Source organism: Girardinichthys multiradiatus, chromosome 6, assembly GCF_021462225.1.
Source record: "Girardinichthys multiradiatus isolate DD_20200921_A chromosome 6, DD_fGirMul_XY1, whole genome shotgun sequence".
Classification (NCBI taxonomy): Eukaryota; Metazoa; Chordata; class Actinopteri; order Cyprinodontiformes; family Goodeidae; genus Girardinichthys; species Girardinichthys multiradiatus.
The window spans coordinates 9,511,357-9,569,265 of record NC_061799.1 but is presented as its reverse complement, the minus strand read 5'-3'; the positions used below and the strand labels follow the sequence as shown (position 1 = coordinate 9,569,265).

Sequence of the window (57,909 nt, the reverse complement as noted above, 5' to 3'; positions counted from 1 at the left end):
AAACAGGTTACTTATATCTTTATGGAGCAATTGATCTGCAGCTCATCTTGAGCTTGTAGATAATAGAGAAACAATGAGAGAAGAAGATATTTGTAAGTCTTTTGAACCAGAAGTGTGTATGAAAGCAGTTCATAGGTTTCAAGTACTATCATCCTTATTATATCAAATTTATTAGAAGAGTTTATATTTGCAGTGCTGAAACTTTCTACCCATAACTCAATTTCCTCTGACAAGCTGGATATCAGCTTCTGGTCCTTGTCCTAATTGATGGTGACTCATTTCTGTCTTATTAGATCTTGGAGTCGATCACCTTTTGTTGGCTTCTGTTTCTACAACTGAGAACTGCCCACAGACTCTCAATGGAGCTATGATCTGGTCAGTTTCCTGGCCAAGGATTTAACATTTCAACGTTATCCTTCTCAGTTTGGCATTGAGACATGTTGCTTCATCATTCTGAGAAAGACACAGCACTACCAGAAAGCATTCACAGCTTTTCAATTTCTCCACATTTGTTCCATCACAGATTTTAATTAAAACTGCTTTGATTATAGTGTTTCTTAAAAATAAGTCACCATAAAATAGCCCCTGCTGAAAAAGTTAAAACATGCTTTTAAACATTTTTGTAAATTAATTAAAAATGTCAATATAATAAATTTAACATGTATGTATGTTATTCAAAACCATGTCTTAGTATTTTGCTGAAGCACGTTTGGCAACAACTAGTCATCTTGGTGTTTCTCTACAGGTTTGGCACACCCGTTTTGGGTCCTTTTCTATTTTTCTTTTCTGCAGATCCTCTCAAGCTCAGGTACAGTGGATGTGCAGTTTCAGTAGACAGCCATTTGTTGGTCTTTCCACAGATGTTCAACTGGATTTAAAGCCTCTGGCCTCTTCACTGTTTACTTGGTCTGGCAGTGTCCTGGTGCTTCCAAACTTCTACCATTTCCACATGATTGAGACCACAGGGCTTTTCGGGATGTTCTATACTGCCAAACATTTTGGTACACTTTCCCAGGTTTGTGCTTTGACACAATTCAGTCTCAAGCATTTATAGACAATGCATTTGACTTCATTGCTTGGTTTCTACACTGCCAACTGTGAGACCTTATATAGACTTGTGGATTTCATTCTAAATCATGTTCAATCAGCTAAATTTACCACAGGTAGACTCCAGTCAAGTTGCAGAAGCATTTTAAGATGCTCTTGGAGGGCAACTTGATCCCACTCTTTGTTCATACAGTACCAGAGTTCATGCCCAGAATTGCTAGTAGGCACACATGGACTGTATTGAGATGCTTCACTGTTGGCACCCCACAAGACTTATGGTTGGACTCATCTTTTCTTCTTTGGACAAATTATTTCCCAGATATTACACACAATTGAAATTAGGATTCATCAGAGGAAAAAACTATGCACAAGTCTGTTGTCCATTATTGTGCTTTCTGCAGAATGTCAGTCTGTCTTTGATGTGACTTCTTTTCTGCCCCCTTCTTTCACAAGGCTCTTATCTAACATATTTGACTCACATTTCATGCAGATTGATTCATACCCACCTGCAGTTAATGCTGATCAAGATCTGGGACCAAGGCAACACAATCCTGTACCTCACTATTCAGTAGGACATTATTCTGGATGGATATTTCACCTCTTTTCTCATTAACAAAATGCATGGTTTCCTGGGGTTTATTGGTTTTTAAATATAGTCCACAGATTTCAGTAGGGTTTAGGTAAGATCCAATCCAGGGGCTTATTGTTTGTCTCCTTTATCAATTCTAAAATCCGTTTTAAAGTTAGTTTTAATAAATGCATTTATTTTGAAGCAGGAGCTTCTTTCCTGGTCGACACTCATTTTGTCCAAAGTAATGTAATACTCTCACTGTGGACAATAAGAATGGTTACTGATTGAGCCTTGGATTTGAGCCTTGGTGCTGCTTGAACATCTTAATCTATTTCCTTGAACGTGACAGTTTGGTTCAGATGGTTGAAACTTAGATACAACTCAGTGTCCCAATATGGTCTATATCATATAGTTTAGGTATGCCTACATTAGGCTCCCTGAATGACCTTCCCAAAGCCCCAACAAATGAAATTTATTGGATGTGTCAAACTTTTTTAACAAATAAAAAACTGAAAAGTGGCGCGTGCAATATTATTCGGCCCCTTTTGCGTTAATACTTTGTAGCGCCACCCTTTGCTGCAATTACAGCTGCAAGTCGCTTGGGGTTTGTCTCTATCTGTTTTGCACATTGAGAGACTGAAATTGTTGCCCATTCTTCCTTGCAAAACAGCTGGAGCTCAGTGAGGTTGGATGGAGAGCGTTCGTAAACAGCAGTCTTCAGCTCTTTCCACAGATTCTCGTTTGGATTCAGGTCTGGACTTTGACTTGGCCATTCCAACACTTGGATACGTTTATTTGTGAACCATTCCATTGTAGATTTGGCTTTATGTTTTGGATCATTGTCTTGTTGGAAGATAAATCTCTGTCTCAGTCTCAGGTCTCTTGCAGACTCCAACAGGTTTTCTTCCAGAATGGTCCTGTATTTGGCCCCATCCATCTTCCTATCAATTTTGACCATCATCCCTGTCCCTGCTGACGAAACCACCACCATATTTGACAGTGGGGATGGTGTGTTCAGGGTGATGAGCTGTGTTGCTTTTACACCAAACATATCGTTTTGCATTGTGGTCAAACAGTTTGATTTTGGTTTCATCTGACCAGAGCACTTTCTTCCACATGTTTGGTCTGTCTCCCGGGTGGCTTGTTGCAAACTTTAAACGAGACGTTTTAAGGATATCTTGGAGAAATGGCTTTCTTCTTGCAACTCTTCCATAAAGGCCAGATTTGTGCAGTGTACGACTGATTGTTGTCCTATGGACAGACTCTCCCACCTCAGCTGTAGATCTCTGCAGGTCATCCAGAGTGATCATGGGCCTCTTGGCTGCATCTCTGATCAGTCTTCTCCTTGTTCGAGATGAAAGTTTAGAGTGACAGTCGGGTCTTGGTGAATTTGCAGTGGTCTGATACTCCTTCCATTTCAATATGATTGCTTGCACAGTGCTCCTTGGGATGTTTAAAGCTTGGGAAATCTTTTTGTATCCAAATCCGGCTTTAAACTTCTCCACAACAGTATCTTGGACCTGCCTGGTGTGTTCCTTGGTCTTTATGATGCTCTCTGCGCTTTGAACAGAACCCTGAGACTATCATAGAGCAGGTGCATTTATACGGAGACTTGATTACACACAGGTGGATTCTATTTATCATCATCAGTCATTTGGGACAACATTGGATCATTCAGAGGTCCTCACTGAACCTCTGGAGTGAGTTTGCTGCACTGAAAGTAAAGGGGTTGAATAATATTGCACGCCCCACTTTTCAGTTTTTTATTTGTTAAAAAAGTTTGACACATCCAATAAATTTCATTCCACTTCATGATTGTGTCCCACTTGTTGTTGATTCTTGACAAAAAATTAGAATTTTATATCTTCATGTTTGATGCCTGAAATGTGGCAAAAGTTTGAAAAGTTCAAGGGGGCCGAATACTTTCGCAAGGCACTGTATATATATTGGTCCGATGTAATATTCTAATCTTAAATGCAGTGTTTTTATTAGTGTAAGTGGAAAATAATCATAATTAGCAAAAATAAAGGCTTGAAAACATCAGTTTGTGTGTGATTATTTTCATATCATGTGTTTCACTTAGTAAATTGAATTAGTGACATCAATTTACATTGATATTTTGATTGAATATGACTGTATATGCATCATTAAAAGGCCCAAATTGATAAAACATTCATGCCTATGTTGAGCCCATAAACATCTAACAATACTCAAATTATGAGATATTTGGTATGCTAATTGACTACTATTTATTAACTGGCTGCGTTCTAAGGAAGAGAATCAGGGCCACTGTGAAAAAAAAAAATCTCCAAAGTGGCCCTAATCCTCTTCTGTAGTGCGGCGTTCAAACCTGGTCGAGCCTGTTTTTACATCAACTGTGCTGTGTTCTGTCAATTTTATATTGATGCCTCGTGAAAAAAACAACTTGGAGAAAAATCTTCTAAGTAAAACCTGAATGACTCTTTTTTTTTTTATGCCAATTCAAATTCTGTTACACAAAGATAACTGTGCTTAAAAGTTTTATCAATAAGAAGCAGGCAGCTACTTGATAAAGAAACCCACACCGCTTTGAGTTTTCAAAAATAAAGTCAGCAAAGTGGGACCACAGGAAGTGTTATGCCCCATCGATGTCAGCACTACATATGAAATCGGTGTTGTAAATCTCCCCATTCACTTCTTTTTAAAACAGTAATGATGGATGAACTCAGCGTACTGATCCTGTTTTTGGTTGTACGAATGCATCAAATTTAACTTGTATTGTATATCTTATATTTTTACTCCTTTCATTGAAAATGACTTCTGAGACTCTCTCAACCTGTGGAGCCTGGTTGCCTTGAAACTAGTCAGCTGATGTGGGGCTGTGACTACCTAGCTTAGCAACATAGGGGCGTAACAAAGGCGACCTGCCTTCTGCCAGCCTTGCCTAGTTGGTCCTTTCACAAAACACATGGAGATGGCAAAAAGGCACCATAATACCGTCTTGAAGTCTTTGTAAAAGGAGCTTATTTAGTTTTGATGAAGACTCAGCAAAAGTTTTGCACCTCACGTGCCAAGAGTAGAGGTTAGTCATGTGTGATGGTATTTCGTGTCTGTTTCTTGTATAAGTTTGTTTTTCAAGGCACAGTGAGTCACTGCTTTCAGCTTTTACTGTGCTTCAGTTTTAGGAAAATGATGCAGTTTGTATTAGAGGTTGTGTTTTTCCATGAGCATAAACAGGTTTGGGTGACCGACTGAATGTGACCAGAGTCCTATTATGTGTTTTGTTGTGTTGTTAGAGAGTTTTACATAGTTGGGTGTGAGATCCTTTGTGGTCGGTTTGGACGTCTGTTTTCAGATCTGCTTGTCTTATTGTGTTTAATGTGTTTTATGCAGTGCTGCTGTTCAACTTAGACTCAATAGTTTGTCTCTTCTGTCTGCTGATATGATTCCACTGAAAGACTTCTCAATGACTGTTGAGTAGGGACCCAATACTTTATCCATATGAGATCTGTTCACTGAAAAAACAGAGTTCCTCCATTAAGAGGAAAGAATGTAGATCTCCCTGTATGTAAAGGCATGATTGGGGGTATGGGCTTTTGTGAAGAAAAAAAAAAAGAAAAAAAAGAAAAACGAGATTTGGAATGATTCCACCCCCATCCATCTCCCTCAACCCCTTTGTCGTCTCCCCTTTCTCTCTTTCCTTCTCTGTCCTGTCTGGTTTTTCAGAAATGTGTTTCTCGTTGTCTGTCCCAGCACTTAAAACTCTCAATATGCCTGGTAGGCATATTTTTCCCTCTCCAAAACCACTCAAAGCAAGACTTAATTCCACCTTCTTTTCCTCTCAACAATGCTTGCATTTCCCAGAGTCATACTGAACTTTAATCAAAGTCCAAATGAAAAACACACAAGAACAATTTCCATATGAGTGTGCACAGTTTGACTATGATTGTCCTATTTACAGCAGGAGGAAACGACTCCCGTTTTTCTATAGGATCATTTCCTTCTCTCAAAGGACACCTGGCCCTTTTCACTGTTATGATAACTTAATTATACGCATAAATTATACTTTTTGGTCATCTGAACTCACACAGAGTATTTTAGCATGCAGTATAAAGGTTGTTTTAAGGGTAGAGATTTAAATTAAAATACACTGTGCAATTAAATGTGGTGCTTTGGATCTGGAAAAGAGTGTGTAGTTTATATGGATACAGTATACTGTATGTAGGTATTAACACTGTGGATTTTCCAGCTCCAAGCACCTAAAACAAAGTTATACCAAATATTAATGTTTGCACCAGATGTTTATCTTGGTGAGGTAGGTGATTCTGCATTCAGATCATGTGATGTTGGTACCGGAAATGTTATAGATTTTAATATTTTCTTAAATTCCTTTTACCTTTTAACATAATGGACCTTGGGAGAGTATTCATTCTTCTTGAACTTGTAATCATTTTTTTCATGTAAGAACCACAAACCAGGTATTGTACATAGTTTTCCATTTTTACCAATAAATATTTGTCAATTCATCTTTGGAAAATAGCTTCAAATCACTTAAGGTAGATGTAAAGTATATTTAAATGTGAATTTGTATGTCTTGCCACAGATTCCTAATTGCATTTAGGTTTGGACTTTGACTGGGCCATTCTAACACATACCCCTGTAGAGTTGTCTGTATAATTAATGTTGATTAAGTCTTATGCAGCCACTTACAGGCTTTCAGCATTCCCTTGTATTTAACTCCCTCCATCCAGCCATCAACTCTGACCAGCTTCTTTGGTCCTACTGAAGAACGGCATCCCACAGCATTATGCTGCCAACACTGTGTTTCCTTGTGGAGATGGTGTGTTCAAATTATGTGCAGTGTGTAGTTTTCTGTGTTTCGCATGAAGGCCAAAATGCACCTTCTTCCACATGTCTGGATTTAAATAGGGATGTCAGCGTGAATGGGGCTCAATACAAATGCTTGCCACACTTTTCAGCTTTTCATTTGTAAATAATTTGAAAACTGTGTATTTTTTATCTACATTACAATTTTGAGATGTCTTATGTTGGTCTATCAGATAAAATACATTGATGTTTGTTGTTGTAACGTCACATAATGTTTAAATGTTCAAGGACCATGAATACTTTTGCAAGGTCCAGTGTCGGTGCTTTACAGAGCTATTGTGATATAGATTCATGTCCCCAAAATGCCCTTATATGCAGAGTTTGTGTCTGTTCCTGCAAAATGACACTTGGCCTCTTTCCATTTGTTGAGTTTCTCCATCTAGGATCAACCTCTCATTGCAGATGTACTGTATAAAGGAGCAACTTAAGAAGGAGTCTTGAATTTGCCAGCCCTGCCTTTTGGACAGTACTTCTTGCAGCCTCAGTCTATGGGCCGGATCAGCATGCGAACAGACTTCATGGAGTAGAAACCTCCGCCGTAGTCAGCCCAGAAGATCCCGTCTTGGAATTTGCTGCGGTACACTCCTCCCGTGTACCAGACACCGTTAAGGTTGGCTTGGCCACAAGCATTGTACCACCATCCTCCTTTATGGAAATGTGCACAGTTACCTGTTAATGGGAAACAGGAGGATTAAAAGTTAGTGAGCAAGTGGATTTAAGAACATTTTACAAAAAGTCAGCCGAACAACATTGGTTTTTTTTAAGAATTACATTGACTTGATGAGAGGTCTAAAGCCCAAGGATGTGCTCCTTTACTAATGTGGCTTTTGTTTGTGGAGGTTGGGGGGATCAAGACAGTGTTGACTGAGGTCAAGCATGATTGATTCCCTGAGAGTCAGATACAATTTGGAAAAAGTCATAAGGTGCCTATTTACTCTATACCAACAACAAATAATCTCTTTGTCACCTTGTAAGTTTTGGCATGCTTTCAGCACTGAACGAAAAATTGCCAAAGGTCATGGATGTGAGTGAGAGATCATTATTTGTTTTGTAAAGGAAGTAAATGCTTTGCTTGAGGCTTCTTGGGATTCCATGCGAGCAGGGGCCAACCAACTACATTTCGGGTCTGTCTGTAAAACCTGAGCAGAACGTCAAAGCATCTCTGCTATTTTCCATAATAAACAACCCTTCCTCTATGTTCAGTTGCTGAAATACAAATTACAACTGAATACAGTGAGTTGCACAGTATTCAGTCAGCATGATAACAAATACATTTTAGTTTTAACATAAATAGTCATCTGGAAATTGTGCTTTGCTAAAAAGTTTTTTGGAGTGTCATTTTCACCATATATTCTGTCTGCTTTTATCAATGATCTGTCTCCCTACCAAAGATTCATGACTTATTTTTGACCCATGTTGAGGAACAGAATAGTTGCTGTAGTTGACATAATGAGTGGTAAACTCCTGCTTCCTTTACTTTTTAAATACGCATGCGCTTTGGGAATGCTGCTTGACCTTTAAAACAGTTCACCTAATTCATACAGAGATTTTTTAACTGTTTTGTTAACCCATGCTCAATTTTTTTTCTTGATACTTCCTTCTAAACTTAAGTACGCACACTGGTAGACAGATTCAAAAATGAAGCATCACCCGCCAACAGGTGGTGCCATGACTAAGGTAACTGTGTTTTGGCTTATAACCTCTAATTGGAAATTCACGTAGTCAAAAACCTTATAGGTATTGAACCTGTTGAGGACTCTGATTAAGTTCAACTACACCTATTTACAAAAATGGGCATAGTTTCATATGAACAAAGTTTTATTGTAGGGTAGCTAAAAAGTTAGCTAGGCAAATCTCAGCATCACAGACATTTGATCGAAATTCACATGCAAAGTCAGAAACATGATACCTAATTTGGCAAATATCCAACGATGAGGGGCGCTACAATTTTGAAAATAACATTTGCGTGAAACTTTGGACATAAACTTACATTGTCATACAGGCTTCATTGTCAAAATGGTAATAAATTGGCCAAGCGGGCATGTTTTATGAAGAAAAGTATAAATCTGACTTTCAAACTTTAAAACGAACGATCAGAAATCTCCTATTTGTTACTATGAGTTCTGACGTTCAAGATATTAACTGTGAATGACCCTGAACATCCAATATGCTGAAACCTATGGTCAGTCTAGTCATTCTGTTTTCCGCAACACTCTTTAGAAATTCACAATTTAAGATAACCCTTGTATCTCTGGATTTCTCTGGATGAGAGCTAAAAACGTGTGCACACTTCTTAATCAAAGTGGAGAATCTTTTGAACTTAAAAGTGAACATATTTTTAAAAAGTAAATTAAGAGTCACAAAGATCAGTGTAGGTTGATCACTAGGGGGCACCATAAGAAGGAGACTAATAATGGCATTTTACTGTGGCATTTAAAAGCAATGCAAAACTTGTGTTTAGGTAATAAGTAGTATTTCAAAATACTGTTATTTATTTTAAAGAAGACATCCCAGTGTGGCCGACCTGAGAAGGCGTCCTTGTCTCGATCCAGAGTGGTGAACTGTTTGCCATTGTGGCTGCTGAGGGAATCCCCGGCATTGCCCTGGTAGGTGCCCAGCCGCAGGCGGTACCCCTCGCTCTCAGGCTCCAGGTGAAAGCTGTTGTACTGCGCGTAGACTTTCTTGTCCATCCAGTCCTCCATCTCCACCAGGAGCTTGTAGTCTCCCTGTCTCCCCAACTTGTAGATAGCTTCCAGGCCGAGCCAGTACTCCCCGTCTATGTTTCCAAAGCCACTCTGGATCAAAGGAAAATTACAGGGAAGGTTTCAATAAGATCACAAGTAATAATCTATGTTGTATATCATGTGGGTCGTTGAGGAGTTTGGAAACAAGATAGTTATTTGGGAACTTAAAACCTTGTGGAAGACTTTGTGGGGTTGCTAGCAGAACAAATGAGAAATTTCTGCTTGATGGTGTTTTGGTCATGCTTCTGTAATTCAGGAGAACTTCAAAGAACACAAAATACACTGTGACAAAAGATTACCACCCTACCTATAAAACTTACAAGAAAGGCATGCTGTTGAGTTTATGCTGTAAAATAAGCACCTGGAAATCTTCAAAATGCTGATACTGGATCATAAAGACCAAAGAATCATCCAGACAAGCTAGAGATAAAAACATGGATGATCTTAAAACGTAGGTCCTAAAGAAATAACCTAAAGTATGGACATCTAATGTAACCCTATTCAACCCATTATCTGAACATGGTATGAAAATGACACAACTGCAAACCTACTAGCACAGAACCAGCCAGGAGTCCTATGGTAACTCTGGAAGAGCTGCAGAGATCCACAGCTCAGGTAGGAGAATCTGTTAGATGTTCTTGGTGGCTGCATCCTGCTGCGAGTTGCTTTTCTTCAGCAGGGATAAGGAAGCAGGTGAAAGTTGGTAGTTGAATACAGCTAAACACAGAGCAATACTGGGAGAAAACCTATTAGAAGCTGCAAACCACTGGAGGCTGGGGCAGCAAATCAATAACCCTAAACATACCACAGACCTACAATGAAATGGTTTAGATCAAAGCTTATTCATGTGTTAGAAAGGCCCAGTCAAAGACCTAAATCTGATTGAGAATCCAGGGCAAGATTGAAAATTGATATTCAAAGATGTGCTCCAATTAATCAAACTGATCTTGAAATATTTTTTAAAGAATGAGCAAAAGCATTCAGTATGTAGATATGCAAGCCTGGTAGAAACATACCTCAAAAAACTTGCAGCAGTGATTTTTATTCTTAAAAAATTTGGAAAAATATGAATCCTTTTCCTTCCACTTCGTAATCATGCATGACTTTGTGTTGTTAAGTTTATGTTAAATGTCTATCACATTAAATTTCCATTGAAAGTTGTAAAATATTCTGGTTGTAATGACAAAATGTGAGAAAGTTCAACATACTAATGCATTGCGTCTGTGTCTGGGCACCAGGCTCAAAAACGCTCTGCTTGGAAGAAGAGGTTAAGGTGTATGAATGTGGATGAATTGTGAGCCAGCAGATGATGAATGAAGCAGGATTTCAGTATGGTTCAGTGTGTGTGTGTGTGTGTGTGTGTGTGATGGTTATGCCCTTGTGGTAGGGTGCAGAGACAGCGGACAGCGTTGAGGAGAACCATTTAGCTGCCAGTTACCCATGTATGATGCTGGCCAGACTGAGTGGAACACTGGATTGTTGCAGCTGTCAGCAGTGGTATACTTCTCATTCTCACTGGGTTTCACGAGAGCTCTATATGGTGCGCTGTATTGGGCCAAGCAGCCATCCATCTAGGGAGGCTCCATAGTAGAAGTGGTTTTGGAAAGCAATACTTGTAAACTGAGCTGTGGAACATACCTTTCTCATGGGGCATCTACTGTTTCATAATGGGAATCTCAAAGCATTATATGTTACAGTAACAAAAAGAACATAACTGTCTTTAACATAATTATCCCAAAGACTCTAGATGGCTCCTTTATAAAGATCATTACTCTCATTTTTGTAAGAGCCGAATCTTTAAAGAAAGAAGAAAGGAGAAAAGGAAGAAAGCAAGATGGAGGGAGTACCACTGTCACCACCTTGTAGTTATCCCAGTTCCTGAAGAAGTTAACTGATCCATCTCTCCGGCGCTGGATAACCGTCCAACCCCCGTTGTCTATATCCTGTTCACACCAGGCTTGCACCGGCCTCTCCGCTTCATCTGGTTTGATCACATACATACCGCTGGTGCTGTGGCCGGCCTCTTGGGCCTCCTGGCAGTCTCTGAACGAGCCTGAAGAAAAGCATGATAACAGAGAGGGGAGCAGGCAGTGAAGGACAGGATCCAGCTGGAAAATGGACAACAGGACAAAGAATCTGACTTTATGAACTGTAGAATCATCAGTCTTTTTTAGCTTTGTAAATGTTTACATAAGGGCAAAGAGAAAGAACAAAGTTATGAGGAAAGAAAGCATTTAGGTTTAAAAGACACTAAAAATTTTACATCTCAGGGAATAGATGCTAGGCTAACTAGCCTTCAGCAGGATTGTTTTAGCTTAATTTTATCTGTATCAATTTTATCTGTTTCATACTATAATATTTGACAAAAAAAACTCATGTAGAAAGTGAGGCTTTAACATAAATGTTCATCTGCCTAAAAAAAAACAGGAACCTATAAAAGTTAAATATTTAACAATTTATTGTTAACTTCATAACAATTCTCTTGCTAGCTTAACTTGGCTAAAACATAGCTCTGGCTGCTGTTTAATTTGTATGTCTGTAGTAGTCCTTAGTATTTTATTTCAAAGTCTGCTTCTTCCAACAACTTAAAATTACAATGGAGGATTAGGGCCAGGCTAAGAGAAATGTTTGGGGGGGATTATGAGAATAAAGTCATAATATTACCAGAATAAAGTCATTATTATGAGAATAAAGTTGTGATTTTAGGAGAAAACAAGTGATAATGAGACAGCTTCTCTTCTACAAACAAAGCAATTTCTTCCAAGTCTGAGTGGTCATTCGCACAATTGTTTCAAAGTCCTGATACTGATAATAATTCAATGTGGATGTGCTAAAAGATTAAAAATGTCCATTATTTGTGAAACTGATACCACAGTATAACTTCACAAGATGCTCAGCATTCCTTATTTTAACCTGTTAAGGGTTTTAGAAGCAATTTCCACCTGAAATTACATACCTGAAATAAATAAAGTATAGCTCCACAGTTAAGGTCTAAATGCAAACCTTTAGTACCTGTGTGAAGGTAAGACAAAAACGAATATTTTTCACATGGAAGCACTATTGCAACTGTTACTATGTCTGATTTATTTGTGATGAAACAAAAAAATAACAATAAACACACCACACACAGCTCAGTTGGGCTTAATGGAAGACCTCAAGTTGTCAAAAAAATTATGACCCAGTTCTCATGTTATGAATTTATTCTCATAACATTCTGAACTTATTCTTGTAATATCCCAAAAGAAGAATTCTCTTGGCCTGGCCCTAATACTCTGTCATATACAATAACTGTGAATAAAGACAGTACTCTGGTTTTGCAACTCTCACTCTACTGGAGTGAGAATCAGGCTCTTTCTCTATTTCTCACTCTGCCCAGTGTGCAAAGCAAACAATGCTGTTTGGAACTGGCCATCCCAAACAAATTGGATATTTCCGTACAAAGACATCTAGCCATTTTTTCCTCACTGTCTGGCATTAATTGAGACTAAACATTTCTTTTAAGGTCAGTTAAGATGACCTAAATTGTTTCTATTTTCTAAATGCTAGAATAAAGAGACAATTTTTTATTTCAGAGGTACAAATTTATTTGTAATTGTAGAATTTCCTGTTAAACTGAATGACTGGGGTCAAGGGTTTTAAAGGGGACATGTCATGCAAAATCAAATTTTTTAGCCTTTAAATATACTTGTGTACTCAGAGTCTGTAGGAGTGCAGAAAAGTTGAATTTAGTCTTGTGAGATATCTTTATATTCTGTTTGGATAATATTTTTCGTAAAAGTCCGCTCAGTTTTTAGTCTGTTTAGTTTTCTCTATCATCTGTTATGTTTTTTCCAACTGATACGTCACAGTATACGCATCTTTTATGGGACTACGATTAGGGCTTTGTGATGGCCACTCTAAAACTTTGTTGTACTTATATCAATTTGTAATTAATTATGTGGTATAAGTAGAGTCATTGTTCATTTGTGAGACCTATTTGTGCCCAAGCTTTAACTTCCACACTGTAATTAATTAGTCTTAACACAATTGTGTTAACAGAATTATCTCCCTGGTCCGAACCACTCTGGAGATAGATTAAGTTTTTGGTAGTGTTGCCTCAGTACTCCACTAGTCAAGATACTTTGAATAAAATAAAGATGAGGTCCACATGTATGGCAGTAAAGTCTTTGGTTAACATTGGTCAAAGGACATTTTGTACTTCAAGACATCACAGGAAGACCTCCAGTGTAAATAAAGATATGCACATTGGCAATGTTTTCTACTTGTTTTTAATAAATTGGCATTAATAACATCTGACTTTTTTAAACCCACCCACTCAAATCTCAACCTCACCCGAAAATCCATGGAAAAGCTGGCACCTCTGAAGTACTACATTGTATGACTGTATGTGTAAATGACCTATTGTGGATTGTACTGTAAAGCTATTTCAGTATTCAACAACAACGCTCAAAGCAGTCCATTTACCATTTACATGTGCCTGCTGTAGATCTACAAAGTTGCACTTGTTTATAATTTCTTCTGAGGACAGGCCAATTGAGTCTCACTAATGAGATATGACTTTTCCCCCACTTAAAGTCAAAAAACTACAAATAGATAGTTTCATATAGATGTGTGTAGTGAGTTTATTTAAGGGGTTAGCAACTCCTATATGTAATTATTTGTTGTATTGCTGTAAAGCTCTAGTATGGCCTCTTGTGTATGCTGAACATACCTCTACTTCTTGGTGAGCAAGACTCCCATCATGTCTGTCTGGGTTTTGTCTAATTCTTGCAAAATAATTTGCCAATTTGCCTGTCCTGAAATTCTTCACAGTTTATTTTTCTTGAGCAACACCAATGCAAGAGCATCTTTTTTTCTGTTGATGAGCAAAATCGAGCTGGTCAAGTCTAACTTCACCTTGCTAAAGATTTTCTGCATCTGCTCAAATTGTACAGCATTTGTGTTTCCATTCTGGTCTGTGTGTTTTCTGCTGAGCATGAAGCAGAATTCCAGCTGATCCTGCACATTTTTAACCTTTGAAATGAGGCCACTGGCCCATCTACAGCTGCAGCCTGGGAGTGCGAGGCTGTTGTTGTTGGCCTTTCAAAGTTATGGCTATCCCACATTTTACCATGACACGTCTGTCTTGGATTTGACTGTGTGACTGAATCAAGGGATAAATAAATAGAAATGTATGACCACTCACTCACCCTCTGTGCTGACGTTTCTCTCAGATTTCGGGACCTCGGGAGTACTGCTCGTGGGAGATGACCCTGAATGAGAGCCCCTTTCCGGGCCAAACCCTCTGGTGTTACGACTCTGGATCTCATTTGTGAACCGTGGCACACTGACCGGAATGTTCTCAGGCACCACCTGTACCAACGGAGGTCCTATGTGTGGTTGTTCATGTCTACGACTATACATCTGCATACAGTGTTCTTCTAAAGTTCCAATCAGCACTGACTGATTGTTCACAATTGCAGACAATGCTGCATATTTGGCCTCCAGCTCCTTGTACCGGGATGTCAACCGCAGTGACTCAGTTGTGGCATTAAGGATGCGTGTCTCCAGCTGAGCCAGCTCCAGAGAGTTGTCCCTCTTCCTTATGATCTCGTGCAGCAGCTGCATGTAAAGCTGGGTCACTCTGGAGTTCATGTTTCTGCTCTCCTTCCTCAATAGCTTCATCTCATTCACCAGGTTACCGTCCACATCCACCACAAGCTTCAAAGTTTCCATCTCCCGACGTTGTTTGGACAGAAGGTCTCGCACTGCAGCAACATCCAGGCGTGTCACTCGGTCTTTATCAGTGGAATAGCCACGGGCAGCGCAAATGGGACCCGTAATCTTTTGTTCTGGGACTAAGAAGGTGTAGGAGCATTTCTTGTTTTCTTCAGCTGCCTCTGGAGCTCTTCGAATCCTGGCCAGGATTGGGTTCCTGGTCAAGGCTTGACTGTTGCTCCACAGAGACAAACCCAACAGGAGAAAAAAGTTCCACACATCAAGACCCATGATTGCTCCTCTTGCTATCACCAAACAGCCAAGAAATCTGTAAAATGAAAGATCAGATAAAAGGATAAAATCTTTGTTTTCTGTATTTCAGCAAATACCCAAATGGCAACATGTGTCTATCTTCAACTTTGCAGCGTCGGACTCTCTTCCCCGAGATTAGATTCTACAAGTTATTACACAAGCAAATTTAATCCATCTATTTTCTTTGCCAAGTTAATCTTTGCAGTTTCTGTCTATCTCGTTTGCCCAACACAGAGACGTATATGATAAACAACCCTTCATCCACTTACGCATGCCTAAAGGCGACTTAATAGTTCCAGCTGACCTAATGCATTTTTGAACCATGAGAGAAAACAGAACAATGAGACAAAAACTACACTTGAAGAGGGAGAGCATGCAATCTCCAGGGGAACAGTTTGTTATTATTTGAACTTCTGCAGACACTATGTCGAATCTGTGACCTGCTAAGAGAGGTGATAGACACAAACACACCTCTCGTTATTGAATCATCTTTTGTTAACTCCTCACTTACCTGATTGCCTAAATTTGCATCCACCCTCCTCACAAACAAACCTCTGCCTGCATAATTTAAACAGAGGACTTCCTTGTTTTGAGGCCACAACACTAATCACTGCTCTACTCTCCATTGTTCCCACTAATACGTATCCATCCATTGATCTTTTATCTCTCTGTCCTTGTTGGGTTGCATGGGGAAGATTGTGCCCATCTCCAGTGGTCAACAGTAAAGAGTGAAGACGCACCCCGAAGAGACTGACAGACCATCACAGGCGAATACAGAGACACAGAGGACAGACAACTATAAATGTATACACTTACATCTGAGGACAATTTAGGGTTGACAATTAACCTAAGATGCATGCTTTGGGAATCTGAAAGAAAAATCTGAGGACCCAGAGAAAATAAATGTGTGGACAAGGAGAACATACTCATTTTATGCTGTAAGGCATGGAATTAATGTTTTACGCATTTACATAGTATTAATTAATAAATAATTTCTTGATATGTTGGCTATACTTTAAAACAGAACCCAGTTTGGCAATGTGTTAAATGGTTTGTAACTTTTTTAACTGTAGTAATTCCTCAGAGAAATGAAAACAGATTTTCACCTATTTGAATTTAGCTGTTTATCTCAGTGCAGCTCACAGATCAGGCATACATGAGCTCTCAGGGTAACATGAGATGGAATTCATCAACAAAAATCCAGCTAAAGGCTTTATTTACCACTTATTTCTGAATGCTGGACATCTGTAATTTTCTTTCTTTCTTATTACACTTTTACCTCAATAAAAAACAAGAAACACATTAAACTAATGAATGTTTGGCAGCTATTGACATAAAAAGTAAACAATTAATAGTGTCATTAATAACAGTAGTAAATATTTTTTGCACTTGGGTATTTATTGAGAATTTATAAATACTATAGCTAGCACATGCATGAACCAACAAAAAGTCCCAGTTGTCCTGTTATGCTGCAAGAGGCCCATTTTACTGCATCATTTGGGTTCAGATGTCCCCTTATAGAAAGAAGATTATTATTGCCTGCTGTAAGGATATGAGGTTTTATGAGTGCATTGTATATTATCTACCAGCAGGAGGTCACTTAGAATTACTTTGGCATAATTAGGGGTCCTAATCTGCCATATTTCATAAGTCAACTGGCCCAAATGAGGATTAAAACAAAATAATTTAAATAAATTTCAGAAACATATGCAGATAAATTAAATTATAAGAGGTTTTATCGGCATTTAGCTCCATTGCGTTATAAAAAAAACTACTAAGAACATAAACTGAGAATGGGTTAAGTCTACAGGTACAAAACAGTTGGTTTAAGCGTTCAAAGTGGAGGTAGGAAGAGATGAAATGGCACATGCTGGGTATGAAATGGGGCTACAAATCAGTGAAGGAGCTTTTTTGACCTGGAGCCTGACATCACTCACCTAAATGGCAGGTAGATAAGTGGTTTCATTAAACTAACAGAAATCTTGTGGCTTGAGACTCATTTCCAACTTCATTAAAACCACTTTGCTGCTATAATTCGGTCTATGACACAATAAAAATTAGTCTGAGAAGTTACACTTCTAATTTTTCCTTTCACTTTCCCCCCTTCTTTGATGTTTCTGAGCACCGAAGTTATTCTTTGGCCTAGTTTTCCGCTAGCCACCTAATCATAGTGTGACATCCATTTCAACAATGTTTGGCATCACCCAGAGAAAATATGAAGACTTTCTTAAATTTAAATGAACATAACTGAAATGTTAAAATTCTCATTTAAATAAGGTGGTCTGCACCACTTGCATCTGTTATCCATTGCACATGCAATCTTTGTAGATCACCTCAACAAGCCCACTTATTGCAGGTGCAATTTGTTTTGCACAAGCAGTTTAACGCTCCTTATTTGGGATCTCAGTAAATTAGGCCCATAGTGATGTAGTTCACGGACCTATTTGTTTTGACAATTTCTAGTTTCTTAGAAAAATATGTGTAAAAACAGAAGCACAACAATCCAAAAAATGTTGTGGCCTACACAGTGATGAGAATGATTGCTAATTTGACAGTTGTCCAGCAGATGTTCTCTGGGTCTGTAAAATTTCACTTTTTGAACTGTATTACTTCTGTTTCTTTGTTTAGATCCCATTTTCGGGGTACGTGTGTACAGTTTTGGTGGTGTATATAAATTGCTTTGATGGTCTGTAGGAAGTCTGTTGAATTACTGGAAACTGGAGATCTTTGTTGATGTTTTGGCTTTGCTTGAATCCATTTACCATAATCCAGCTGCACAACTCAAGTTCAGGGAGGGTAGTTCGGTGTGGATCAGAAGGAGCTGCCAGAGAAGCCTGAACACAAGAGTTCTGCTTATTAATGAAGCAAGAGAGCATTGAAATAAAAATGTGAAGAGAAGCAGACCTTGAAAGATGTCCAGCTGGTGTCACACAGTACGTACTGCAGACAGTTCTGCCTTTGGCAGGAGCTGCTTTCTGCTTGTGGTGGGCCAGTTGTTCCACCTAACTCCCACCAATGTGTTATCCTAACTCTTATTTTCAATACGTTCCCGGGTGGCTCCTGTTTCATAATGGCCCCAACCACTTCTATACCAGGTGTCCCAGTTCGTGTAAGTGTTGATCTCTGTCTTTAATATTCCTGTGGATCTCATTGCTTAGATCTTTCGCAAAATTCTATCACAGCCTTTCAGCGTACCTGCACTGGCTTATGTGGATCATTATGGTAATTAATCCTCTGACGGTCCGGATAAAAGATTTCCCTTACACTTGAATATTCCAAAACATTGAGCCACCGTGTTGTCAATAAAAGTATCTTTTATTGACCACTGTCTAATGTGTTTCAAGAGTAGAAGCAGAAACTGATTTTTTTTTTTTTTTTTTCCTGTAAAGTCTGTTCTTGTAAAAAAAAACATAAAAACTCAATTTTAATCTAATTGGTTTTGACAGAAACTGGAATAAAGAAAAGAGAGTGTAAGATCCCTACGTCATTGCTCTAGAAACCGGTTTGGCCTGATCCAAAATAATGAACCAAACTCAGGCTGAGCCAAATCTAACCAGCAGGCAGTGTGGTGGACATGGGTATCGTCACACCACTGACAGCCACACTAATGAGCCAAGTCCACATCAGATTCTAACTAGATACATAGAACCATGGTTGCAAAACAGAGGCACAGATACTTTAGTGGCACCTAAAAGATATCTTGATGTCAGTTTTTTGAAGGCTAAATATGAACTATCCATTCATCCATTGACCATCCTTGCAGGATTGGGGCTGGTGCCTAGCTCCAGGGGTCATTGGGCAAGGGGCGGGGAGGAGCACCCTGGACAGGTTGCCAGTCCATTTCGGGGCAACACAGAGACACACAGAACAGACAACAATGCAAACACACACTCATATCTAAAGCCAATTTAAAGAGACCATTTATTCTAACACTGTTTGGACTGTGGGAGGAATCTGGAGTACCCAGAGAGAACCTATGCATGCACAGAGAAAACATGCAAACTCCATGCAGAAAGAAAGGGATTCAAACCCAGCTGCAAGGCAACAGCTCTACCCACTGCGACAACATGCAGCTCAACTATGAATTAATTAACTGTGATATAGAGCGAATAAGCACCTAAGCCAAAAAGATTACCTGTTTTAGCTCATATCTGTGCATCATCAGAAACTGTCAAGAACTCCCAATATGAACTGCAGAGCATTAGGGTGAACCAGGATCTACTACGTTTGGCTACTTATGCTGTGTCCCATTTACAACTTAAATCAAAACTCGTATCTCAGTTGAGCTACATGTATTTGTTTATTGAGAAACAAATAATTAAAAGCACAAATGAACTGTGTTTTACTGTAGATATAACTTACTTTGATCCGCAAAGCGGCCATATTAGATTTTGAATTTGGGGTTGGTGAGAATCCTCCAATTTTTCCACTTGCAATTCTGACTTCGGGATCTTTCTGAGTACAACTTTAAGGCATAACAACACTGTACCCTTCAATCATGACACAACAAACACTTTACTTCTGTTATTAAATCTTTGTCTAGAAGTCTCAGTGGGGGCAGAGACTTACAGTATTTGTATTGCTAGTAGTGGAATACTTGGTATTAGCTGAGTTGGTACTTCTTAGTAAAGCCAGAACCATAGAATGTGTTGAAATAAATTACTGCAAGACAGACAAAGCGGGGGCTTTAAATTATTAATGTGGTCTTATTTTGACATTTAATTGAGTCTTGTCCACAGTCATAGAAACAAATCCTGGTGGATTATCTTAAACTGCTGCATTTGTCAGAAAAATAATATGATTGACTCAAAGGAAATTTATATTTTCTGTGTTTTCTGAAGTTTAATGTTTTTTTTTATTTCAAGTCTCAGAGCCAACATAAGTATTTAATAACTGTGTTTGTCAACAACACTACTTGCTCTGAAGCCAGAGTTTTAGCTTTTCATGTGAAACAAGTTAAGTTTGAATGAATCATGAATCATAAATGAAATGATTACAGACACAAGGGCACTTAAAGGAAAATGAGCCATTTGTTAGAGTTCTGCGACACCTTGACACGGTCAGACAGTTATTATTTGCAGTACAGTTCTTTTTTTTCTGTTTTTTTTTTTTGCTAACCACAGATCATCTTGCTTTAAAAGTCAAAGCAAAAGTCTGAGAACCTGGCATGTCTGCAGGACTCCAGCCGCTCAGTATGAATCTCACAGGCTCCGGTCTGACAGCAGTGACAATGTTTACATAGAGGCTCTTCAGCCGGGGCTGTAAAACTCATCTGCGGTTATTACCTCCAGGTTTCCCTCCTTCACAACGTGCAAGATTTCATCAAGTTTATAACAAAGCAGCCTGTCTTTAATGACTTAGTCAAAGATTAACTTCAAGTTTTTTTCTTTCACTGTTCTCAGAGATGGACATCACCAGCAGTCAGTGTATTACAAAAGTACTCCCACCCCTTGAGCTTGTTCACGTTTTGTCACTTTACAACTGCAAACTTCAATCTATTTTGTTGGGATTTTAAGTGATGGAGAAAATGATACATGGTTGTAAAATGTTTTACATCTAAAAGTGTGCTGTTCATTATTAATTCAGCACAGTGTAAAGGGGACAACCAAGTGCCTTCAAAAGTCACTTAATTAGTAGAGTCCACCTGTATGGAATTTTATCTCATTGTAAATCAATTTGTTCTGTGAAGGCCTTAGAAGTTTGCTAGAGAACCAAACATCTTCATGAAGACCAAGGGACAGAGCAGACATGTCAGCTAGATAGTTGTGAAGACGTTTAAAGGAGGGTTGGGTTAGGAAACAATATCCCATGCTTTAAACATCTCTCAAAGCTCTGTTCTTCCCATCATTTGAAAATGGAAAGACTGGCACAACCAAACACTACCAAGATGTGGCTGTCTACCTTAACTGCAATGCCTGGTAAGGAAAGCATTACTGAGAAGCAGTCAAGAGACTCATGGTAACTCTGGAGGAGATGCAGAGACCCACAGCACAGATGGCTATAAGAAGTCCAGGTTAAAGTTTGCCACAAGTCATGTAAAGGGCACTGCAACCACAAAACGCATTGTGTGGAGTGTAAAAGAAGATGGATGAGGCTACAGGGAAATGTTGAAAGAAGACCTAGCTGAAGTAGGCTTGAGGCTGGGGCAGAGGTTCACCATCCAGCAGGACAACAACCGACATATAGCCAGTGTCAGACGTATGGTTCTCAGAGCTGATCCAGATGCAGGCAAAGGCAGAATAGTAAATAGAAAATGTTTAATAATAAAATAAAAAGCTTACAGGGCGAGGCATAAAGGCTGGCATGGACTTGGCATGTCAAGGACATGGACAGGCTTGGCATAGCAAAACAACATACTCCAACAAGGAGTAAACAGAAGAGAAGAGTACATATGGAGCATGGCACAGGTGAAAGCAGTGAGACTGATTTGAATGAATCAGGTAGACCAAATGAAGTTGATTGTGGTGACAGTGGCTGAGAATAGAAAAAAACATGATTGAAAACATGAAAGAAAACCCAAAGGAATATCTAACAGAGAACAGAAAAAATCTAAGGTAAACAGAGAACATAGAATGACTATGAAACTAAAAAATAATCTAAACATGAAAACTCCAGACATTAATAAACAGTGGGAAGTGAGCTACAGAAAGCAATATTTAAAGAGCACACTCATTGGCATGGAAAATGTCCACATAAACACACAAAAGTAAATCCAAGACTCGAAACCCTCCAAATCATGACAGCCAGAGCGACAGACATTTAGATCAAAGCATAGTCATGTGTAAGAATGGCCTAGTCAAAGTCCCAACCTAAATACAATTGAGAATCAGTGATAAAACTTGAGAATTGATGTTCACCGAGGCTTTCCACATAAACTGAGATTTTGCAAAAAAGAATGGCCATTTCTGTCAATAGATGTGCAAAGGTGGCAGAGACATACCCCCAAAAAACTTTAGATGCAGTTAAAATCAGCTTCTAAGAAGTCTTGACTCAAGGTAGCTGAATACAAATGCGTGCTGCACTTTTCAGACTTTTATTTGTGAAATAATTTTAAGCACCATGTATCATTTTCTTCACAATTATGTGCCACTTTGTGTTGATCTTTCACATAAAATTCCAAGAAATGCATTGAGGTTTGTGGTTGTTATGTGACCAAATGTTCAAGGGGTATGAACACTTTTGCAAGGCAGTTAATTCAGAACTCACTACCAGTTCTGTTTTGTTGTGAGTGGTTTTCCAAGACCAGGTTAATAAAGAGCCAGCACGCCTAGATGGTACCACCTTCTGCTGGAAACCAATCACAACATAAAGATATTATTAATTAAAAAGCAACATTTTTCCAGTCTAGCCGTGTTGTGGCTTTTTCTAGGGGCCTGTAGATTTCATTGCACTGAGCCAACCAGCCCACAAGCACTGGTGCTACTGATTAGGCCCGTCTGTTGACGAGGCAACATGATACACGAGCTTTCTACTTGATGAATGTGATCAATGGTTTTAGTAAAACCCTGACCCATGGCTCCTAAAGAAGGTCCCCGAACATCCGAAAAGCTGTTTTTTGGAACATTTCTGAATAACCTACCACAAAGTAAATAAAAAAAATCATGAACTGAAGGTTTTCAATGGGTGAAAATAAATACATATTTGAAAAAATTGTCTGAAACTTTTAAAATGAAATGCTAAAAACTTTCCTTTCCAGTAGTTTTAAATTGATTTACCCTTCAAGATTTTACCGTTATTGTTGGCTGAGGTAAAGTTTAGTTTGAACAGTTTTTTTAACATAAGCTGACTCTTGTGGGAGAGAAACCAAATTGCTTCAAGCTGAATAAACACTTTACTAATTTTAGCTGCGCTGTTATGAACTGTATGAAACATCAGATTTAACACATTCCTTCTTCATTCTTTACACTAATAAGTAGTTTTTTCGACCAGTCAGAGTGATGTTGTGAACTAGAAATACAAATACAATACACCTGAGTTGCAAAGATGAACGAGAAAGTGAAATAAAAAGCCTTTTAATAAAACTAACCAGAAGCAAGATCCCACCTGTGTCAGTGAGTTCAGTCAGTGGTGTCTCAGTTGTGTACCTCCGTCAGGTTCATTCTGTGTCTCCTTGCCTTCGGTGCTCCGTTTTCCTTCTGCTCCCACTGAGACCGAGGGCCTGTGCTGACTTACACCAGCAGGCGCAGCCCACTGGTACAGAGCAGTGGAGGGTGGTCCATGTACAGAAAGGAGGATGATGGAGTGATTTTCCTTGTGGCTCCTTGTAGCCCTCCCCATCTCCTATGATGTCATGTATAGTTTAGGAGGGGATGATGGAATGGATGTTTTCCCAGAAAATGAAAGTGGGATGAATCCAACTTGGTCGGTGGTAAGTGAGCAGCAAGGACACAGGCACTTCACATCAGGGATTCTATGGTCTTTAATGCTTAGATTGTATAACTTACTTTGTTAGGTCGTTTCTCACTCACATGCAGTGCCTTGGGAAAGTATTCTTGAACGTTTTCCACATTTTGTCACACTCCATCCACAAACTTTAAGTGATTTGATTGGGATGATAGATGAAAACAAGGTTAATTTGTGTGTAATGTAATCTGAGTAAATATCCAGTTGTTATGTGATGACCTTTGAGATTTGTTACAGAACACTGGGGAACAAACAGCATCATGAAGACCAAGAAAACCCACAGGCAGACAGGGATAAAGTTGTGGAGAAGTTTACAGTATAGTCAAGTAATATAGCAACATTTCAACTTTGAAGATCTCACTGTTCATTCCATCATCTGAAAATGGAAAGATTATGACAGTTAAGAATCCCATGGTTCAAAATGAAACTTTTTGATCTCCATGCATACTGAACATCACCCTGAACACACCCTCTTCGCCATGGAGCATGGTGGTGGCAGCATTATGGTGTGGACATGTGCCTTTTAAGCAGGGACAGAGAATCTGGTCAGAGATTATGGAATCAGATGATGGAAAGATTTTAACAGATGTTCTCCATCCAATCAGACTGAGCTTGAAGTAGATGCGCTGAGCTCGTAGCAAATGTAAAAGGTGGTTCAACAAAGTACTGACTGACTTTTCAAAATCATTTCTCATTTTCCTTCCACTTCACAATTAATGCTGTACTTTGTGTTGGTCCATCACATAAAATACAAATAAAACAAGCTTGTGGTTGTAATGTGACAAAACGAGAAAAAGTGATGTATGAATGTTTGAGCAACAAACAAAAACATATCTCAGATCTGCGGAGGTTAATGTTCTCTTTTCGTCTTTCAGACACATAAACACACTCATGTGTCAGCTTCATTCATTAGACTCTTTCTCACAGCCTTCTCCCTCCTCCCTACAAATCTGTTTCCTATCACCTCTAATCTAATTCCAGCTTTATTCTGGAGATCCAATAGCTTCGGCATACTGTTGGGGAGAGGATGTATTTTGGATGGGAATGTTTCTCTTGTGTTTACTGATTATGAGGGTTGTCTGTGTCTCTTGAAACAGGCCAAGAACTGTTGGCAGCTGTGTTTGTGTGTTTCTCAAGACAACATGCACAGAGCTCTGCTGAAGAAAAAGAACACCCCTCAGCTAAATGTTGCGGATGGAGGAGGAAGGCAAAGGCTTTGATGTTGCGTTGTTCTCTGCGTGCGGAAACATTTTCCATCAAGTGGGAGGAAGGTGGTTCTGATCAGCATTGTGACAGCACATTCACAATACAGAGAGGAGAGCACTCATGTATTTATCTTTGAGTGAGGGCATGTCTGCTGTTGAGAAAACATTTAAATAATTAATTATTTAATTATTCTGGCTTTCTGTCAAAATACAATTTCTTTGTTCCTAATTGAAGATTTGTCTTTTTTTGCAAATCTTTTCCTCCTAGTTTGTGTTATATTGGATTTCCAGTTGGATGCTTCATGCCTGACTTAGTAGGTAGCACAAATGACACTGTCGACATCAATGTATGCCACTGAGGGAAACTGGGGTCTGTATTTTGGCAGGAATGAAGATTGATTTTGTAAATTATCTTAGAAAATGCTTTTCACAAAAAGAAAAATTCAGCTGCTATACTGATAAAGAATGAAATCTCTTTATATGAGCTCCTCCTTGTGGCAAAAGCGCTTCACTACCTAAACACGAATGACGGATGTTAGATTTAAAAACCAGAACCAGAACTATATATATATATATATATATATATATGTATATATATATATATATATATGTGTGTGTGTGTGTGTGTGTGTGTGTAAAATAAGCAGGAAGAAAGAGAAGAAAAACTTGGAGACTTTTTTCAAATATCTATCTATCTATCTATCTATCTATCTATCTATCTATCTATCTATCTATCTATCTATCTATCTATCTATCTATCTATCTATCTATCTATCTATCTATCTATCTATCTATCTATCTATCTATCTATCTATCTATCTATCTATCTATCTATCTATCTATCATCACTAAGGACAGATCTGTACTGTAATGTAATATTATTTTAGAAATCGTGTTGTTCATGTTTTTTTCTTTCTTTTTGATGTAAAGGAACGTGACCTTTGCCTGCTAGAAAGTGTGTGCCTTTAAGGAAGGACAGGCCACTGTGGCTTCGTCATGAAGCGGTGTCTTTAAACAGGCAGCTGGTGACGTTTCTCAGGTTGGCCAATAGGATGCATTAAAGTGCCAGCAGACACTATGAACAGCAGCGACTTTATCAAAACAGAGGGAGGATTTCTTTGTTTATTTATTGATTTTAGACTTATAGTCACCAAGTAAGCGCATTATTGCAACAGGAACGACATGTTGTTGTTGTTTTTTTTTTTCTTTCTCATAAGGCTTTATTTGTAAGTTGTTGATGTTTTCCTGACAACTTTATTTTTTACTTTTCAAGAATGGTGAGTTTGACTGCCTTTAGTTATCAGAAATGTTGCCGACGGTTTATTTGTGTGCTCATAGTCTTGGAAACATGACTCCTTGTTATGTACCGTGCCGCAGGACCATTTGGTCCACTTTGCCCCACAGAGATTAGGTGATTCAGACGGGCTTTGCTTGGTGCTTTCCTCGTCTGCTGCGGATAAAATTAGCCTCCTGAAGCCATGTCACTTGGGCCTAAGCGGGAACCCTGGAGGGACACTACCACAGCTGACTAGTTGCTTTGATTGTCTCAGATGAGTCAAGCATAAACTTTCCAAGCACTTTCCGAGCAAATACACAGGTAGTTATATACAGGTCCTTCTCAAAATATTAGCATATTGTGATAAAGTTCATTATTTTCCATAATGTAATGATGAAAATTTAACATTCGTATATTTTAGATTCATTGCACACTAACTGAAATATTTCAGGTCTTTTATTGTGTTAATATGGATGATTGTGGCATACAGCTCATGAAAACCCAAAATTCCTATCTCACAAAATTAGCATATCATTAAAAGGGTCTCTAAACGAGCTATGAACCTAATCATCTGAATCAACGAGTTAACTCTAAACACCTGCAAAAGATTCCTGAGGCCTTTAAAACTCCCAGTCTGGTTCATCACTCAAAACCCCAATCATGGGTAAGACTGCCGACCTGACTGCTGTCCAGAAGGCCACTATTGACACCCTCAAGCAAGAGGGTAAGACACAGAAAGACATTTCTGAACGAATAGGCTGTTCCCAGAGTGCTGTATCAAGGGACCTCAGTGGGAAGTCTGTGGGAAGGAAAAAGTGTGACAGAAAACGCTGCACAACGAGAAGAGGTGACCGGACCCTGAAGAAGATTGTGGATGGTCTGGGGTGCCGTGTCAGCTGCTGGTGTTGGTCCACTGTGTTTTATCAAGGGCAGGGTCAATGCAGCTAGCTATCAGGAGATTTTGGAGCACTTCATGCTTCCATCTGCTGAAAAGCTTTATGGAGATGAAGATTTCATTTTTCAGCACGACCTGGTACCTGCTCACAGTGCCAAAACCACTGGTAAATGGTTTACTGACCATGGTATCACTGTGCTCAATTGGCCTGCCAACTCTCCTGACCTGAACCCCATAGAGAATCTGTGGGATATTGTGAAGAGAACGTTGAGAGACTCAAGACCCAACACTCTGGATGAGCTAAAGGCCGCTATCGAAGCATCCTGGGCCTCCATAAGACCTCAGCAGTGCCACAGGCTGATTGCCTCCATGCCACGCCGCATATAAGCAGTCATTTCTGCAAAAGGATTCCCGACCAAGTATTGAGTGCATAACTGTACATGATTATTTGAAGGTTGACGTTTTTTGAATTAAAAACACTTTTCTTTTATTGGTCGGATGAAATATGCTAATTTTGTGAGATATAAATTTTGGGTTTTCATGAGCTGTATGCCACAATCATCCGTATTAAGACAATAAAAGACCTGAAATATTTCAGTTGGTGTGCAATGAATCTAAAATATATGAATGTTAAATTTTCATCATGACATTATGGAAAATAATGAACTTTATCACAATATGCTAATATTTTGAGAAGGACCTGTACATAGATTTTAACAACCAGGATGGTTCTCCATGATTGGGTGTTGAAGAAGCATGGTCTCTTCACTATTTTGGGGGACAAATTAGTTTCTACGGGTTAGTACTATTCAGAGGTTTTATAAGAATAACAATAGTTATGTCTAAGAAATGTAATCATGCCTTTGTCTTTGAGCTTTTTTGATTGCCATTCTGAGACACGCTGTTTTGACTCTAAAATCACGTTGGAAATAACTAAATTCCTCACTAGAGGAGGCTTTAATGTAAATAAAACAATTCGCCAAAGTAGTTTTTAACAAATACGTTCGGGTTTGCAGCAATTTAAACATCCAAGACCACGTTTAAAGGTCCTTCAGACAGGGGTGACTGAACAAAACCCCTTTCTTTTTGCAGCAAACCCCCATGTCCGTTGTCATTAAATACCGGACATGCAGGGGTTCAAAAAATTGGATTTTGTCTTTGTTTAATCGCAAATAAATCAGACAGTAACAGTTGCAATAGTGGTTCCACTGGAAAATTATTATTTTATGTCGTACCTTTACATAATTACCAACAGTTTGCATTTAGACTTTATAACTGTGGAGCTATTCTTGATTTATTTCAGTTAATTGTAATTCCTGGTGGAAATTGCTCTAAAACCCTTAGGGCTTAACGGGTTAATTTTTCCTTCCATTGAAGTTACTGAAATGTTATTTCTTTTTCCATTACCATTACCAAAGCTATTTTTAAATTTAAGGGGTAACTTTGATTTTCTTAAGAATAAATCAAAACAGAATCCTGTCTTCAGTCTATAATGCTGCTATAGACTTGCCTCCAATGTCAGAACTCGGGTCTGGGAACTATTTTGGAAAACCTGTAAGATTTGTTCATTGTAATGCGACCAAGTACTGTGCTGTGAAAAGGTATTTGCCACTATACAGATTTGATATGTTTTTCTTTTTTTGTCACAATTAAATGTTTAAGATCATCAAAGCATTTTAATGTCAGACAAAGTTGCCGTAAACAGCCTGGCCCTATGCGAAAAGTAATCAACCCCATGTTAAATCATGACTTAACTGAAATTAATCACATTTTTTGGAAACCTGAGTTCACTTGCTATTCTTTATTACCAAACCTGTAGAACCAAGAAATCACCAGTACCTTACCGACACTATGAAGTAGGCTAAAATATCTCAAAAAGAGACACATCAGAGCCCCAGTCTAAAGAAATTCGAAGACAGATGAGAAACAAAGTCACTGCCATCATTCAGTCTGCAAAGTCATTTGTGAGGCTTTGGGAATTCAGTGACCAACAGTGAGGGCCATTATATACAATGGAAAAAATGTGGAACAATGGCAAACATTCCTTAAGGAGCTGGCCTATCCAATTTACTTCAAGAGCATATCAACCATTCACCCAGAAGGTCCCAAAAGAACCCAGAACAACATTTAAAGTATTACAGGGCTCACTTGCCGTGGTTAGAGCCAGTGTTTATGAATCAACAATGAGAAAGAGAAGGTGTGTGGCATCTGGCAAACATCATACACGGTGGTGGTAGTATAAAGGTCTGGGCCTGCTTTGCATCTTCAGAACCTCAATAACTTGATGAAAACATGTATTCTGCTCGTTACTAGAAAATCCTGACAGATTCTCCAGGCATTGCTTCCGGACCTCAAGCTAAAGCAGTCTTGTGTTAAGCAGCAAGACAATGATCCGAAGACCACCAGCAAGTCCACATCTGAATGGTTCAATAAAACAAATGAAGGTGATCTAGTCAAAGTGTGGACTAAAATTCAATTGAACTGGCATGGCATGATTTTAAACAGGTCATTCCTCCTCAAAAACCTTTCAGTGTGGTTGAAATAAAACAAGAAGAGTTGGCCAAGATTTCTCCAGAGCAGTGAAAAAATGAACCTTGCCATTTTTGCCAAATGCTTGATGCCAGTTGTGCTGTCAAGGGGTGCACAACTAGCTATTAAGGTTTAGGTGGCAGTTACTTTTCCACAAAGGGCCAGGTTGATTTAGTTAGCATTTTTCCCTTAATGAATAAAAACACCATTTGAAAACTTTGTATTGTGTCAGGTTATCTTGCTCTGATAATACATTCGAGGAACAGAAACATTTAAGTGGGACAAAAAAGCAAAAACAGATCTGTAAAGGGGGCAAACATTTTTTCCACAGCACTTCACTATTTGCAGTCAGTGGATAAAACATTGCTTTGAATTTGTCCTGGCCCCTCTTAAACCATCTGTTTGTTCTACAACTAATCTCAGTGGTGCTGGTTAAAAAGGTCATAACCTCTCTGTCAAACTTTCAATAAAATCTAAATAATTCATTTGACATTTTGCTGATTTTAGTGAATATCCCAGCTTTAAACGCTGTACATTTTACATCCTTTATCATGTTATATGCATACTATACAAGACAGGAGGCACGTTGAAGCAATGCACATGGAAAATTTCATGTACCTATCTAAAACATACAATTTATCCAGCAGGATGCCTCATCTGATTACTCTGTGATGTTTGCTGCAGGAAGGCGAGGGCCCCCAGACGCTGTGTGACCTCTGCTTGGCTCAGGTGTGCTGCAAATTAGATGCTTTGTGCAGGAAGCGAGCCGACGGTTCAATGAGCCTCATCTGGGCCCCACTGTTCCCACAGGAACTGGCTGACCAACTGCTGCAAAAGATGGCAACTAAAGGTATGGAAGGGAGCTTTAAAACTCCCCCCAAACTAATCCCGCCAGTTCAGGAAATGAGGGAAACAGATGCCAAGGGAGAGCAGTTTTTTTTAGGAAGTTTAAGAAAAGAAATCATTATTTCAGGAATTGACCGGAGGTTAATTGTTGTTTCTTTGCCAAGAAAATGTAATGAAGTTATCAGACAGCGTTATTCATTTCTGAGTTCATAATCAGAAGATTTCTTGGTTTTCAGCCCACCAAGAGGTTAAGGATTATCAGGCTGAAATTGTAGGAAAAGTTAATTCCACAAACATGAACGAGGCTCAACTGAGACTTCTTTTTCCTAAAATGTCTCTCTGTGCTCCTCTCTCCTCTAGGAATGCTGAATGATACAACTGTTGGGATTTTCCGAAACAGCAAGAAGCTCCGCCTGCGCAGAGCCTCCATTCGCTGCTGTAAGGTGTCCGCTGAAGCTTTCCGCCTGGCCCTCTGCTCTCACCGACTCCTGGAATTAGACGCCTCCTGGGTCTCCGGGGGTCTAACGGGTGCTGATGTCATCTCAGGCCTGGCCTCTAACCCAGAGTGCAGGGCTAGTCTGCAGAAGTTGGCCCTTAATGGCTTGAATCTGGATTGGGGGTCTCTGGAGGAGGCTGGTGGGGTGTGTGTTGGCTTTAATTCCCTGCAGGGCCTTGGGACGATCCACCTGGTGAACACAGATCTAACTGATGATATTCTTGAGGATATCTGTTCACTCCCACAGCTGGAGACTCTGGATATCTCCTGTAGCACCGTGTCCAAACTTAATGCACTCCTACAATGTAAAAACACCATGAGATCCCTAGTTGCCCACAGGCTGCATCAGCTGGACATGTCCCATGTCAGGTTGCTCTTTATCTTTACCCAACTTCACACACTCAGGCATTTGGACTTTTCAGATGACCACTTTGCTGGTGATGACAGTGAAAGGAGAGACGGAGATGAGACAGTGAGGCAGCTTCTGGAAGGGAGTCCTCAGGTTCTCCCTTCGCTTGTTTCTCTAGATATTTCAGGCAGGAAGACAATCACTGAGTCTGCACTCAGAGCCTTTGTGGAGTCGAGGAGTGGACTGTTGTTCCTCGGCCTGCTTGCCACTGGACTTAGCGGCTGTCCCATTCTTTCTTCACAGATAAACCTAAAAGTAAGTAACTATATTCTGGCAAGCATTTGGTTTTAGAGATATCAGGAAAATCAGAAGGTTTCAGTAGAAGAATGTTGATTCATGCATAAGCTTCTGGTTTATTTTGGAGCTGAGGCTCTGTTTGTATACTCACTGAATAAGAGCATTGTGTTTCCTGTCTCTATGCTGATCTGCTGTGTGCTCAGGTAACTGGAGAAGCTAATGAGAACCAGCTCTGGGAGGCACTCAGACGGTACAGAGAGAGGGAATGTTTCATACGAGAGGCCCTCGTCCATCTCTACAATCTAACTACTGACACTGACAAACCACAGCCAGACACGCTGAAGGTGTGGCGGCCTTGTTACTTCACTTACTGGGTTTTATTCCCACAGCTCACTTCTTTTCAACAACATTTTAGTACATTTTTTGTTCATTTGAGAGCAAAAGTCATCTGTGGGCATTTTTTCAGTGAAGATGGAAAGAGGGTAGGTTAGAAGATTTTAGAGTGAGGATCTGTTTAAAGGTTATAAGCAGTTAATATCTTACTTGCAGTTGATACCTTAATCAGCATCTCAGTTAAGTGTAAATCCGGATTATTTGGTCCCAGTGGCTGAAGCTAACAGAGAGTAGAGGGATAAAGAGGAAAAGTGGAATCCTGCAGTGTTAAAATAACTCTAAAACAACAACACCACACCAATTTTGCAAACACTGTCATCAAGAACCCACTGATTATGTCCACAGTGTAGAGAAGGTTGGCCATTAAATGCAGTAACGGATGAGGCTAGCTAATTATCTTTATGTATTAAAAAAATGTTTTGTTTCATAAATTTGATCAATCTTAAATCTATTAAAAACCAATCCAAAAGATAAATTATTTTACTTAATCTTTATAAAGAGGTGATGTTGGAATATGCAGAAGCCCACTTTGGTCTTGGACTCTCTAAGACTAGCTGCTAGTTTCAGTCCTCTATGACAAACAAATCTGGATTCAAACTACATCAAGAATCCTTTACTGCCAAGATGTGTTCACAGATAATGACATTTCATTTATCAACTCTTGATGTTAGAATTTAGCAGCAAGTATGTGCAAATGAAGATGCTACATGGAGTTAGTTTCTGCAAGTAAAATACAAACCTTTAACAAAATGAACAGTGAACAAATGAACATGAACATGTTATAACTTGATATGATCATGGTTAAAATGTATTTTAGGGGCTGCACCTTCCAATGTCTTCTCAGGTTTACAGAGCACATTTTTGTAATGCTTTGCAGGCCAAACATTGGGAAATGAATGTGTGTTGAAATGATAAAAACATTTTTTTTAGTAACTTTTAGTAATTCTTTTTTTAAATAGGTAAAGATTCAGAAATATTGGATGCAGCTCGACATCTTTGAAAAGGTTTCGATTTCTGGGTTTTTTATTCAACTTTATCAGACGATAAAGCAGGCTGAACAAAATGCCTGAATAAAGCTAGATTTCAGCAGTCAGTGGGGAGTTAGCACCCCCTGCCTGTTGTTGAGAATTGAGAGCTTTGTGTGGGACTGCACAGCGCTTTAATCCACTTCAGAGTCTCAGAGAATTTCCTGCATTTTGATTGGTTGCGGAGCACTAGAAGAAAGGGCCCACATAAGGCACCATTCATTCTGTACACTGGTTGTACAGATGAAATTTACCTGCTTTTACAGAAGAAGCAGCTTGTCATACTTGTTGTTACAGCAAAAATGTGGAAATAAATACATATTCAATAACCAGACGTTTAATCCGTTGGAGGTGGAAAAGCACAAGAATCAGATGTTTTGTTTTCAACACTTCTGGAAACCATCTCAGTTTGAACATATGGTACGGGCACAGTTTAGTGTTCAGGGACTTGATGTTCTAATTACTGTGTTTAGCAATGATTGCAGGGGGGGGGAGATAAGTAGTGCAGTCTAGCTGCACAGCTGGCTTGGTGAGTAGCTCTTTGCTTCTGGAAGGTTGCGCGCTAATTCCTAGCTTCAAGCTGTTGTAGACAGTTTCCAGTTTAACAACCTTGTGGTAGCAATGGCAAACTGAGGCCTGAGTGAACACCTCATGGACATCTTGCTTCCTGCAGCTGGTGGTGGAGGCGATGCAGAACCACCCTGGTTCCTCACATGTCCACCTGGTGGCCACAGCATGTGTGTTCAACCTGACCACTCAGGACCTGGCAGAGGCCATGCCTATTCGCCTGATGAGCTCCACAGTCTCCCAGCTGTTGCACGCCATGGAAACCTTCCCTAACCACCAGCAGGTGAGGTTAAACACTCACTGTACTGCTGTTAGATATAATGTGGTTACACAATGATTACATACATACAAAGTTTAGCTCAGTGGTTTAGTTGTGTTTTACTTATCCGTCCTTTTTTCCAGGTGCAGAAGAACTGTCTGATGGCACTGTGCAGTGGCAACATCCTGCAGGATGTTCCTTTTGACAAGTTAGTTGCTATCCTCAGGTGTAATAAGACTAACCCAACCAGACATTAAGCTACCTGTATTACACTGCCAAGGGGAAGTGGTTCCCCCCTTGCACATTTCTTCTGTTTTTGATTGTTTTTGTCCCACTTATATGTTTTAGATCATCAAACACATTTTAATATCATTCCTAGATAATGTGAGGGGACAGAAAAAAACTGTTTTCCTTTATTCGGGGAAGAAACTATCCAAAACAATCTGGCTCTATATAAACGTTTAGTTGCCCACCTTGATAAAACGTGAAAACAAAAATTACCATTAACTAAATTTTTTTGGTTCAATTCCACCAGTCACACCAAGGCTTGATTACTGCGTGTTTTGCAGAATCAAGTAATCACTGAAATAGAACCTGTCTGACAATATGAAGTACAACAGAAAAGCATCACATCATATGGAGAAATAGATGAGAAACTAAATCATTTTATCAATCTTGAAAGGGTCACAAAGCAATTTCTAAGGCTTTGGGACTCCAACGAACCATAGTGAATTATTAATATACAATGAAAACGTGTAACAGTGGGGAACCTTTCAAGGTGAGGTCAGCTCACCAAAATCATTCAAAGAGCACACCGATGACTCATCCAGGAGGTTACAACAGAACCCAGAAAAACATGCAAAGCAAGGCAGGCCTCACTTGCCTTAGTTAACGTCAGTGCGCAGGATTCAGTAAAAAGACTCCTGAGACTGGACAAAAATGGCATTCATGGTAGAGTTCCAAGGTGAAAGACAATTTTCAAACAGAACACAAAGACCAGTTGCACATTAAGATAGCAAGATGATACCAAAGACCTTTGGTAAAATATTATGCAGTCTGAAGAAACAACAATTTTACTTTTTGGAAGGTGTCTTTCCTGTTACGTCTGTAAAACTAACAGCATGTTGGAGCATAAACCCACCATACATGCAGCCAAACATGATGGTGGTAGTGTGATAAAAGCTGCTTTGCTGCTTCAAGACCTGGAAGACTTGCCATATTTAACAGAGCCATAAATTCTGCTCTCTTCCAGAAAATCTTGCAGGTCAGGACCTTACGTTCAAGTGGACTGGGACAACAGAGACAAAAAAGTACAATGATCCAAATCACACTAGCAAGTCCAGCTCTGAATGGTTAAAAAAATGAATGAATACATAAAGGTTTTAGAGTGGCCTAGTCAAAGTTTTGACTTAAACCCAATTGTGATATTGTGGTGTGACCTTAAACATGCTTTTATTGCTCAAAAAGCATCCAATGTGGCTTAAAGCTGGGCCAAATTTCCTCCACAGCGATGTAAAAGACTCATTGTCAGTTACTACAAACGTGCCAAGGGTGCTTCAACCAGTTATTAAGTTTAGTGGCCAGGTTGGTTTAGGTAGATTTTTTTCACTTAATAAAATGAAAATCATAGGTTTAAAACTGCATTTTGTATCCATTCAGGTTAATTCTGTCTAAAAATGAAGGTAGTTTGATGGTCTGAAACAATAAATGCGACAACAAAGCAAAAATAAAGGTAGTAAGAGGGTAAACACCTTTTCACCTCACAATAATGTGTAGGTACCAAAGGAAAAAACTATTTTCTGCAGTAAAATCCAAAACCAAACAGGTTTCCTGAAATTCACTTTCCGTGTAACTGCTTTACCTTTTGATAGCACTGAGTCCCCTATCCATGCTGTGATCACGACTCAGGTATTTAGCGGCCATGCTGGTGATGAAATGGCTGGGCAACCACGAGGAGCCGACCCTGCAGAGGATGGCGGTGGCCGTCATCTCCCTCCTGGTGGCAAAGGTTGTTAACTCACTGAATTATCCTCCTGCAGGGCTATAGTTTAGCACCTGGTGGTTCCGCCTGCTGTCATTTCTGAGCCTTTATTTCCGCCGACTGCTTTAGAGCTCCTGTTAAGTCCAGTTATACAATTTTACGACTGAATAAAGTAAGCTTTTGTATCTAATTTGACATTCGGTGGAACTGTTAAAACAGAAAAATAGATGATAACTCGTACGTTTGCTTTCATGTGCAGCTGTCCACAGAGGAGACAGCACAGCTTAGCAAGGATGTCTCATTTATGAAGGTATGTCTGTTACCATACCTAGATTATTTGCCTTCAAATTAAGTCTACATCTCTAGTAAAATAAAACACATGATATAACCTGCACACTGTTATAAGAGACAACTCTTTTCTTCCTTTTGTCATTTTTGGCTCATTTTGTCTGTTGCTCTCTGGAACCTCGCTCCAATTTATCTTCTCTCCTTGCTGTCTGCATCCAACAGCAGCTGTTGGCTGTCGTGCAGCAGAAAGCCATGCTGGGAGTTATAGACTCCACCTTGAAGTTTGCCCTGAGTGCTCTGTGGAACCTGACCGATGAGACGCCCACGGCCGCCCGCATCTTCATCGAGTGTCAGGGCTTGGAGCTCTATGAGGAGGTTCTGGAGGTCAAAGAGCATAAAATATTTCACTGATAGACACATTCATATAGAAATGCACTTTTAAACAGTGATTTTAAACTTTTCCTGTTTGTGTTTTTCTCTTTTATTGCATTGCAGTCCTACTACAATGAACCTTCTATTCAACAAAAAGTTCTAGGCCTTTTGGTGGGTATGAATGAGGTGATAAAAACCATGATTAAAAAGTAAGCACACTTGTATGCACATGTATGCACGTTCCACCTAAAATTATTCATCCCCCCCTGAAAATGACTTTTATTGGTATAATACAAAATTATTCAGGTGTTTATGACAAACAAATTCCCCAACAAGCATTTAAATACTTAAATGTAACTAATATGACAAAAATTTAATCCAAATTCCAATGTGGAATGTGTCCTCAAAAAGAGGGTGAAAGAAACTGAATAGAAATTGTTGCTGCCAAATCCACTAGTGAGCGTTTTTGGCATCAGCTCTGAATTTTGCTTAGATCAGTGGTGTCCAAAGTTTAAAGCACTCAAAGGCAACACAAACAAAAGTATTAAAGCAATTTTATTGTGAAATTTCTTAATTTTATCTACTTGAGAAGAAACTAAATTAGTTTAGTTAGAATATTTCATAAAACAACTAACAGATAATCAAACAATGTCCTATGATTTTTTCGGGTTGATTGTTTTCAACTTTTTTGTTCTAGAAAATATTTTAGATTATTCTCAGCATCAAGAACAGCAAATGGGTCAATCGGTCGTCTTGAACGCTGCTTTATTAACCCGTATTTACTGAACCAGTGCCTCTGAGTCTGCGTTTTAATAAGACACCGGATGAACGTCTTGTTTACTGTGACGTTAAAATGAAAGCAAAAAGCATAATTAGAGACAAACACTTTATGTTATATTTAACATTTTCTATGGTCATTTATCTACATCAACTTTGAAAGTCATTACAGCCATAAAAAATGTCACCATAAAAAAACAAAAATGATAATTGTCTGTCTGCATCAGCCGCCTCTGCTATAGGCCCAAGTTTCTTGAATTGACCCCGGAGGGCCTCACTTTGGACACCCCTGGCTTACATGAACACACTGATACACAGTTGTTGTGATTATATTTGCAGGGCAACTTTAATAATGATAAGGACCATCGTCTTATCAAATATCTGTAGACCCCTGCAATTGATGTGTTTTTTTTTTTATCTTGATTGTATGTTGAGTTTTGATTAGCTTGGAGTTGATTTTGTAAAAGTAAAGTATACATTTGTTTTGTTCTGTTTAGAACAATATAGCAGAGGTGGAGGAGCTCCAGTCTGACCTGATGGATGAGGACTTGTTGGAGCACATCCTCAGTCTCCTGCAGGACCCCCAGTTGGAGGTGGGAGTCCGTTACTTTGCAGGGGGGATCCTGGCACAGCTGGCCTCCAGGGCAAAGGTCTGGATTCTGGATGATGAGCTCCGTAGCACCATTCTGGAGAAGCTGGTGTGTGTTCTGGATGCTCTGATTCACAGAAGACGGGTTATTTATTAAGCTCATTTCTTTCAGTGTGTCTTTTTATTCTGCAGCATGAGTCAATAATAGCATGGCCCCATCTGGAGCAAGAGATGGTCTCTTACAGGTGAGGATAAAAGACTGAATCAAAAAGGAGGTTTTGTTAAGCAAAGATTTTGACAAATGTTTTACTCTTGAACATTTTTGTATTTGTCACATTAAGACGTCTCCTCTGATTCAATACTTTATATAACCACCTCGGTCTTTTCTGGTTTGTCTCTACCAGCATTTTCCGTCATTATTCTTTGCAACATAGCTTACGTTCAGTCAGACTGGATGGAACTTCAATTTTTAAGTTTGCCAAGGATTGATGTCTGGACTTCAACTGAGCCATTGTAACACATTCATATGTTTTGATCTGAACCAATCTATTGAAGCCTCGGCTGTATGTTTAGGGTCGTTGTTGTGTTGGCAGGTGAACCTCCACCCCAGTGTCAAGTCTTCTGCAGCTTCTAACAGGTTTTCCTCCATGATTGCCCTGTATGTAGATTTTTCCATGCACTTGTGTTTTCAGTGGGAGGTACAGTGTTAGTTTTTGTCCATACAAAATGTTTTACAATTAGGCCAAAAAGTTCATCCACCCTAAGAATATGCTTTTTTTTGCCACTCTTCCACAAAAGCTCATTTTTGGAGCGCGCGACTGATAGTCCCAATCATCCCATCCACAGATTCTCCACCCGGGCTGTGGACCTCAGCAGCTTTATTTAGGGTTATCAGATTTAAGGGGCATGGATCCAAAAGCTTGCCAGTTAGTTCTATTTATAAAAAATATGAAACCCATGTATCATTTTTATCTCAATTCACATTCAATGCTACTTTTCTTTGTCTGTTACATAAAATCTCATTAAAACACGTTCAAGTTTGTGGGTAGAATATGACAAAATGTGAAAAAGGTCAAAGGTTATTAATACTTTTACCAAGCACTTTCCATGTGGCATATGCCTGTATGAAATGCCCTTGGATCAATTATACATCCTGTGGACTTCACTGCTCTTATGTAACATTTTGCACTTAGTGCATCTCTCTTGAAACACCCATGTTCGTTTAATGGAACTGTCTAACTGATGTTCTGCGGATACATGTAGCCAGGGTGCTATCACCAGCACCTGAGGCTTTCTATAAATGAAAACCTATTTAGATACTGGTCAGAAATGTTAAACACATCTGGAGTATTAAGCTTCATTTCAATCTGTGTTAAATACTGGCATCCTGGTTTGTGATTTCTTTCTGTCTTCAGGTCATTCCGACCATTTTCCCCTCTGCTTCAGACTTGCCAGCCCTCAGGAGTCCAGCTGTGGGCAGTGTGGGCTATTCATCTCGTCTGCAGTCAAAACAGTAAGACACAAAACACTTCTTTGGACACCCAGTGGAGGTTTAATTTTGGTGAACTAATAAGTGTATTTGAAGGCTAAATCTTGGATGATGTTGAGTAACTTCACTTGGTCCACCTGGTCATCTCTCTGCTGATGTATGTGGGCTGGGCTTCATTCTCTCTTCTCTGATCTCTGAAGCCTGTATGTTTTTTTTTTCCAATGTGCAGCTTCACATTACAGCAGTATGCTGGATAAGGAGGGCCTGACAGAGCTTCTGAAAGCTTTGGACGGACATCCTGACACACACAGCGACATTAAAAGGATTTCCCAGCGCATCGTGCTGATGGTACAGGAACATCAGAGTCACTCAGAGGGGATGGACAACTAGATGGAGCCTGGAAAGTCTTAACAAAAGTAGCTTATAATGGCTTTTTATTTGATCTTGTGTGTGTTAGCCTTGATGTTACAAAATGAACAAATACAGTAGTTCAGGTTAGTGTGTATACGTAATGATGACTAATAGAGCATCTTGCAAAAGTATTCATACCTGTTGAACTTGTATTTTATTGGGATTTAATGGGAAAATTATGGAAAAGCAGCAAAATCATACATGTTTTTCAAAGATTGTTAAAAATAAGACTTTGAAAATAGCAGTGTCCACAGGGTCCAGCTGTGTGTATTTTATTCCAAGTATAATCACAACTGTTCTATGAAAGCCTTTATGAAAGAGGGGCAAGAAGGACCTCGGTGTTAGAAGAAAGCCGTAAGTAGCCCCAGTTATACAGTAAACGTGGAAGAAGATGCTCTGGTCTGATCGGGACAAAATTCAACTTCCTGGTCTTAATGCAAAATGCTTAATGTTAAGTAACAATGCACATCGCCGTCAAGACACTATCCTCACAGTTAAGCATGGTGGTAGCAGTGGCATGCTGTGTTTTACTTTTCCTCCTCAGAGACAGAGAGGCTGGCCAGAGTTGATGGAAAGATGGTTGGAGTAATGCAGGATGAAAACCTATTTGAAGCTGCAAAAAACTTGAGACTGGTGCAAAGGTTCACCTCCCAGCAGGACAGCAACCAAACGTACAGCTAGAGCTACAATAAAACAGCTAGATCAGAGCATATATAATTGTTAGAAGGGCCCAGTCAAAGTCCAGAATCCAGAAAAAGTCCAATTGAGGGTTGGTAGACAGACGTCAAAATGAATGTTCAAAATCTCTTCTCAATCTGACTGAAGAAAAATGGGCAAATATTTCCATTCCTAGATGTGCAACGCAGATAGAGATGTACCCCAAAAGACTTGCAGTGGTAATTACAGTGAAAGTTGGTTGTAAGGACTCCACAGGGCTTGAAACAAATGTTTGCTGCACATTTCCAATTATTAGTTTTAATCAAATTGAAAACGCTGTGTTCTTTTCCTTTTACTTCACAGCCAGATGCATTGGTTGCAAAGCTATGGCAATGATAAGCCTACATTTCCCTATACTCATGTTAGATATGCCAGGCAGACTAAAAGGCTCAGAATAAAGTGAAGTTAAAAGCCAGAGCTTGTCTGGGTATTTAATGAACAGTTCCAAAGCCTGCCGCTAGATGACGCTTTTGTACTTCGGCCCGGAAGCTGTTTATGCCCTAAAATCTTGCTTAGGTAACACAATTCATATGTTAAATGTATATATTATAATCATATGCTTTTATTGATATGTAAAAAATCACCATGAAGCTGGTGGTTGTTGTATCTGTGCCTTAGAGCCCTGAGTAATAAGCACCCCCTCCTCTCCTCATCCCCCCCTCCGCTGCTCACATGCTCTCACACTCTACTGAATTCATTATATTTTATGTAATGCTGCTGGAAGAAGGAGCTGCTCTACAGTGTCTGTTTTAGGTTGGCCTATTTAAATTCCGTTTGAAAAGCAGATTAACAAGCCGAAACAAAATGTTTGAGGCTTACCGCTGTCTTTAACTTTTACGTTTCAAATTAAAGGAGTTTGACAACATGTTGATAATTAACCTGAGGTGATGTAGGATCTCCTAAAAGGCAAACAGCAGTTCATCCATTGAAGTGCAGACAAACTGTGCTTGTCCTTTGGCTTAAAAGGTCAAGATTTCTTATAGGATTAAGGTTACCATGAGACCATTGAGTCATGAGAGGTGGTGAAAACAGCTCTTCTTCATTCTTCTTAATATATATGCTTTTCTCATAAAAATGAGCAAGTTTATTCATCTATTTAAACATACAGGGACTTGTTTGGTTATTTATTTATTTACTGTAATTTCATTGTAAAAGAATTAGAATATAACACAACATACAGTGGTGTGAAAACAATATTTGCCCTGTTGAACATTTCTTCAGTTTTTGCAGTTTTTGTCTTACTTAAACATTTTAATATTTAAAATCAAATGATAATTTGATAATTCACAAATAAAGAAAAAATTTAACAGTATTGAACCATCCCATAAGTTGCTGGCATACCAAAATTACTCCAAGAGTGCATCGAAAACATATCCAGGAGGTCACAAAAAAAAAAACACGGTTTAAGAAGGAAAAGATGTTACGGGGTGGTCTTTCTGGGGAAGCACCTGGTGGTCAAGGCCTAACACCTAGGGTTCAGCCAGGAGCCAGGAGAAGATGCAACAGGAAGCTCCTTCTGTGTGGTTCCACATCTACTGGAAGTGATGTGGAGTTTGGCCGCCATTTAAGCTGCATGGAAATTAGGGTATGGGCCATGGCACGCAGATTCCTGGTGTCACAGGGTTGCCAACTCTCACTTTTCAGGAGTGAGACTTTGCCTTTTCCTCTATTTCTCTGTCCCAGATAAAGCTTACTCCAAATCAGGAAAGTGCCAATGCATAAAAAAAACAACCATTTTCTTCCACAGTGCTGTTTGGAATTGGTCATTTTAAACAAAGGGAAAACTTTTTTTTTTTTTTTTTTTGATGGAGAGCCAGGAGTGTAACTCTTTTACAGTATCAAAGTACAAGATGAGTATGTACACCGCAGACATCTAAGGTTAGATAAACACTAGTTTGGTAACTTGGTTGTCTCCAGTGCCTCCAGAATAATTAGTGAATCTGAATTATTTTAAATCGTTGAAATGTCTCTAGCGTCCTTACATCTGGACCATTTTCCACAGGCCTTGATCGCTCCAGTGATCAAAACTTTTAGAGAAACCTAACCTGGATAGGTAATAAGTAAATACTGGCCTGTATCCTCACATTTTTAATATCATTGCCAAGGCAGTTTATCTACAAAATTACTCCTTTTTGATAAAAAAAAACCAAAACAATGTCTTTAGAAGTTTGCATTAAAGGGTTTTGATCACATCACACAAAAGCACTGAGAGTGCAATAGTGAAGGTGTTAAAAGACTTCCATCTTAACAGGAATACATCTAAAACCTCTGGATTGGTATTACTGAATTTGTGTTTGATACAGGTGATCATAACATATTGGTTGATGAACCACAAAAGTGGGTGGGATGTGTGTTGCTAATATAAATTTGAATTTCCTCTGATTAAATGTAGAAAGCAAAGTAATAATTCGGACGGGCAGACGTTACAGAGGCAGCTTTGGGAGTTTTCCTACTGTTAATACTAGGTCAACATTAAATTACATATGAAGGCTGGGGCTTCCATTAAATGTATAATTTGAACACAAATGTCAAATATTAAAACCAAAGTTTTGTCTTCATGTCCTGGTATTGGGCCTTGTTTAAGTTTCTCAAAAATTCAGGCCTGCACATGGAACCTCCTGAGATCCAGCACTGGGTTATTGGCAGAACCCCCTTAGATTGGACTTGTTCCTCAAGCTGCATGGTAGTTTTTCATAACACGACAGCTTTCATTGTCCTGCTGTTCGAAACCATTGCCATCAGGATGGTGCTGAAAATGGTCTTCTAGATCAGCAACAATGCTTGGATGGGTGAAAACTAGCCACCAATTTTTATTTCTGAGGGGCATTGTTAGAGGACATAGGCAAAAAATAAAACAACGTTTGCTGTGTTTAGATAGACTGAGACAATCATGTGAGCTTTCTCTTAGTGACATGCTTCTGTGACAATCCTGTTTTTTTTTTGTTCGACAGTCGCCAGTCTTTTCAGGTTTAATGGACATCTGTTTGCGCAGGGGACACCTATCAGTCTGGCACAGCTTCAAACTACATAAATATGTTTCTCAAGAGTTTTTATGTATACAGACAATGGAACAGCTGAAGCCTAGAGGAATATGGCAGGTGCAAAAATAGGACTCGTGGCCAAAAATAGAAAGCGAGGAGATAAATAAAGAAAGGTAAAAGCAAATAGGAGACATTAGATAAGAGGAGTAGACTGGGTCAAAGGAAATTAAAGTCCCCTGTCATGTTTCACATTGTGCAAAATACAGATTCACTCTCAGGCTCTAAAATATCACCATGTTGCTTTCAAGTCAGAGCTTATCGTGAATTAGCATCTCGTTATCTCACATGTGCAGCCATCTTTATTGGATTAACACCACAGTGAACTGGTCTGGTCTCCCAGACTACACAACGGCACACATCTGAAGCTCTAAAAGTGGACACACTGCGAGCAGTGCACAAGCATGCGTTGGTGCCACGGGGTTTTTCAGCTGGAGGCCCATTAGATACCAGCTAACCTCCTGAGCAGTGAAAACACAGTCAAAGAGCAGAGGAGCAGGAGGAGAAACTAAGCAGCAAGAAAAAAAAAAGGACACACATACACTTCTCCAGGCGCTGTGATGCACTAAAGGACAAAACATCTCCTCTGAAATGACCTTTTATTGCTGGGGAAGGATACAGAGATGGCAGGCCTCTGAGCCTGTATATGCAGATATATTACAATAGCAGCATCATCCTTCATAAAATCATGGATTTACACCTCACACTCATTTAATATGTTGTTTTCAAAACATATGGTGTTTGGCAGAAGAGCTTTAGATTTTGAGTAATTTATGATGAATCACAGCTTCAAATGTCTGATTAGCAAAACAACCACAACAGAATCGGAGGAAAACAAATTCCCCCAAAAATAAATTTCTAAAAATAATCACATTTTGTTTATACCTGTCATGTTTTTGCACTTAGGCTTCCATCAAAATCAGGGCAAAATTCAAGGGAATAACAGTGGAGAGGGACTCCTTGCATCCAGTGATTTGCAAAAGTATGTGAACATTTTCACGTCCCGATCCAACCACAAACTACAAGGCTTTTTAATTTTAATTTCATCTGACAGACCAACACAAAAAAGAGCCGAATGATGACTTGAAAACTGTTTACGGCTTTATAAGTTCTTTAAAAATAAAAAAGTCTGACATGCATTTGTCTTCAGCACCCTTTTTTACTCTGGTACCCCTAAGAAAACGCGGTGCAACTAATAACTCTTATCTAAATCCAGCTGTTCTATGAAGGCCTCATAAGTTTGTCATAGAACAATGGCCCAACAGCAAGGCAAGTGAACTTCTTTTCTTGGTATTTGAAGACATTTCACCTTTTAAAGAAGGGTTAGGCCTTTACAATGAATTAAGAATGATCACACAAATAGGGTTATGAAGGTCAACCCTCTATCCTATCCATTGTTTGGATTGTTATGAAATTCTTTCTAACCTTGCCAACATGCGAGTAGTTTTGGTTGCATGTCTTAAGGTTCATGCATTGTTCAATCAATCCTCAAAAAAAAAAAAGATCAGCACATCAGCAAACCTAACAAGACATAATTATCCACCTAAGCTGAAATGATGTACTAGGTGAGAAGGTAAGTAGATGAGTGATCCGTTGTAACTGCAGACATCCAAGACTCAAGGAAGATAAGCACATCCAGAAGCACAGCCAGGAGTTGTGGATTTCACAAAACACATGGAAGAAGGTGCTCTGGTCTGATATGGCCAAAGGTATACTTTTTGGACAGCATGCAAGATAATCTGCTAAACTATCTATACAAATGAACATGAAATAATGAAATACAATATTTTGAAGGTGTTTTGAATTGCGCAAGGTTACTTAATATGAACTGTGTGAGTGCCCTCATGTTGCTATTCTTTCCAGCACATCGGACCATTGGTACTTCTGTTCAATCAACATGGTGCAATATCAAATGATAACACAACAAAGACTAATGCAAACCATCTACCCATCAACAAACTATCTCCAAGCTATCCTCTATGTGTGGGGACCTTCTCTGCTTTGACTGACTTTTGGATGCTCCAGCAACTACTTGTATATACTGACATATCCATCAATTAGCTTGTGATGCCAAAACCGATGCCTTTCTGTATACCTTTATGTTCTAGCTGATGGTATGTAACCATAGATGGTTTTCATTAACACCAAATTACATTTGAAACTGATCAATTCTTCATATTTCTATCTTCTTTCTTCAGCTCATGTGAGATAACAGTTCTAGGAGATAAACCAAGATGTCCATCTTTCCAGCGACAGTCTCCAGTTTATTCTGAGGGATCTCAAGGTGTTCCCAGGCCAAAAGGGATAGTCCGTCCAGGTAGTTCTAGGTCTGGCTTGGGATATCCTCCTAGTCTGATGTGCCCAGAGAACCTCAAAAAAGAGGGCACCCAGGGGACACCAGACACCAGAACCCCTTCAATCGACTCCTTTCAATGCAGAAGAGCAGCAGCTTTACTCCAAGCTCCTGCTATACAGTGGAGGTCTCGCTGTAGCAGTGTCAAGCCCTTGTCAGGAAGAAGCTGGTTTTGCCTGTTTGTATCTGAGATCTTGTTCTTTCAAGCATGATCACAGCTGATAACTATAGGTGAGAGTTGGAACGTAGACAGACAAGAGCTTCAGTTTTTGGCTCAACTCTTCCTTCACTGAGACAGGCCATTGCAATGCCCACTCCTCTCCAACTATGACTTGTAAAAAAGACACCAAGATATCTGAGCTCCTTGACTCATACCTTTCATTTTGGAACAACTTGGTGTTTAACTTTTATTTATGTTTTTAGAATACCATTAATAACTATTCTAGTCCTTTATAATAAAAAAAAACTTGCTATTTTATACACTACATATTAAAAAGTGAGCTTTCCAATTCTTGTTAGGTAGATTTTATTTAGTTTCATTTGACGAATTTAGCTCTTTATCTGAATTCCTAACAAATAAGCTAGCTTAGCTGTTTAATCATCTTCATTCTAACAAACCAGCTGCTGGCTTTAGCTTTAGCTGAGCAACATGGAAGTAAATCTTTCCAGGTTCAGAAAGGCAGCAGATGATCGCATTTACTTTAAATTTTACAACTAGATGTTGATTGTGTGGGTTGTTCTGGCTAGTGATAGTCCTAAGCTTTTACACAATGTTCTATCCAGAGGTGATTCACGCTGGAGGCTGGACTGGTGCTTTTAAGTCTGTGTTAAAGCACATTTATACATATGCCTAAATGTGGGGTGAATGAGGGGGAGTTGAAAGTGCATAATGCTGAAATTCAGTTCAGCCACTTAATATAACTGTTACTAAAACCCTGCATTTAACCAAGATTGTAAATCCTGACTAAAATAAGGAGTTTCCAGTCTACAGTATGCATTATGAGGGCTGTTAAAGCATACTGTACGCTCTAGAAATCATTATTTATTAAGGAGGACAGATTTGGGCATTCCCTGTCCATCCATATATCTCACTGTGCTTATATAAATTAGGCCACATGCCAGTTCTCTTTCCAGTTGCGTTATCACCCTTGCCTTTGGCAACATGTTTTCTGATACAGACCATTATACACCCTCACTTGTTAAGAGGTCTGAATAAATTGTATATTTATGCTGATATACATTGGAGTTTAGTACTAATATGCACTTTATTCAATGTATTTTGTCAAATGACAAAGCCCATGCAAGCATGCAAGAACCCAATGCATCATGAGCTAAGCAGTCTACACACACAGATTCTACAAGGACAGATTTTAAAATGTGATAAAAGAAAACAAAGAAAAATCATTTCTGAACTTTTTCCACATACCCTGCAACCTGAACAGCTTAAAAGCAATTAAAAAACTTTGGGGCAAGAAAAGTAAAAATTAAAACAAAAATATTGGGGTTGCATAAGTGTGCCTCTTATACACGGGGATGTAGCTATGTTAGAATTACCTACCACTTCAGCCTCATGTGAAATATGAGACAGTTCACACCTTTTGCTATTTCAAGTGCTTGTGATTAACCTCAAGCAAAGGTCAGCTGGTCTAGTAGGGACGTTTCTGACATTTTCTTTGTCGCATCTCACAGCAAACTCCATGGTCAGCAGAAAGCTTTTAGAGCATCAAAGGAATATCATTGTCAGAAGGTATCTGTCAGTGAAGAGGCACAAAAGATTTCTTGATCGGCTTGAACATGAAACAGAGTCATCATCTGTCAGAGATGTGGTGAAAGGTTGGACCCACAGTAACATTACCAAGAACTAAAGTAATTGATGAAAAGACTATGGGGGTTTTCAAACCTGTTTGTTTTCTTTGGTCCATATCTTTTACCTGTTCCTTCTCACACAGAGGAAATCCCAAGCGAACCAAAACCTTTCAATTCAAACCATGCAAAAACGTTCAGTCTGTTTATTGGCTGGATGTGTCCTGTTGAGGAGTGCCAAATGTAAATACAGGAAGCAGATGCTGTGTTCTGAGCTATAAATAAATAATTTAAATAATTTAATCATATCATTTTTGTGTTTCTGGGTATTGTTTCAGGTAAAATGATCAGAGTATGCTGTACAGATTTTGAGAGGATGTCTTGGGAGGTGCATGGGCTTTATGCTTTAAGAAATAGACAAGCAGCCATAGTTTCTTAGTTTGATTTACCACATCCCACAATGCAATGCATACCTGGCTACGAAAAGCTGTTTGGCTCAGTCTTGCACCGTACACCTTGTAGATGTGTCAGATCGAGCTTGGATCGCATTCACACCATAAAGAACCACTTTAGAGTTGTACGGTTCCAAACGAACTCTAGAGTGGCTCATATCAAACTTTCAAGCATTCTCGAAATCCATTTGGCATACTTCTCTGATCGTTTTGTTTTGGTCCACACTCTAGTGCACTTGCAGTGTTCATATCAACACAAACAAACGGCATAAAAGGGGGAAACAGACCAAACACCCCAGGTTTGAAAAACACTCGTAAAACAGGGATGCAGCAAATAGACAGCAAGCTTAAAGGAGCTGAATGAATTTGTGTTAAGGACTATATGTGACAAAAATCTCCAGTATTCTCCATATGTCTGGGCTATTGGGTAGAATCTTTTCTTATGAAGCAAAAAACATTCAATCCCATTTTAATTTAGCAAAAATACATTTGAGGTGTCTTAAAAGCTTGCAGGAAATGTGTTATGGTCTAACAACCTGGAACCTTTTTGCCATAATTCCAAAATAAACACTGTACATCACTAAAAGAATACCATAGCAACAGTGAAGCAAAGTGGTGGACACATCATGCTTTGGGGCTGTTTTTCTTTAGCTGGAACTGGAGCCTTAGTCAAGATGTGGTGAATTATGAACAGTTTCAGAAACTAGCCATTGTCGATAGATAGGAATCTATTGCACAACAGCAACCCAAAGTTTATCTCCATATCAAGAAAAGCATGCCTTTGCCAGAAGAATAGTAAAACCTCAGTCTGATTGCAAATTTGTGCTGTGACCTGAAGAAGACACAAATGCCCTCACATTCTGACAGCTGGTGGAGCTGCTCCGTATATTAAATCAAAATTGCTATTGCAATATCATTTTGTGCTGTGCCGCAATCGAAAAGGAGTGCTAGGATGCAATATCTGGTTGGATGCTATATTTTCAGTGGAATACATTTACACGTCACATATTTATAATAGAATTGGCTAATTGGATGTACTCTAACTTCCCGTAACGCCCACACCTAATGATTGTAGCTGGAATACTAAAGCTCATGCAGTGTGGGGCAGCAATCAAATAATGGTAAAAAAGCAGAGTCAGAAAAATGTGGGTTCAGCAGAATTGGTGTTATTGTGCAATAATATCGCTACCATACATTTTCCTTATATTGTGCAGCCCTAATGTATGGCTTTTTTTTAAGGAAGATTGGGAAAATATTGCCAATTCAAGATGAGGCATGCTGAAAGCCTGAGTGCTGTAAATAAAATATAATTATAATAATAACCCCCAAAAAAGAATTTAGCTTGTTTTTCACTGCAGATATACAGATTAAATCTCATATTAATGGTGGAAAAGGATGTGAATTCATCTCAGTCTTTTTTTTTTTTTAAACATGTAAACCATAGCATTTTACCAGGGGTGTTTAATTTTTTTTATATCCACTGTAGATGAGAGTTTAGCATAGACATGCTTTCTTGCAATGCATTTTTTTTTAAATGAAGGACGGCATCCCGAAGCATTAAGAGCAATCAGTGAGTCAGTGACTACATTTTTCACAGGCATCTCTAGTCACCGGTCGTGTAGGCAACATACAGATCTTGGGTTAACATTTTGACACATTGTTACGTATGCCATGACATTATGACATTATGCCTAAATTGGTACATGCCTAGTTATACAAACTATGATGAGTCAGGATTACCCTTTATATAAGGAGGATGTACAACCAAAAAAACAAAAGAGATTTTTAGATAGATTCTGTTTTTAGCATAGGCTGGAATAAAATAACTTACTTATACCTTTCCTTTTCCTTCTGGATTTAGTACCTTCATTTGTAATATGAGAGATTCCACTGTGGCTCTCAACAATATGTGCCTCTGGAATTCCACTTGCTTTACAGGCGAGAAAACAGCTTCTGAATCATCCATCAACTGTGCCCACATTCATTTGATAGCTCTTCTTTTTCTGTTTGGCTTTAGCTAAAAGAAAACTATGTGTTTCTGTCCAAGTATTTGCTGCCAAACTCTACAGGAAAGTTTGCGATGAGAATTTAGTTTTTTGCTGTTACTTCTGTTAATAAAATACATGATAAATGGTATTTCTTAGCTTTAAATCCATCCATCCATCCATCCATCCATTCATCCTCTTTAATTTACAATGTTAACAAGTTCAGGAAGTAAACCCAGACATCTGTCTTCCCAGTGAGCATTTCCAGCTCATTCTGGGCATCCCAAGGCATTCATACAGCAAATTCTGTGTCTGCCCTGGGTTCTCCTTCCAGTGGGGTGGGCTGAACCAGGATGCATCTTGACCACCTCAACTGACTTCTTTCGACGTGGAGGAGCAGCAGATAACAGAGCTCCGCCACCTCTGAGTCAAGCCACCCTATGAAGAAAAATCATTTCAGCCAGTTGTATCTGAGATCTCATTCTTTCAGTCAAGAACCATGTCTCATGGGCATAGGCCAGAGTCAGAACATAGACTGGTAAATGAAGAGCTTTTCTCTCTGACTCAGCTCTTCCTTCACCACAACAGGCTCAAATTTGGTTAATCTACTGCTCCATCCTACTATCACTCGAGACCCAGACACCAAGATCCACTCCTCCACTTGAGCCAGAGACTGACCCCTTTGCTCCAGCTGGGTACTATGACCTCAAACTTAGACATGAAGATCAGAAAAAATTGGATACCAAAAGAAAGTTCTCTTTTATAGTAAGAAAGATTAAAAGCAAATGTGTTGACAATCTAACTGCTATTTTAAAAGTTAATCAACAGACGTTAATAGTGAAAATGTGGTTATTTGGCAGCAATATCTAGGAGTCAGTTTCTGTGGCCCGAGATTAACATACTTTTTTAGGGTAACTGCTCATTAGTGTCTTTTAGGGATCTCGGAATAAAATTTAGGGATCTCAGAATTGCAAATTTGGCTGTGAAAATCCCACTGATCAGCTTGCAGATCAGCTCAATAAACAGTAATTGTTTCCTTGCAATAATGTGCTATATTTGTTCCACGAAGTTGAAATTTGTTCCATGAAGTTCCAAATTTTAAAAAAAGGAACAGGAATAACCCTTAAAATCATAATACAAAATAGCAAGTTGGGGGGGGTTCACCAACTACGGACTCAAATCCAGCAGCCGGACTGAGTTGTTTATTTCCACTTTTGACTGTTTGTATCTTGCAAAATTAGTCAATCAACAACAACATCTATCTGTGGACATGTTCCATTTAATGTTTGATTGCATAAAATGCTGAAAAATTCATTTTTTCCTTGGATTGCTAATAAGGTAAGGTAAGGTAAGGTAAGGTAAGTTTATTTTATAGCGTTTTCAGCAACAAGACACTCAAAGGGCTGTACGTACAATTACAATACATGATGTGCTCCACTTTCTTAGTTCTAGTGAGGCAGCAGCGTTCTGGATCAACTGCAGCTGTTTGATCGACTTTTTAGGCAGGCCTGTGAAGACACCGTTGCAGTAATCAATTCTACTAAAGATGAATGCATGAATTAGTTTTTCAAGGTCCTGCTGAGACATTAGTCCTTTAATCCTGGAGATGTTCTTTAGGTGGTAGAAGGCCGACCTAGTTACTACCTTTATGTGCCTCTGAAGGTTCAGGTCTGAGTCCATCACTACTCCCTGGTTTCGAGCCTGATTGGTGGTTTCTAGCTGTATTAACTGAAGCTGTGTGCTAACTTTTAAACGCTCTTCCTTTGGTCCAAAGATTATTACTTCAGTTTTGTTTTGATTCAGCTGAAGAAAATTTAGGCTCATCCATGCATTGATTTCTTCTAAGCATTTACCCAGCGTTTGAATGGGTTCATAGTCACCTGGTGACATCGTAACGTATAGCTGTGTGTCGTCTGCATAGTTATGATAACTTACGTTGTTGTTTATTAAAATCTGAGTTATGGGGAGCGTGTAGATATTGAATAGGAGGGGCCCTAAGATGGACCCTTGGGGAACACCACATGTGATTTTTGTGCTCTCTGATGTAAAGTTACCTACTGACACAAAAAAGTCCCGTTCCTTCAAGTAGGATTTAAACCAGTTGAGTGCTGTACCAGAAAGGCCGACCCAGTTTTTCAGGTGCTCTAATAAAATGGAGTGATGAACAGTGTCGAATGCAGCACTAAGGTCCAATAATACCAGCACTGTGGTTCTTCCACAGTCTGCATTTATATGGATGTCATTGAACACCTTGACAAGAGCAGTTTCTGTACTGTGGTGAGCAGGAAGTCTGACTGGAAGACATCAAAGCGGCTGGTCATTGTTAGGAAGTTGTTTAACTGCTGAAAAACAGCTTTTTCAATAATCTTACTGATGAAGGGGAGGTTTGATATAGGCCTGTAGTTCTGTAGTAGCAGCTTGTCCAAGTTGCTCTTTTTCAATAGAGGTTTGATAATTGCTGTTTTCAGGGCCTGGGGGAAAACACCTGACAAAAGGGACGTGTTTATTATTTGTGTTAAATCAGATGTTATTACAGGCAAAGCTTTCTTAAGGAATGCTGTGGGTAAAAGATCGAGACAGCAGGAAGAAGAGCTTAGTTGCTGTACGATTTCTTCTAAGATTTTGCAGTTTATTTGGTGAAATTGGGAAATTTTGTCAAAATCAGTTCTAGTTGGAGACAACATTGGTACTGGAGTTGATGTGGATGTACTGACTGCCCCTCTAATCTTTTGGGTTTTTTCAGTAAAGAAGTCAGCAAATTTGTTGCACGCCCTGGTAGAGTGGAGTTCAGATGCTACAGTTACAGGAGGGTTTGTTAACCTGTCGACCGTGGCAAATAATGCACGAGCATTGTTAATGTTTTTGCTGATGATCTCAGAAAAGAAAGATTCCCTTGCATTTTTCAGTTGTAGGTTATATCTGTATAGTCTCTCTTTATAGATAATATAGTGAACCTGGAGTCCAGTCTTTCGCCACCTGCGTTCAACTTTTCGACACTCCTTTTTTTCACTTCTGACTGGTGGAGCACTTCTCCATGGAGACATTTTCTTCCCAGAAACGACTTTCACTTTAATTGGAGCAATTGAATTAATGATGTCCGAGATTTTAGAATGAAAGTTATCTACCAGCTCATCTACAATGTTACAGGGCAAAGTGGAGGTAGAAGAGTAAATCTGGTTAAAGGTTTCAGCAGCACCGTCCTTAAAGATGCATTTTCTTATCATGTCTCTTTGGCAAACTGAGTCAATGCAGATGATGCTTTCAAAAATAACAGAAAAGTGGTCAGACAGGGCAACCTCAGTTACAGACACCTTGGAAATGTTTAGACCCTTAGTGATGATCAAGTCCAAAATATGTCCCTGTTTGTGCATTTGCTGTTTAACATGTTGAGTCAAACCAAAATTTCTAAGAGTGTCACATAGATCTATTGCACTTCTGTCTTCAGGATTGTCCATGTGAATGTTGAAGTCTCCCACAATAATTAAACAGTCATAATCAACACATATCACAGATAAAAGCTCATTAAAATCACTGAAAAAGTTTGTTTTGGACTTAGGAGACCTGTAAATATTCAAGAACATTGTTAGGACCGGGCTCTTTACCCGGAGAGCCAAATATTCAAACGAGTCAAATTTGCCCAGAAATACTTTTTTACACTCTAATAAATCTTTAAACAAAGTGGTCACCCCTCCACCATTTCTTTGCTGTCTGCTCTCACAAAGAAAATTGTAGTTCGGAGGCGTCGCCTCTATCAGAATGTCAGCTTCATTAAATTCATGTAACCATGTTTCTGTTAAAAACATAACATCAAGATCGTGGTCAGTAATTAAGTCATTGATTAAAAATGATTTCCCTGACAAAGATCTAATGTTCAGTAAAGCCAGTTTATATGACTTAGTTGCTGATATTAACTCTGTGTCTGGTTGTACCTGACAGTTTATGGCTTTTGTTGATTGTTTATTACTATTTCTTATCCTTTTGGCTTTGTTCTTTCTGTCACATATAAGCACAGAGATTTTACAACTAGCTCCTATCAGGGGCCCAGGTTTTTCCTGGACATGCTCATTTCTGATAGAGTTACCACTGGGGCCCAGACTGTATCACAGAGATGTGATTTTAAGGTCCTGATTAGGAGGAGATAGATTAGAAGGTGGTGGAGGTCTGCAGCATTTGGAAGATGTTGGTTTAGTAGGGTGTGAATGGAGAAGAGGTTAGAGACATTTGGGTCCCAATCTTAAGAGCTCCTTTCATGTTATCAGAATCCAGTAAAGCAAAAAGCGGGCTCAGTGGGGAGATGGGAGAGTTCTGTGCGGTCTGGGTCGGGGTCTGGGGTGAGGGGGGTTTACCGGGGGTGTCGGTCTGGGTTTGGGGGGATGGGGGTATAATGGGGGTGTCCACTTCTTTTATGGATTTCGACGGGGAGACCTTTTTTGATGACCTCTCTTTCTCAGCCAACTGGCTGATTGTTTCTGCTGGAGCTGTTGGAGGCAGCGTTATCATTGTTGTTGACACTCCATGTTCTCTGCTGAAGGTCAAAGCTGCTGGCAGATTATTTACTGAATAGAAGAGATTAGATGTGAGACGTCTGGATCCTGGCTTGTTCAAACAGAAACCATCTTGCTTGAAGAGTTGTCTTTTTTCCCAAAAAATATTAAAGTTGTCGATGACGTTCACAGGTGTGGTGGCACATGTTTTTTTCAACCACTTATTAATCATCAGAAGTCTGAAAAAAATCTCATCTCCACAGAAAATCGGTGCAAAGGGTCCGCTGAGAAACACCTTGATATTGAGACCTCCAACAATATTCAGCAGACGAGTGAAATCCTCCTTCAATTCTTCTGATTTTTTCTTAGCTACGTCATCCATGGCTCCACAGTGTATAATAAGGTTTTCTAGAGACGGGCGCTTTTCTGTGATTGCAAGAATATTCTCTATTCTCTGAGATATCAGAGACCACATTAATGGGACCAATCATAACTTCTGTGTTTTTCTTGTTGCAGAAGTTTTTAATCCCATCCACAGCTGTGTTCCCCACTATTAGGGTTCTTGGTCTGGTGGGGCGCTTTTTCTCTGGCAGCTTAGGAGAAGAATGTTTAGAGTGAAAGTGGTTCTCAAACTTCTTATTGTTCTCAGAAGATGGATCATTTTCCTGGTTTTCGTTCTGTAGTGGAGCAAATCTGTTTTGGAGGGGAATTCCATTATTTCCAGCTGTCTCACTCCTATCAGTTGTTGTGACAGCAGCTCGCTGTCGAAGTCTCCTTTTCCCAGGGGAAACGGGGGCATTTCTCTGTAATTCTGGCCATTCTAATTTATTCAATTGCTGAGATCTTCCAGTGAGTCGTCCACCTTGATTTTTTGGGCATGCCCCTAAAACATGCCAGGGGGGTCTGCCGGTAGGTTTATTCTCAGTGTTCTGATTGCCGGCTGAGTTGTTGAGCTGGCTGTCACTATTTGGGATCACAGGCAGAGTTGAATCATCGTTGTACCCCATATTCACCTCCACATTCACTTCTAGTCGATGGATTTTCATCTCCAAAACAGCCAATTTCTGTAAAAGTTTGTCGAAGTCCTCTGTGGTGAAGGGAGGCATTTTGTGCTGATTAGCTGGCGTCAACTTGTCCTGCTTTCGAGTTCGATTATAAAAACATCAAAGTCCTTTAGAAAAAAAAAATTTATAATAATAATAATAATCCTTGGGAGTTGCTGGTAAGAAATTGTTTTAGTCCAATATTTCTGTAATTTTGGCTAAGATAAAAAGTTAGGAGTAAAAGAATGCAAGCAAGCAGGGAGCTTATGAGAAAAGCGTCTGAGCAGGCAGAGAGGCGGAAGCAAAATAGTAGTTATTTTGCTAGTAGATAGCTTGGTCCTATTGGTTTGATGACCTGTATCTGGAACAATGTTTAGAACAGCATAACGTCATTCCATGATCCGAGCTCTTATCTCCACAGAAAGTGAAAGGCAGCATAAATCACAGCAAAATCAAAGAAGACAAGGGATTTTTCATCAATGTCTGAGCTTACTAGTTTAAAAACAAACGGAACTGAAATGAACAGAAAAAAGTATTTAAGTGATTCAGTTTAATTCCTTAAATCAACACTTTTGTTCTTAAATGATTGATTCAACTCTAAACCAGGTCTGCTTGATACAGCCAGCACGTTTGCCATTCTGGAAAAAATAACAAACTCTTTCTTCTTATTTAAACTATTAACTGAAACATCATCAATTTCAGCCTATATTCCATCTTTTCGTTACTTTCCTTTATGATGCCACTATTTTAGAATCATGTTCAGCACTTTGAATTGTCTTGTTGCTGAAATGTGCTATACAAATAAAAATGCCTTGCTTTCTTATATTCATGAGAAATTCAGCTGTAGAAAGAAAACTGTTAAAAAAATGTACAGCCACCTAATCTTATTCCTTTCTTATTGCTTACTGTCACGGAGTGACATTTTTAGACTTTGTTTGTGGCTTTGTGTTTGTTTACCTTTTGCTTAGATGTTTCTATTTTGGTTTTTGTATCATGTTTTCTTTTCTCCCTCTTCCGCCTCCTAGTGTTTACTTCTTAAGTTATTTTATGGTTGTTTTCTTATTACTTTGTATGGTTTATTATTATTATTGTAATCATTATAGTTCTTGGTCTTTCCTGGATTCTCTAGTTTTATTTCTCTTCAGTATCTTTGTGTTTTATTGTGTTTTATTATTTGTTCCTTTGCACTCTTCTTGTTTACTAGTTTATTTTCTGTTTCCTTTCCAGTTAATTCAGTCAGTGTGGTTAGGTTTGTTTACTTTTGTATTCAGGTTTTCTTTATGGGTTCTTTGTTTGTTCTTAGGTTGTTATTGTTGTTCCTATGTTCCCTCTAGTTTCTCTGTTTACTTTAGTCATGATTATTCTAGTTTTCTTATTCCCCATTTGAGTATTTATCTTTGTCTATAGGTTTGCTTGGTCTGTGTTTCTGTTTATTAGTTACTTTGCCCATGCTCAGTCTTTGTATTTGTTTCACCTGTTCCTTCTGCCTCCCTGCCTCCTTGTCACACCTGTTCCCTGTTTTCTCTGATTACTTGCCCTTTGTTATCCCTCAGTATATTAGTTGGATTTGTGTCATTGTTTGTGGCTGGTTCCTTGTGTTTGTCATACCCTGTTCTCAACCCATGTATTTGTGCTGAGTTTTTTCCATGTGCCTGCAGAACCTCTTGCAAGCTTTTGGATCAGGACGTTGTTTGTATCTGCAGTGCCTTGTTTGGTTTCTTTTGAAAACCTCTGGAAATAAAGCCAAAACCATTTACAACATGTTGCTGCCCAGCTCTTGTCTGCACTTTGGTCCCCCTCAAACCCTTTTATGACACTTACAGGACAAGACTGTCAGCAAATTATGATTTGGGACAGGCAAACATTTCAGAAGAAGATAACTGCATCTTTATTTTTTATTCTAATTCTACAACTTGTGCTATACTAAGAGTAAATGTGTGTCATTTATAATGCAGACAGGCCAAAAATATTAGATAATTAGTGCAAGTTACATTAAGGGGACATAAATCTTTTGGATGTTCGCCTTCACAGTTTCTTGCTTTGTGTCTACATAAAAAGTCACAATGTGCAGAGTCAAAAGTTTATAAAGTTTCTCTTGCAGAGGTTAAAACTCAGATATTTCATTGGTACTTTAGGTTCTACTTCCTGTCCTTAATACATTACCTCAAATTGCCTTCCTCCTACTCTTCTACTTTTGCATCATTTCAAATTAAAGAGATAGTTCCGGATTTTTTAAGTGTTTTCTAAGAAAACATGCTAAGCAGTTCATATCTACCCAGCAGTAGACACCTCACTTGACTTAATAGAATCAAAATCTGAAGCTTAGGATTAATTTAAGAGGGGGCCCAAA

The 57,909-nt window shown here is 39.1% G+C and overlaps 2 protein-coding genes across 4 annotated transcripts; one reads left to right on the top strand and one right to left on the bottom strand.

Annotated features, from left to right (window-relative positions):
- Positions 1–5,453: 5,453 nt before the first annotated feature.
- On the bottom strand, positions 5,454–23,443 carry angptl1b (angiopoietin-like 1b). Of its 2 annotated transcripts, none has more exons than XM_047369039.1 (5): positions 23,264–23,443; positions 14,418–15,253; positions 11,088–11,281; positions 9,009–9,279; positions 5,454–7,153 (listed from the first exon to the last, which is right to left on the bottom strand). In XM_047369039.1, the coding sequence occupies exons 2-5, from the start codon at positions 15,214–15,216 to the stop codon at positions 6,966–6,968; spliced, it is 1,452 nt and encodes a 483-aa protein (XP_047224995.1). In that variant the 5' UTR covers positions 15,217–15,253; positions 23,264–23,443; the 3' UTR covers positions 5,454–6,965. The 2 variants fall into 2 exon arrangements, with proteins under 2 accessions (XP_047224995.1, XP_047224994.1); XM_047369038.1 differs by having other exon boundaries at positions 23,281–23,442.
- A 2,466-nt stretch (positions 23,444–25,909) lies between these two features.
- LOC124869429 (protein zyg-11 homolog) lies at positions 25,910–40,816 on the top strand. 2 transcript variants are annotated; one of them, XM_047367264.1, is made up of 14 exons: positions 25,910–26,122; positions 30,230–30,395; positions 30,752–31,551; positions 31,737–31,877; positions 33,625–33,801; positions 33,921–33,985; positions 35,686–35,785; positions 36,018–36,068; positions 36,269–36,430; positions 36,542–36,589; positions 37,693–37,893; positions 37,977–38,029; positions 39,200–39,297; positions 39,503–40,816. In XM_047367264.1, exons 1-14 carry the CDS (start codon positions 26,120–26,122, stop codon positions 39,661–39,663), a joined length of 2,226 nt encoding a protein of 741 aa, XP_047223220.1. In that variant the 5' UTR covers positions 25,910–26,119; the 3' UTR covers positions 39,664–40,816. The 2 variants fall into 2 exon arrangements, with proteins under 2 accessions (XP_047223220.1, XP_047223218.1); XM_047367262.1 differs by having other exon boundaries at positions 36,542–36,604.
- Positions 40,817–57,909: the final 17,093 nt, after the last annotated feature.

Coding starts and splice junctions, on each gene's coding strand:
- angptl1b (XM_047369039.1), bottom strand. CDS start 15,216: ATGGGTCTTGATGTGTGGAACTTTTTTCTCCTGTTGGGTTTGTCTCTG. Junction 9,280..11,087: donor GGAACTGGGATAACTACAAG/GTGGTGACAGTG, acceptor CCTTTGATCCAG/AGTGGCTTTGGAAACATAGA. Junction 7,154..9,008: donor AGACAAGGACGCCTTCTCAG/GTCGGCCACACT, acceptor TCCCATTAACAG/GTAACTGTGCACATTTCCAT.
- LOC124869429 (XM_047367262.1), top strand. Junction 31,552..31,736: donor CTTCACAGATAAACCTAAAA/GTAAGTAACTAT, acceptor CTGTGTGCTCAG/GTAACTGGAGAAGCTAATGA. Junction 36,605..37,692: donor TTTTGGTGGGTATGAATGAG/GTGATAAAAACC, acceptor TGTTCTGTTTAG/AACAATATAGCAGAGGTGGA.